At 38.0% G+C, this 72,089-nt stretch overlaps 1 protein-coding gene and 1 non-coding gene across 2 annotated transcripts; one reads left to right on the forward strand and one right to left on the reverse strand.

Moving 5' to 3' along the window:
* Positions 1 to 18,861: 18,861 nt before the first annotated feature.
* On the reverse strand, positions 18,862 to 27,966 carry LOC133799477 (uncharacterized). Its single transcript, XM_062237491.1, has 7 exons — positions 27,519 to 27,966; positions 23,175 to 24,736; positions 22,687 to 23,067; positions 22,276 to 22,533; positions 22,016 to 22,161; positions 19,464 to 19,681; positions 18,862 to 19,367 (listed from the first exon to the last, which is right to left on the reverse strand). Exons 1-7 carry the CDS (start codon positions 27,964 to 27,966, stop codon positions 18,862 to 18,864), a joined length of 3,519 nt encoding a protein of 1,172 aa, XP_062093475.1.
* LOC133802969 (small nucleolar RNA R71) lies at positions 27,422 to 27,528 on the forward strand. The gene has a single exon (XR_009877711.1). It is a non-coding gene; the product is annotated as a small nucleolar RNA R71 (small nucleolar RNA).
* Positions 27,967 to 72,089: the final 44,123 nt, after the last annotated feature.

A 72,089-nucleotide genomic window follows, 5' to 3' on the forward strand; every position in this document is an offset into this window, starting at 1 on the left:
TTATGCTTTTTCACACTTCCTTGATAACCCCAGACTTAAGTCACCATTTATAGCAACATTTTAGAGTTAATTAAATATAGTTAAATAATTAAAATAATAGCTTAAAAATCTTTATATGGCTTAATATTAGATATTTTGCCAAGCCTTGTGATATCGCCGTATAAACTCCTAAGAGGTCGCAGTAGTAATCAGGCTATGTCGTATCCACAGAGAGGTAAAGTACAAGTAAGAAGAAAGATTAGTAAATTAGAAATAATAAACTTTGAAATAATGTAACTTTGAAAAAGAATATATATTTTTTAAACACTAAATAAACAAAATTGAGGAATTAGAATCAGAGAAAAAATATGGAAGGCATAAGTTTCATTAATGCAAACATATATATATATTTTTTAATAAAATTGATTCATTCTACTCAACTATAATTCTACACCATTAATTATAGTTGGAAAATAAATATAATAAAGCTCACCTTAAAATATGTTCTTAATTAAATTATACTAACTTCTAATTTTAAAAACCTACCATATTATATACCTTAGAGCGACAAAATATCAATGACAGAATGCAATAAAAAGCATATAATATAACAAATTAAATCAAGAGCCTAAATTACATAAGAAGAACAAGACTATACTTGTGTAAAAGACACTAATAAATTTAGAATAAAAATTAGAAGAAAATAAATTTAATTGTAACAAAGATATAGAAATGAAGAACAAAATAAAGAATCAATATATTAAAAATATAATGTAAAACATGAACTTCACTCTAGCATTTCCACAAGAGAATTTAGCCTAAAATAGGCATTGTTTTCACTCAAAAAATGTAAAAGAAATGAAAGAAAATAGGAAAAATAATGCTTTTCTCTCTAACTGTACTCTCCACACTTAATTCCACATTCTGATGATTTTTTCCTCCATTTGGCTCTCTATTTATAGTGGAAATAGGACCCAAAATGTGTAAAATCGTGTACAAAATAGTGGGAAAGTGGCTAAAAAAATTGATGCAAAATGGGACAAGTGGGACACGTGTTGGACTCGTATTGGCTTTGGAAAGATGTTGCTGATGGAGTGGGGGACAAGGAGGGTGACGTGGCGTGTGCTGATTGGCTTGGTAGTGGAGTGGTAGCTGTGTTGTTAGGGCGCGAGGAGCAGCCGCCAGGCAGTGGGACGCGTGGTAGGCTCAGGTTGGCGTTTTAGGAGGTGGCAGCAGTTGGTAGGCGCGCGTCAGGCGGCAGGTGTGGCAAGCGCAGGGACACATGGCGGCTGTTGGCTCGACTTGGCTCGCTCGGCTAGGCTGGGTTGTTGAAGACTTTGGGCATGGGCTCCGTTTGGGCCTAATTTTGTCAAAAATGCCATTTTTTCATGATTTCTTCAATTTTAATTATTTCTTTCTTCTTTCTTTTTCTTTGTGTCAAAATACATTTTATTTCCTGAAAATTAAACACAAATTAAATTAAAATTAATATTTTCAAATATAAAATATATGACAATAAATCCATGAAAATATTAATTAAAACTTAATTAATTTTAAACTTTAAGACTAATAAAATGATACTTTTGAACACTAATCACAACCCTCAACCAGCTTATTGCTAGTCTCTAGCAATTCAACGAAATAATAAATGTCAACATGATATATTTCAGGTCAAAAATTATAAAAGAACTTAAGTATTAACACAAAATGTTAGTAACAAGTCAACAAGAGTTATCAAAATTACTTTGAATAAATTTAGAGTTGTGAGTGTGTGCACCAAACTTGAACCTTCTTACCGCAAACCATAGCACATAAAGCCTTCAAAATTATGCCAAGTAAAAGTCTCAACTCCATTAACCTCTCATGTAATTGAAAATATTTAAAGGTAAGGGTTTCTCTCATGGAGTTGGAAAAGAAGTAAGCACTCATCAAATATATATATTTAAGAAAAACTTTTAAATAATCATTGAAACGAAAATAGGAAATAAATTATTTGGACAACCACCATAAAGAGTACCACAAAACCAGTTTTTCAGGAATTCTAAGTTAAATAGACAATCTTTACATTTATTCTAAGAGCCATAAAATAAAACATGAAATTAATAAACACACTTTTTTTTAACACAAGAGACAACATAATTGAAAATGATAGAACTATTGCTCTTGTGTTTTATTTTTATTTTTTTATATATATATATTTTGTCTTTTTTTTCGTCTCTCTCTTTTTTTTATGAAGAACATAATAAAAGGCTCTCTAATAAGATTTTTCTATAGAAAATATTATCCCTAAAACATCATCCATTCATACCACAATACCTTGTCCAAATAATTATAACCATTTCTAAGAATCAATAACATTTTTTAAAGTTGTTTTCTCAAGTCTCACCTCTTACAGAAGAGAATGAATTCTTAAACATGGAAAATTTCTAAGCAAATATGTGCTAACAACCATCTTACCACATCGTTTGGCATGTGCATTAGGTAACTCTAGAGAAACTTTTCGTAATACAGATAGCAAAAATTGACTCAAAAGTAACATTTTGCAAGAATAAATAAGTAATTTTTAAAAAATTTGATCGTGAAAATATTAATATGACAAAAATCAACATGAACGTGCATGAATATGCTTACCACCCCCAACCAAAATCTGACAGTGTCCTTAATGTCTCAATATATAATAAATGTAAAAGAGCATGGAAAGAGAACACCTGGATATCGAGCGTCGAGTGATAGAGCGAATATTGATTCTCTAAAACATGAAAAAAAATATGAAAAAACAAAATGATAACAAATAAAATAAAATGACAAAAGGGAAATAAACAGAAAACAAACTTATGTACAAACAATTTGGAATACTACTCAGACTTGGTAAACCGGTTCCACGAGAGTGACTTCTTCAGGCTAGGTCACCTCTCTATGTAGTGTTTCAGTCGTTGGCCATTTACTTTGAATTCTCTCCCATATGTTGGGTTTGCGACCTCAACAACACCGTTGGGAAAGACAGTTTTCTCAACATATTGGCTAGTCCACCTTGATCTCAGCTTGCCACGGTGGAGATGCAAACAAGAGTCATAAAAATGCACTTGTTGGTTTGGCTTAAATTCTTTTCTTAGGATCCGCCTGTTATGGGTCGCTTTCATTTTGGCCTTATATATCCTAGAGTTTTCATAAGCATCGTTCTTTAACTCCTCAATTTCTGACAATTGAAGCTTACGATTGAGTCCTACCGCCTTACTATCAAAATTCAGGCTTTTAACTGCCCAATAAGCTTTGTGTTCCAGTTCAACAGGAATGTGGTAGGCTTTACCATAGACTAGCCTATAAGGAGACATACCAAGCTGAGTTTTGTAAGCAGTGCGGTATGCCCAGAGAGCATCGAGAAGCCGTGAGGACCAATCTTTGCGGTCAGGATTAACCATCTTTTCTAAGATTTGCTTAATTTCTCGGTTGGCTAACTCATCTTGGCCATTTGTCTGTGGGTGATAAGGAAATGCAACCTTATGAATTACACCATACTTTTGCATTAAGGTCTTAAAAGAATAGTTGCAAAAATGGGTGCCTTAATCACTTATGATAGCTCGTGGTGTGCCAAACCTAGATAACACATTTTCTTTTAAGAATTTCACAACAGTTGTGTTATCATTATTTCGACAAGGCACAGCTTCCACCCATTTTGAGACATAGTTTATGGCGAGGAGAATGTAAAGGTAGACAAAAGAAGGTAGAAATGGTCCCATAAAGTCTATCCCCCAACAATCGAATATTTCTATTACAAGAATTGGGTGGCATCATATGTCGCCGGGACAGAGCACCTAATTTCAGACACCTTTCACATGTTCGACAGAAATTGTTAGTGTCTTTGAACAAAGTGGGCCAGTAAAGACCACACTGTAAGATTTTTGCAGTAGTCTTTTTCATATAAAAATGACCATCACAAGCTTCATTATGACAAAATTTCAAGACACTAAAAATTTCATCATCTGGAATGCAACGTCTCATAATTTGGTCTGGGCAATACTTGAAAGGATATGGATCGTCCCAATAGAAGTTACAAACCTCGACCAAAAATTTATGTTTATCTTGTACACTCCATGCAGTTGGAAGTTCACCAGTCACTAAGTAATTAACGTTATGAGAATACCATGGCAACTTAGTGATTGCGAAGAGATGTTCATCAGGGAAGTCATCTCGAATGGCTGGGCCATCAGCAGAATCAGAAAATTCAAGACGAGATAAGTGGTCCGCTACCACGTTTTCAACTCCTTTCTTGTCCTTTATGGTCAGATCAAATTCCTATAATAGAAGGATCCACCTAATTAAATGCGTCTTAGCATCCTTTATGGAAATGAGGTATTTTAAGACATAATGGTCAGTAAAGACTGTGATAGGTAAACCAATTAGGTAGGAACGAAACTTGTCAAGTGCGAATACTACAATAAGTAACTCTTTTTCAGTAGTAAAATAGTTCATCTGAGCACTGTTAAGAGTTCTACTTGCGTAATAGACAACGAAGGGCTTCCCTTCACTTCTTTGTCCTAAGACGACCCCTATAGCATAATTTCTAGCATCACACATGACATCGAACGGTAATTTCCAATCTGGTGGTTGAATGATAGGGGCAGAAGTGAGTTTTGCAATGAGCATTCAGAAAGATTCCTCACACTCAGCTGTCCAACTGAACACGACATCATTTGCTAGGAGGTTTGACAAAGGGTGAGCAATTTTCGAGAAATTTTGTATGAACCTCCTATAGAATCCTGCATGCCCAAGAAAATATCAAATATCTTTAATAGTCTTGGGGGTGGGCAGCTTTGATATGAGTTCAATCTTTGATTGATCAACCTCAATTCCTCGTTCCGACACGACATGCCCCAAGATTATGCCTGATGGCACCATGAAATGACACTTTTCCCAGTAGAGTACCAAGCCTTTCTCTTTCCAACGTTTAAGCACAGACTTTAAATTGAGAAGGCTTGATTCAAAGGAATCTCCAAAGACTTTCAAATCATCCATGAATACTTCCATACATTTCTTGATCATATCACTAAATATGCTCATCATGCATTGTTGGAAAGTGGCTGGAGCATTGCACAGGCCAAATGGCATATGCCAGAAGGCAAAAGTACCAAAAGGACAAGTGAATGTGGTCTTATCCTGATCTTCTAAGGCAATCTTGATTTGGTAATACCCTGAATAACCATCAAGAAAACTATAGAAAAGGATGACCCGCCAAATGTTCCAATATTTGATCGATGAATGGAAGTGGAAAATGGTTTTTGCAGGTGGCTGCATTTAATTCTCTATAATAAATGCACATGCACCACCCAATTGTGACCTTGGTAGGCACAAGTTCCCCTTTTTCATTTTGTACCACTGTTACCCCTAATTTCTTAGGAACAACCTGAGTTGGGCTAACCCATTTACTGTCAGCAACATAATAGATTATTCTATAATCAAGAAGTTTGAAGACTTCAGTCTTTACTACTTCCTTCATCGTTGGGTTCAATCTTCTTTGAGGGTCACGATGTGGTATAGCCCCGTCTTCCAATTGAATGTGATGGGATCAAATTAAAGGACTAATACCTTTGATGTCAGCTATCGCCCATCCTAATGCATCACTTTGTTCTTGCAACACATTCATGAGTTGGCACTCTTGTGTGGCATTGATCTAGAAGGATATTATGATAGGAAAAGTGGTTTCAGCTCCCAGGAAAACATGCTTAAGACCGTCGAGAAGTTGGGCCAACTTTGGTTGAGGAGCTTTTTCAATGGAGGGTTTTGGTGTTTCTCGATCTTGAGAGAGTTCCTCAAAGATTGGATTCCAAAACATGGTTCTTCTAGCCTGTGAGTGTTTGAAGATTTCAGGGTTTATTTTAGACTCATCAAGCTCAGAACTTTCTAAAATTTGGAAGATCTGATTAAAATGATTAGATGTGTATTTCGCTTCGACCTCTTCTGAAATAAGTGTATCGATCATATATGATTGGAAATACTCATCGTTATCAGGTGGTTGTTTACCGATGTGGAAAACATTCACTTCTAGAGTCATGTTCCCAAAAGAGAATTTCATGAGACTATTCCTACAGTTAATGAGTGCATTTGCTATTGCGAGGAAAGGTCTACCGAGAATGATGGGAATTTTGGACTCTATACTCACTTCAGATTGAGTATCCAATATGAGAAAGTCAATAGGATAATATAATTTTTCAATATGAATCAAAACATCTTCTACTATTCCCTGAGGTTTCTTGACTGATCGATCGACCAATTGGCGCACCATAGATGTGGGCTTGAGTTCTCCTAGACCTAATTGCAAGTATATTGAATATGGCATGATATTTACACTTGTTCCTAAGTCTAGAGGGGCTTGACCAAATTCCTGTTCCCTAATTTGACATGAGATGGTGGGACAACCATGATCTTTGTACTTAGGTGGTGTCTTGCATCAAACCGCTTTCAAAAGAAAAGTAGTGGGTCTAATGGTTCTGACACTTAAATCCCAAAGTATCAGGGAATTTCCCGAGTCCATAGCACGTGCACTGCGCGTGGAAACACGCGTTAGTGCTAGGACATATCTTAGCTCATGCAAATTTTGAATCACCAAGATTAAACCGCTCAAACCCTTGGGTTGCCATACCTTTATCGCCGTCGCTAGTCTTTATCTTAGGTCGCCATTAATAGGCCGCTTTGTCGTTAGGCAAGCTAGATCATGGCCCCACCAAAAAAAAGATTAAGGACAAGTAGATTGCGTCCAATTCCTCACTTCGACCTAGTGGTGGAGAGGGAGATTGTTATTGACCCTAAGACCTTTTTTGAAGCCGAGCACATTGTGTTCCGAATAACGTCGCAAGGGAAAGTGAACAAGATATTGTTGGGTCATGGGATCGAGTTGGGAAATGATGGCCTCCTCGCTCGACCTCCGTTGGAAGGAGAGCGGAGCTACGCCCCTGTTCAAGACAACTTTGGGGCTTGGAGTGATGAGCACCTGAAGGCAAGAGTTTTCCTCCCATTAGACCAGTACTTCGTAGAGTTTTTGAACTACATCGAATTGGATCCGTTCCAGCTCCCCCCAAACTTCTATTGACTTTTGGCAGCATTAAAATATTTGTTTTTGAGGCATGAGTGGGAGGTCCCCACCCCGACTGATATTATGTACTTGTTCTTTCTCAAGGCCAGTCTTGATCAGAAAGGGCAAGGTGATGACTTTTACAACCTTACTTGCTTCCCCAACTCGGCTTCCATTACTAACCTCCCCAGTCATCCAAATGACTATAAAGACCAATTCTTTATGTCGATTTTGTTCAAGAATTGTTATCGTTGATACTTCTACTGCCCTCATAAGTCTCCTAACTTTTTGAATTATGTACGTGAACTCTCTTATCATTATTTTTAGTTTAATCCTTCTAATTGAGTTTGTTCTTTGTGCAGGTATATTCAAGAGGACAGGGCGAACTTTTGACATGTAGTGAATGATGCTACCATGGTGGCCTGCAATCTGGTTCATAAAGGCCAGACGCTGGCTATCAGGATTCGAGGTCCGCCTCTTGTACTTCCTGAGCTTCCTCCTCCTCCAGAAGTCCCGCCCGTCATTGAAGACACCGAGCAGGAAGAGGATGTGGCGTCATTTGTGCATAAGAGGTGAGTTCCTAAGGATGATCAGGGTCCTGATCCAGATCGAGATGAGTCCGAGGAAACATCCATCACTTTCGACCAAGGTAACCCATATAGAGAAGTAGATCAGGCTACTGCCAGTTTTAGGCTAATTCGTTTCAACCCGCATCAACTCATTAGTCGACATCCTTCTGACCCGGACCTGAACATAACACTCCTTCAGTGTGTGGACCATCTGGTGATACGATATGACCATAGCTACCCCAGATGATCCATTGTGGTTGACAAAACCCTCCACTTTAGGTCCACCATTTTTGAGGAATATGGCACAAATCGTAGAACATGGCCTTCCTTACGCCAGGGTGTATTTTCCACCGGATTTAGGCAGTTCGTAGATGACTCTTGCTCAGAAGAAGAGCCTGAACCCCTTAGGACCCGAGATGTAATAATTCTAGACTCTCCCCCACCTCCGGTAGTCCAGGAGTTAGAGGTTATACCTAGTCCAGTTCATAACCTCGAGCTTATTGTAGTAGATTCTTCCCTTAGCTCGGAGGGTAGGGTTCTTGCTCTGTTCTTATCTTTGCACTATTTTGACTAACAATCCCTTGTATCTAAATCTTTTTCTCATTTCTTTTTAGGTGAAGAGATGGATTTTCCAGATGCCTCAGGTTTATGGGGTACCTTCAAGGCCGGCAGGGTCAAAGCTGGGTCCGTGGTGAAAAGGCCCAGGGTGCCAAAGAAACATGTTTCCAAGACTAGAACTTCCATCGGGTCTTCTGTCAAAGATAAAGGTGCCAGCTCCACGCAGGAGCAGCAATAGCAGACTCAACCACTAGCCTCGGTAACAGTAGTCATAGTTCTCGAGGCTTCTCTTCTTCTCCCTCGACATGCACCTCCTTCAGTTTCTTAAGTGATTCAAGGCGAAGCCCCACCTGCTCAGGTCCCCTCTATTCACATCCCGGGGAAGCCAATCGAGCTAGAAAGAATCTCTGAAGCATTTCGGGGGATTGTATACGAGATGGTGAGCCATATGGTGGGCCATGCGTATAGAGCCAATGTCAAGGATCCGAGGGCCATAGAGGAGCATACTCCCGAAGACATTCTTGAGTTCACCATGGGAATTAACCTCACCGTGAGCCACCTTCATTTCTTCTATAGTACCTTTTTTGTCACTTCTTTTTTTACTAACCTTGACTTGCCTTTTCCTTTTGCAGTCTATCCCGGCCCAACTTCGCGGTATTGCTCAGGTCCGAGCTAGGAGTGACGAGCTCCAAGCCACCCTGATCGGTGCCCAAGAGAGCGAGCGGTCTGCTAAAGCCGCCCTGGTTTCCTCCCAGGAGAGCGAGCGGTCTGCAAAGGCTACCTTGACTGCTTCCCAGGAGGGCGAGCAGATTGCTAAGAATCAGGTCATGGAAGTGAGTTGTTGACTGGACCAGCTACATGTAGAGATTGATAGCCTTCAAAAGAAGCTTGAAGAGGTCGAGGCCAAAGCCAAGGAGGAGGTTTAGAGGGCGAGGTTGAAGATTACAGAGTCGTTGAACTTAATGGAGGAGATGCTTTACCGGTGCTGGGATTTCAACCAGGACAAGAATTTCTCCTTCGTGCAGGCAGGGTTTTGGGAACCTTACCTTGCCAAATTCAAGATTTAATTCTCACAGGAACCCTTTGAGACTGTCAAGGCTTCTGATGCTGCTGAAGGGGATGGTGAGGAAGTGACATCCTCTGAGCAATTTGACGGAACGCAATGACTCCTTTACTTTATTTTGTATTTTGTAACCAAGTCCCTAGAGATTAAAACAATCTCCTTTCAGCTCAGATCGAGGTTTTTTCCCTCGTCGAGACAATATTCATGTTTTTAAATACATATTTGATTTGCAATCTATTTGTGTTCCCCTTAGTATACCGTTCTCTCATGTTTGTGAATTATGAATTCTTGTACACTTAAAATCTTAGGGGTTGTTTTTAGATCGCAATAAGTTTTTGATTGCTTGACTAATTTATTTTAGTCAATATCTTAGTTATATCCAAGATTTTATCCGCCTAATTCTGTTATACCTGTTAAGAACCAGGCCTCAGACATGGTCGTATCCAGGGGTTTTTAGTATGCTTAATGGCATTGTACCTATTAACATTCAGGCCTCGGACCTGGTTATATCCATGGGTTTTGTTTTACAAATTTCTCAACTTATTTCGTATTCATAATTATTTTGAAAATTCGAGCTTTAAAAAGCCGTTGAATAATCAATTTTTCCAAACTCTAAGTTTCATGCTTTATCTGAATACACTGAACCCTTTTGAAAGCTCACTTCGGTTATGTGCCCCCCAAGCGACCAGAAATTATAAATGTTCTAGGTTGCTTTTACAAAATGACCCCGCGATAATAAAACAACAAAATTGATTACGTAATTATACAATTGTTATTAAAATGAAATGACTTTTATAGATAAGCCTTACATGAACACTAATTCCAAAAACATTAAATACAACAAAAAAAATTATAGTCTTTTTTAAGGTGTAGGGCATTCCAGGTCCATGGAACTATTTCTCCACTTAACCGGGCTAGCTTAGAAGTCCCTTCAAGCAGGATCTCCATGATCTGGTATGGTCCTTCCTAGTTCGACCCTAACACACCGTCCTTGGGATTTCTACTTGCTAAAAACACCATCGGGAGAACCAAATCACCTAGTTTGAGTCTGTGTCCTTTTGCCTTCGATTTGAAGTAACAAGTGATTTTCTACTGAATATGGGCGAGCTGCAATTATGACGCTTCTCATTTTTCCTCAATCAGATCAAGGGATGCACTGAGTAGCTTGTGGTTCTGAATTCGATCAAAGGTTTTCTGTCTATGGGTCGTCCCGTGCGCCTCAATCGGAAGCATAGCTTCACTTCCAAAGGTCAGAGAAAAAGGGGTATGTCCCGTGGAGGTTCAATGTGAGGTTATATAAGCCTAGAGTACCTGCGCGAGCTTCTCGGGCCATAGTCCCTTGGCTTAATCTAATCGCTTCTTTAAGCATGCCTTTATGGTCTTGTCTACTGCCTCGACCTACCCATTGGCCTGCGGGTATGCTACCAACAAAAAACTCTTGGTTATGCCATATTTTTCACAAAAGTTTGTGAAGAGATCAATATCGAACTGAGTTCTGTTGTCACACACGATATTTTTCTGGAGCCCAAATCAACATATGATATTTTTTACAATAAAATCCACGACTCTCTTCGAGGTGATGGTTTCCAGAGGTTCGACCTCCACCCACTTTGTGAAGTAATCGATGACGACAATAATATAACAAACTCCTCCTTTTCCTGTTGGCAAAGAACCAATCAAGTCAATTCCCCATACTACAAATGGCCAAGGGGATGAGATCATGGTTAGCTTAATGGGTGCTGCTCAGGCAGTTATGGCTAAACGTTGTCATTTGTAACACCCTACTTCCTTAGAGTCATTACTAAGTGAGTTTAAAATCACACTTTCAACTCACTAACCGAGGTTTTAAGTCAAACAGTGTAATTAAGCCATAAACAGAGGAAAAATTTAGGATTAACTCCATATCATTGAAAATCATAAAAGTTTGACCCCTGAGATCCAAAAATACAGTTTAGAAATATTTACAACATAAAAACTGTACTAAGTCGGCTAAATGACAAAATCTATGTTCGTTTACAAGCATCTCCCAAATCATCTGGCTGTGGCAGCCAGGCTGGCCAAACATGTACACGCCGCCTCACGCCTGCTGTACTCATGGTTGGTTGATCTTCTCTTTACCCTTACCTGCACCACAGAGCATCTGTGAGCTGAAGCCCAGCAAGAAAACCCATAAACAGATAACATATGCAACATTTATATATATATCAGGCATATAAACGGGCCACCAATTGGCTAACGTATACGGCCTAGCTGTCCTAGGCATTACAAAGCCCTGGATTCGCGGACCACGCCGTGAGGATAACCCAAGTATCCTTTTAGGGACCCGCCCTGACAACTCGCACCCACGTGCTCAACGCTACTCCTGGCCCCTTGCCGTTCTCGGCCCTGCACTCAACATGCCCAACGCCGTTCCTGGCCCTTCGCCATTCTCGGTCTACACCGTTCCCGGCTCTAGCTGATCATTCACACCATAATACACATAGCATATCAAGGAAGTATAGAATTCTAGCATATTCAGTTAAAGGGATATGCCCCGCAGTTCTAACATATTGGGCTCGGCCCTGCATATCAATTCTATTCAAATACATTGGGCTCAGCCCTGCACACAAGCTCTATGGGAACAAGGGTTTTCTTACCTGAGTTCCGAGCTTTCTGAGCACCGATGCCCCGAGCACAGTCCTCTAACGTGAGCCTCGCCGAATCCCTAGTCACAACACATCAACAATGTCCATCCATCAAATTCTAATCCACTAAACAACTTTGAGCCATAACCCTAACCTCCGAGACCTTGAATTCTATCGATCCGGGTGATAAAATCCATCCCGAGCCTTACCCCTTGAGTTCCCAAGCTTAAAATACCCTTAAAAACTCAGACTGGCACTAAGGGCCGCGGCCCCGCCCACAAGAGCCGCGACTAGCCTCGAAACAGAGGCTAGCACCACACTGACCCCCACACGGGCCGCGGCGCACGCCCCAAGCGCTGTGGCACGCATGAACCTCTCGGCCACCCATGGCCGCGTGCGCACACGGGCCGTGGCGCACCCCTCCTAGGGCCGCGACTCTCACCTCCAAACCCATATTTTTCCACCATTTTTCCACACCTTTCCTAAAGCCAATTCACCCAAAACTCATCTATTAAACCCAGATAACTAACACAATTATTTCAGCTTAGTAATAACACCAAAACCCCATTGAATCCTACTTCAAGACTCAGCCAAAATTCTCAAAAAGTAAACCAATCTTGACTAACATGCAATCCACAAAACCAGCAGAAATTCAAGACCAAACCTTAATGGCTAGAACTTACCTCTTGCTGAATTATGCTTCCGAACTAGTCCCCCTTATGCTTCAATCTTCAAGCTTCAAGTTCCCTTAAATTTCCGAAGCTGAAATCCCTTAGCTTTAAGTTAATTTCCCTTAAGTTTCCCTTGTGTTTATCTTAGAGAGTGAATGAGAAAGGTAGAGATAAAACTATCCTCAGCTGAAAGAAAAGAGAGTAAGCCGGTTTCCTTAGAGTTTCTAAGTAATTCCTCTTTTTGTTTTGTTTGACTTAAGTCTAAAGAGTTACCTCAAGGCTCGGGGTACCAAAACGTCCCCGAGGGAAAATGGTAAATTTCCCCAATATTCCCGCCTAGACATTCTATCCTAAAATATCTCTCCAAATATTTATTTTCATGTCCCGATAATCCCATAACACCTAGTACCCAAATTACCCCTCGACTCGCCCCGAGTTCGAATCTCAACCCTGTTGTGACTTTCTGACTAACCGCTCACCAGGACTGTCTCGGACCGAGCCACACAGACATATCACATATGTATAACATTTATCACATTTATACCCCTAATATCCAGATGGGGTCCACATTCATATTTAACTTAACTAAACATGCATCATAATCATATATACACATAAATCCACATATTAGCATATTAAACCACTTATTGCCCTCCAGGCACACTAATCAAGGCCCTAAGCCTGATTAGCAAATTCGGGTCGTTACATCATTTGTCACATTTATGCACATACGAGATCAATTCCTTTGTAAACGTGGGCAAAAATAGCCCTGTCTCAGTACCTTCAAAGTCAGGTTTTTCCCCCCAGCATGGTCTCCGCAGAAGCCTTCATGTATTTCTTGCAAGATAGTCTGCGCTTCCTCGGGCAAAACACATTGTAGGAGGGGTAGCAAATGCCCTCGTCGATATAGAGTCCCTTCAACCATAACTGTCGCGGAGCTTGATATAGCAACTTTCTTGTGCCCTTTCGATCGTCAGGTAACTTATCGGTTGTGAAAAAACTTGATCTATAATTTCTGTACGCAAGTATACGTAGTCGTGTCAAGTAGTAAATTCCGTAAGAACGGAGATCGTCCCACAAAGACTATCTCCCAAGTACCACTAATTGATTTTTGAATTCTATTTGGTTAATTAAAATTTAAGTGAACAATTAAAAATAAAAGAAATCCTATAATCTATGAACCAAAATTAAAGAACTGGAAACAAAAAAATGAATCACTACTTAAGAATCAATAATAAAAACAACCTAGGAATTAATTTCATCAACTGTTCATTCTATTAATTTCAATACTCAATTCTAAATCTCTTCTTTCTATTCTAATAGCAGGTTAATATAATCGATTCCTATTCTTTTTCAAGATATAAGATCTCAATCTATATGCATGTTTTCTACATTTCTGTGATAAACGTGAACATATAGAAGGCACTAAACATGGAAACCTAATTACTACACAAGCATACATGTACTTTCGTCCAATATGCACCCTATGTCTATACAATGATAGCATATTCAATTCTCATCTTTCTAATTTTGAATCAAAACCATTAAATCAAGTAAATAGTGATCAAGTATTTACTAGACTTAAATAAACATCATATAGATTAGAATAGAGAAGAAGTATCAATAGAATATCATAATAAAATTAAATAGAAATCCCAGTGACTACATTAATCCCTAGATAAAAGAAATTAGTTCATAGATAACATGATGAAAATAATCTACAAATAATTGTTCATAAAAATCAACCTAAAGAATTCAGATGAAAACAAAACAAAGAAAATAATTACAGCAGGCTCTTTTTATCTAGGGTTTATAAAACTTCCCGTTCTCCTAAATTTGCAGCATCATGTTCCTTAAATAGCCCTCCAAAGTTCCCAAGTGAAAAGACCATTTTACCCTTCAAAAAGTTGTTTAAAATCTGAAAATTGCGTCACCAATGCTATAGTGTTGTATTTGTAGCACTGTAGCGCTAAAGTTAGTGACAAAATTCTTCAAAATTTAGTGTACTAGCGCTATAGCGCTCTTATTGTAGCACTGTAGCGCTAAAGTCAGAACCAAAACACCTGGAAAATTTACTTGCTAGTGCTGTAGCACTCTTGTTGTAGCGCTGCTTACTTGTTCATGGTAGCGCTGTGGCGCTAAAGTCAGAAGCATTCATGCATCGAAGTCCTTTGTAGCGCTACGGCGCTCCCTTGATAGCGCTATACCGCTATTAACAGCACCCAAAATTGCACATATCAATCCTGAAAAACCTGATTTTTTTTCCACTTTCCCTCATTTTCACAATTTTTACCAATTTAGCATGGAAAACTTGAAACATGAACAAACGAACATAATTCCGAAATAAAATAATCCTAAACTAACGAAAAACACCCTAAAAACTAGACCATAAACCAGCCTAAAAATCGTTTATTAAACTTCCCCAAACTAACCCTTTACTCGAATAATCTAACTAGACTCAAACCTAACAAACCAAATTGACATAACCAACCAATTCAACACTCAAGACTGTTATGCATATATAATTCGCAGGAAAAACAATCATGTTATTTAACATTAATCTAGATTTTCAGTCTCAATCACTTCACCATTTTACTACAATTTATCAACACCAAAACTCATTTACTCATAACTCACAAATAAGATAATTGAACCACTTTATGCACATCAAATTCTCACCAACTAACCACAAACTCAAATAGTCGATATGCCTGCATTACTTACTATTCTCCATTAATATAAACAAATGCACAAATAAGAATCAATAGGACTTTATAAGGGTTGTAATAAAAGGCTTAGGTATAGGTAGATGAAGAGACAATTTTAGGCTTAATCATACCACAAGCATTCCACTAAACAAGCTTTCCCAACAATTTCACACCACTCATCCCTTGTTATCCATTTTCTGTGCAATGATTGAGAATATACATTTATATATATAGTTTTCGTCAATAAACTCCCCCAAACTTTGATTTTTCAATAAATAATTATTTGGGAGCATAATCACTTTTCACTTTCTTTTTTTTTTCTTTCTTTAAATTTTTTATATTCTTTTATATATTTTTTAATATCTTTCTCAATCAAAGTAATTTCCTTAATAACACATAATACAAACATCCAATTACACATTCACTTCCCTCATATAATAATTTTCATGCTCATGGTATGGGTCAAAAAGAGTAAATGGTATTTCATTTTACAGTTAGGCTTAAAAGAATGTATTAATCAAGAAAATAGTTGTAAGGCTGAAAAGGGTTCAATAAGGATAAAATTTAATAGGGTTAGCTTGAAAGGCACAACCAGTCCAAAAATTGCCTATATCATTTTCCTAAATGTGTACTGTTTCAAACTTCATCTCAAATAGTAAGCAAGCAAGTTCTAGAATTTTTCAAACTTTTCAATCCACAATCCAAATTTGACATGCATAAAATAACTCAAGTATAACATTTGCAATGGATGAGCAATAGATCTCTAATGTCAACAAATCACAGTGAAAAAAACAAAGTAATCTAACCAAGTACACAGATTATTTTTAGAAACACATCAATTTTTCCTTTGGATTATACTACAAAACAGTCAATCATATTGAAATGGCAATTATTATCAACTTAATTTATACTCTAAAACATGACTCCAAATAAACAACTGATGAAAATTAAAAACAAACAAACCGTAAAACAAACAAAAACGCATAAGAAATAAATCTCTCCCCCAAACTTAAAACTGAACATTGTCCCCAATGTTAAGTATATAAAGAATGAGAACAGAGACTTACCTGACCAGCCATGTCAGTATGGCGGTGGTGGCGGCTGAAACAAAGGTCCCTCGAAAGGTTGAGACTGCGGAGGCTGAGGCCCTGGAAAACCAGCAAATGACGGATGCGGAGGCAGAGAGTAGAATGGAGAATACGGCAGATAGGTGGTGGTGGCGCAAAATAAGTTTGATCTGATTCATTTAAGGACCACCGACTCACCAGATTGTTCAAACGAGCCACATTATTCACCTCATATTCGTACCTTTGACCCATATACTGATTCATCATGTGCTGTTGTTGAACCATATATTGATTTTGTTGGATAAGATAATCCAACTTATCACTGACCTGCTGCATGCACTGATCACTATTACTGCCCTGCAGCACTAGATCAGTCTCTTCTTCCACCTCAGCTTCAACACGGCGCTTCCTCTTTTTCCTAGCTTGCGGCACATATAAAACAGCTCGGGATAATCCTTCATCAGAATAATCGATAAAGGCTGCTGCAACGACTGATATATATCAGTCACAAACTCCGGAACTCCAGCCTTAAGACATAACATGGTGATGACAGATCCATGGCCCAAACCTCTAGTAGTATGACCATTTTCAATGAACTCAATATTATCCTTAATCCATGAACCCAGATTTATAGTCATCCCTGTCATCAAAGCATACATAAGAAGTACTTGATCCCTAGTCATGTCAGACACATGACTTACTGGCATGAATCGAACACAAACAAAGAAGGCCCAAAATCTAGCTTCAACATTCAGCTGACAAGATGCTATACTTTTTGGTAAAGAGCCAGATAAGGTCCAAGGAGCACCTTCAAAACATAATTTTGTCAGCCACAGTAGTATAATCTATATATCCCTTCAAAAACTTAGTGCATTCCTCCTCCTCCTCCTGTTTTATGTGCGGGACCTTAAACACATTATTAATGGCCTCTGCTGCAAAAGGCACAAGCGTACCTCGAACAAAAACTGTATCATTGTGTTTATTACGTAAATTGGCGTAAAACTCATACACCAATGATACATTTGCCTGTGCCAAAATTTTCACAAAATCTTCCCACTTCCTAGCCATAATATTTTCTCTAACTAACTCAAAAATCTGATGATGAAAATGGTCAGACTGATAATCCACCTCATGCTCAGGAATTAAGGGCTTTCTAACAAATTTCTCATAACTCTCTTGAGCCTGAAAATTAATAAACCTAGTTTCATCATATTCTGGCTCCGCAATATCATCTCTTGTTTGAGATGCAGACGCTTGTCCTTTCCCTTTATCCTTATTCCTACCCGCTCTACTTTTTGGAGCCATTATCCACACTCTCACCAACTCAAAATACAAAATTTTTAACAGCACTTCCCCTTAAATTAAACACTTTTACTCTTCACAACCACTCAAGATTCTCAACCTCACAAACACAATAACCAAATACCCCAAATCACAGCCCAAAAATCAATCCACCAACAACAATCAACAATGCAATCCAATCCCAAATGCATCAAAAATCTGAGAATAAGAGGGGATGGAAATACTTACTAACCCTTGAAATGGACTCCCTTGTGCTTGCATGAGTATAGCCCCTTGAAAATTTCGATCTTCAACAAGAAATTAATAATATGAATTTCTAGGGTTTCAAAAACTGAATTGGGAAATTGGAATGGGTTTGAGAATAAAGAAATCAAGGGAAGGATAAAAAGGCTAAGATAGAAGAGAAAATGAAAGAAAAAGGGAGAATGTATGGTGAAATTTTCTGGGTAATAACTACAATGGAAGATCTAGGGAGGCCTTTGGAGAGAGAACACGAGAAGAACAAGAAAAATGAGGCTAAATGAAATGAAATCCGAAACCCCCTAGGTTTTTAAAAAAACTCTGGCCAGAGCGCTGTAGCGCTACGAATATAGCGCTGTAGCGCTAATGACCGTTCAAAATACCCTTTTTGGTTCTAAGATAAGCACCGCAACGCTCTCTTATTAGCACTGTAGCGCTACTGCACCTCCAATCATCATTTTTCTATCCTTTTTCTTAAAAACTCTTGCGTTTTTTCACGATTTTCACGGATTTTACAGTACATCAAAAATAAAAATAACAACTAAAACAAATTCCCTAAACATTGTTCCAAACCAAATAAATTAAAAAAAAAAATCAAAAAATGTTTTTTTTTTCAAATAAAAAAGAAAAATAAATAAATTGAGGAATGCCTCCTCAAAGCGCTGTCAACGTCTTTTAGCCAGATTCTTATTTATTTTCAGATCAAATTGGTTCCAACATCACCACAGACTTGTATTTTCCCACCGGACCCTCCAAATAATGCTTCAACCTCTGACTATTCACCTTAAAATGTCCCTTCTTCTCACTATGAACTTGCACTGCTCCATAAGGAAGTGACACAACTACCGTGTACGACCCTGTCCATCGCGACTTTAATTTACCAAGAATAAGTTTAAGTCTGGAATTAAATAGCAAGACTTTATCCCCTGGTTGAAAATCCTTCCTCAATATTCGCTTATCATGAAAGGCCTTCGACTTCTCCTTATAGATCTTAGCATTCTCATAAGCTTCATTTCAGAATTCTTCAAGCTCATTTAACTCCATAAGCCTATTCTGCCCCGCCATGAAGAGATCAATATTTAACTTCTTCACAGCCCAATAAGCATTATGCTCCAGTTCCACCGGTAGATGACAAGCCTTACCAAACACCAATCGATATGGTGACATACCAATCAGAGTTTTGAATGCAGTGCGATATGCCCACAGTGAATCATCGTGCCTCTTCGACCAATCCTTCCTTGAAGTATTTACTATCTTTTCCAAGATACCTTTTATTTCCCTATTCGACACTTCAGCTTGGCCATTTGCAATTGGGTGATAGAATAACGCCTTTCGATGATGAACACCATAGAGAGCACAAAGAGCAGTGCACCACTTGTTGCAAAAATGACTTCCCTGATCACTAATAATTGCTCTGGGGGTGCCGAATCGAGTAAAGATATTTTTATGAAGGAATTTAAGTACTTCCTTCCCATCACAAGTTGGGGTTGCTACAGATTCTACCCATTTAGAAACATAATCTACCGCAAGAAAAATATATTTATTATTATACGATGATGGGAAAGGTCCCATAAAGTCTATCCCCCATACGTCAAATAACTCAACTTCCAAAATACCAGTCATCGACATTTGATCTCTTCTAGATATATTCCCAGTCCGTTGACAACGATCATAACTTTTAACAAAATCATTAGCATCTTTAAATAATGTAGGCCAGTAAAACCCACTTTGCAAAACTTTTGCTGCTGTTCTTGTTCCGCCAAAATGACCGCCGCAATGCAAACTATGACAGTGAGTTAAGATAGACATCATCTCCTCTTCGGGCACACATCTCCTAATACCTTGATCAGGGAAATGTTTATACAGAATATGTAACGCCCTGGATAGCCAAGACCGTTACACTGTGTGTTTATAAAGTGCCAGACTTGCTAATCAAGTCATTAAAGTAAAAGCGTGTTACTGAAACAGTAGAGGAACTAGGGTTAAAAGTGTTTTGGTCTCAAAAGTTACGTTTTTATTACTAAACATTGTTTGTTTACATGGGATCCCAAAAATGATAGTTTAAAAGCCATTTACAAAAGTTACAAAGTTCAAATACATTGACTGGCCATATTAAGGCAAAAACGAGCAGCTAGGTAATTCCCTGTCCTGACACACTCCTCGACCATGGTGATCGAACAGCTGGCTATGTACATTTCACCTCGGAGCTCTCCACCTCAGGCCTGGTCCAGCTTGCTCTTGCCCTTACCTGCACCACGAAGCACCCGTGAGCCAAGGCCCAGCAAGAAAACACAGCAACAATAGAGCATGAACAACTTGCAAACAAGTCAATTACACATATAGCATCTCATAAACTCAAGTATATCATCAGTCAAGTATTTCATATACTAAGCATCTCATAAACTCAAGTATATCATCAGTCAAGTATTTCATATACTAGGCATCTCAGCTCACAATACATAATGCACAGACGATAACCAGGGCTAGCGCTCATAGGCTGCTCCCGCTCCCTCTGTTATCCTATTGTTTCTGGCTCCCAGTGGCCAATTCGCACCCCGTGCGCTAAAATCATGTACGGTACTCTTAGACCGCTTTTACATGTCCTTTGGCATAATACCAACATTGACACAATACAACTCTCGGGAGCACTTAGTCCCACTACAATCATACATTCGGGTGCAGTTTTCTTACCTTTCAATTCACTGGTTTTTGATGCCACGTAGCCGCAAACACGGTCCTCTACCCCGAGCCTCTCCAAAGTCCTAATCACAACACAAATAAAACATTCTTTGTCACTAACCAATCCAAAACTACCTACCCGGAACCTAACCCACACTCTCGGAACCCCCAAAACCTTAAAACAATACCCCGGAGACATCCCCCGAACCCCCGGAGCAAAGGGCCAAACTTGCCAACAATTGATGTCCTGAAATTGGCCTTGTGCCGCGGCACCCAGCAAGTCAGGGGCCTCATGCCGCGGCACGCTAAAACTGTGCCGCGGCGCGCCTTCGCAGGCCCAGAATTCTGGGTTTTCCTTCGCGTTTTTCCCGAGCCTAACTCACTCCAAATCACCCCAAACTCCATCCTAAGTCCCAAAACCAACTCTAGATCCTTAATAAACCCCACAACAACCTAGAAACATCATACTCAAGCCCATTCACACAATTATTCCCAAGATTCACTCTTGAGTTTCATGCTTTGTAACTCAAACCAGAGAATTAAAAACAACTTAAACCCAAACACAAGCCACACTCCAAACTCCCTAAACCTTAACAGAAATAAGCCTAATAATTACACAAAAACCTTACCTTGAGTGGTGAGTCTCTAGCTTTAAACCTCCTTCCCCTTTGATTACCCAATTCTGAGTTCATACAAAACCAGCCACCAATTTGTTTCAATTCACACTTATCAACCAAAAATCAGACTTGAAACTTAGATATACCATAACCAAAATCTTACCTCTGAATATTCTTGGCTTAAGCTTGATTTTGATTACTTCAACCCTCTTGATTTTCCTTCCAAGACTCAAATCCAACTTCCTTCTTCTTCTTTTCTTTTTCTCTATTTCTAGGTCTCCATATTCAGCATAAATCAATCATGCCCCAAATGAGATAACGTTTATGATCCTTTCCCTTCAGCTAATGGTCATTTATCCTACCAAATGACTATTCTACCCTTCCACTAATACCCCTTCCTAACTAACCCCCAAGGGCATACTCGTCCTTTTACCAACTTTGCAATTCTACCACTTTCCCCATAAAACCTGTTACTCTCTATGGTTACTAATAGTTACGCAGGTTACCAAATTACCAGTTACCACTATCTAGCTTCCTAGGACCGTCTCGGCACGTGCATCACATTGGTATCACAGCACCTACGTGGTGCGATTCACACATCATAATTATCACATAACATAATTCACATAATTATATAACATGCTTTAAATCATAATCATGCGTCTTAATCATAGAAATCACACATAATTCCCTTCATGCCCTCCCGACACACTAACCAAGGCCCTTAAGCCTTATTAGTGAATTTGGGTCGTTACAGAATAGGCTCCTCCCAATAATAATGCTTCACCTCCGAATACAATTTATTTAGTTGTTGTCTTGTCATATCAGGAGGTATAACCTTAGCAGCCAAATAATTAACATAGTCTGCAAACCATGGAACGTCCTTGGAAACACTTAATTCAAATAGCTGCTCATCAGGAAAAGCATCATTAATCTGAACTTCTTTATCATGAGAATCTTCATCAACTTCCAATCTAGACAAGTGATCAGCCACCAAATTCTCAGTACCCTTCTTATCCTTTATTTCCACATCAAATTATTGTAACAACAAAATCCACCGAATAAGACAAGGCTTAGAATCTTTCTTGGTCATAAGATACTTTATCGCAGAATGGTCTGTGTAAACAACCACCTTATTCCCAATCAAATATGGCCTAAATTTATCAAAAGCGAACACTATGGACAACAACTCCTTTTTTGTAGTTGCGTATTTCATTTGAGCATCATTCACGGTACGACTTGCATAATAAATCGTTCTAAAGACCTTGTCAACTCTTTGTCCCAACACTGCCCCAACCACAAAATCACTGGCATCACACATCAGTTCAAATGGAAAATCCCGTTGAGGCGCAACAACTATAGGTGCTGAGATCAATTTCTCCTTAAGTATCTTAAATGCTTGTTAACACTTCTCATCAAAATTGAACGTAACCCCATTCATTAACAAAGTGGACAGTGGCTTTGAAACTTTGGAGAAATCTTTGATAAGCCTCCTATAAAATCCTGCATGACCTAAGAAACTTCGTACTCCTTTTACTCAAACCGGTGGTGGCAAATTCTCTATCGTTGAAATTTTTGCCCTATCCACTTCAATGCCTTTCTTAGAAATCTTGTGCCCCAATACAATTCCCTCATTTACTATAAAGTGGCACTTTTCCCAATTAAGCACCAAATACGACTCTTCACACCTCCTCAACACCAGCTCCAAATTAGTCAAACACGTGTCAAAAGAGGACCCATAAACCGAAAAATCATCCATAAAAATTTCAATCCCCTTCTTAACCATGTCAGAAAATATTTCCATCATACATCGTTGAAACGTGGCTGCTGCATTACATAACCCGAATGACATCCTTCTAAAACCAAAAGTCCCATACGCACATGTAAACGTCGTCTTCTCTTGATCCTCCGATGCAATTACAATCTGATGATAGCATAAGTACCCGTCTAGAAAAAAATAGTAGTTATGCCCTGCCAACCTATCCAACATTTGATCAATAAAAGGCAAAGGAAAATGTCTTTCCTAGTTGCCTTGTTTAACTTCCGATAGTCTATACAGATCCTCCAACCCGTCACAGTCCTTGTTGGAATCAATTCATTACTTTCATTCTTCACCACCGTCATACCACCCTTCTTAGGTACTACTTGTACTGGACTCACCCACGCACTATCAGAAATAGGGTAAATCACTCCAGCATCTAACCATTTCAAAATCTTTTTTCTCACCACTTCTTTCATTGTTGGATTAAGTCTTCGTTGAGCATCAATAGTCAGTCTTGCATCATCTTCCATGAGAATTCTTTGCATAACTGTTGATGGGATAATTCCTCTTATATCAGCCAGAGTCCACCCTATAGCTGTTTTATGAGCCTTCAACACCCTCAATAACTTCTCCTCTTCTTCTTCCGAAAGAAGTGATGAAACTATAACCGGAAGAGTCTCTTTTTCACCAAGATAAGCATAACAGAGATGGTCGGGTAAAACTTTCAGTTCTAAAACAGGTGGCTTCACAATCGATGGTAATGGTCTTTCCGGTCCCTCACCCAACTCTTCAAATTTCTTATGGCTCCATGGCTCAAATGATTTTATCCACTTCAAATAACTCATCGCTTCTTCGTTTTCCTCACCATCTACATCATCAACTGTAAGGCTTATTTTAAGAGGATCCTCAATTACTTCTTTTCTTCCTACTACTTCTTCTACCACATCAACTGAGAAACAACTATCACTTGTTTTAGGATAAGTCATAGTCTTAAATACATTAAAGACCATTTCTTCCCCTTGAACTCTTAGCTTTAACTCTCCTTTTTGCATATCTATCAATGCTTTCCCAGTTGATAAAAAGGGTCTCCCCAAAATAATAGGAACATTTTCATCCTCCTTCATATCAAGAACTATAAAATCAGCTGGAAATATAAACTTATCCACCTTTACAAATACATCTTCTATAATACCTCGTGGATGCTTCACAGATCTATCAGCCAGCTGCAATGTTACTATGGTTGGCCTGGCTTCCCCCAAACTAAGTCTACGGAATGCTGACAAAGGCATTAAATTAATACTTGCCCCCAAATCACAAAGTGCATGCTTACCTTCAAACTCCCCAATCGTGCATGGAATGGTAAAACTCCCAGGATCTCGTAACTTTTGAGGAAGTTTCCTTTGCAAAATCGCACTACATTCTTCCATTAATGCCACTATTTCGTAGTCACCCATCTTTCTTTTATTAGTGAGAATCTCCTTCATAAACTTTACATAGCTGGGCATTTGTTCTAATGCTTCTGCGAACGGTATATTAATATGTAGCTTCTTGAACACCTCTAAAAACTTTGCAAATTTCTTATCCAAATTATGCTTGCAAAGCCTTTGTGTATATGGAATTCTAATATGGTGCTCAATACTTACATGTGGGGTCTCCTCTTCTTTCTTAAGGTCCTCAGTAACCTTTTCATCATTAAACTTATGTTCCTCTTTACCTTGAGTATTTCCCTTCTGACCTTCTTCTTCTTCCAACCGATTCTTCTTTGGTCCTTCATTCCTCGTTCCACTCCTCAAAGTAATAGCTTGACACCGTTCTTTAGGATTAACTTCTGCTGTAGATTCCAAGAACTTTACTTAGCTAGTTAGATAGTAGTATTATAGTAATAATAGTATTATCTTTATCACTGTGGATTTTTGGTTCAGACCGGGATTTATTTGGACACTCATAGTAGTACTTGTAGATTTTCTAAGTTTAACCTATAGTTTAGGAATATTAATTTTAACCTAAGGTTTGATTAATATGACTGATATTGAGGATAATATTTATTATACTATAAGGTTTTGATAAGAACCAATTAGATAATAGCACATGTTATGTATAGGTTTATTAATGATTAAGTATTTTGAGGATTAAATTTATTAAGGTTAAAATTTGAATACTTTAAGGTCAGTCAGCAGCTTTGAAAACGTTAGAAGGCTTAGTCAAGGATGCTTACTCAATTCAAATTAAGCTAAAAATGTGTAATTTTGTGTTTAAATATTCAGCGTATGCCGATATATCGCAGCTATAGGGGCGATATATCGCAGTACGAAGATACGGAAAACACGAAACGTTGCATGATTGCCTCAGGCATAATGGCCCAGGCGATATATTGCCTATAAGGGGCGATATATCGCCCCTCTCAGCATATTTTGAAAGTTTTCAAAAACGTTCTCCATTCAAACCTTCAACCTCTTGATAAGTCCAGCACCTTTCTGAATGAGTCTTTATCCTCTGCTGAACGATAATTCAAATTATTTTCACTTAAAAAGCCATTATTTTTATTCAAGTTAAATGAAGATCATTTCATTCCTAAACTCTATAAATAGGACCTAGTACCCAGCCATTTATTCATCTATTACTCTAAGTTCAGAGGCTGCAAGTTGCTAGGTGAGTGTGGGAGTGAAAATACTTGGGTTGGGAATTATAAGCTTGATCATTATAAGCTTATCAAACACTTGGGGAAGTAAGGTTTATTCACATTTCGGTTCAAGGTTTAGATTGGTAATATAAGTCTTCAAGGTATTTCCAAACTCTAGTCCATTTCTGTATTATGTTCTTTAAAAATTCTCATAGTCTTCTACTCATTATAACCTTATTCTTAATCTTGGTTAGGAAATCCAAGTTCTTAAGCACAAGGTTTTTGGTAAGTATATTTTGATAGCATAGTTCCTTTTTCACTTTCATCCCTTTTCTTCAATATACTCACCATATTATAAATGGTTTTTAGGAGTGTTCCAAGGTCCAAAATCAGTTCTCATATCCCGGTTATTTTGGTAAGGAAAATAGGATAGGATTTATGTTATATGCTTTTATATGTTATCTTATGATTTTATGTTATGTAATATGTTATGTTAAGTGTGATTGTAGACTTGGGCATTTGACCTATATGACTAACGAGCCCCAAATAGATTATGGGCATATGACTTGCTTAGCTAGCAAGACCCCACTAATCTAATGGGCATATAACTTGCTTAGTTTATGGGACCCCAAGTAATAATGGCCATTATAGTATGTATGTTACATAAGTGTTATAGTATGTTTTTATGTTGCATTATGAATTTTTATGTATATGGCTATATGTTAGATTTTCCTTGCTAGGCATTAGGCTCATTCCTTTTATGTTTATATGTGTAGGAAAATAGCTATAGTGGTGCGAAAGGTTTGTGGATGCTTGGGGAATGTGTATTTAGGCGAAATGGATTCAAGGAGTCGAGAGTTTCGATTTCAAGGATGTAGTCTTTATTCATGATTTATGTGTATTTTTCCGCACCTATTTATGTAATCTCTTTTCATTACAATTAAGTTATGTTTTTTTTTAAACAATGGGATCCCATATCCTATTTTGAGTTTTATGTAAGTTTAACATTTGTTTTTTACAAGTTTTTAATAAAGTTATGATCATTTCACTTGTAAGTGTTATTAAGGATTAGTGTTTATGTATAGTTTTTGTTAATGGTCCAAAGTCTAGAGTAGTTGGGTCATTACATCTGTAGTGCTAGGCAAATTTCCTTGAGCTCTATTCGACATTAAAGAAGCTAATTACCCTATTTGTGTCTCCAAACTTCTTATGGACGCCCTGGTTTCAGTCATGAATTGGTTAAGTACATCAAGTTGAGGTTCATCTGGTTTCATTGGAATTTGGTGAGGAGGTCTATTTTGTGTAGGTTGATAATAGCCAGGTGGAGGATTTTGGTGTGCATATTGCTGTGGATATGGTGGCCTATTTTGGGCAGGTTGATATTGTGGCTGAGGTGGAGAATAAGGTTGGAGAGTGTTTTGGTTGTTACACCAGGAAAAATTAGGATGGTTCTTCCAAGTTGGGGTATAGGTCATGGAATTGGGGTTATTAGGTTGTCTCAGAAAATTTCCTATAGCTTGTACTTCTTCCATGGGCATATTATTCATATCTATAGCAGGGCATTGGTTTCTTTGATGGTTTGTACCACACACTTCACAAAGGTTTTGAACTTGCATAGCATGAGATGGGAGTGTAGTCTTTTGTAGTTGCTTTGTCAAGGTTGCAACTTGAGCTGCAAGCATGGATATAGCATCCAATTCCATCATTCCAGCCATCTTCTTTGGTTGTCCCCTTTCAGTTGGCCATTGATAATTATTCATCGCCATCTCCTCTAATAGCTCATATGCCTCATTAGCGCTCTTACTCATAAAGGCACCTCCTGCTGCGACATCTATAATTGTCCTCGTGGTTCCAATGAACCCATTATAAAAATTATGCACCAACATCCACTTTTCTATTCCATGGTGTGGACACTTCCTTAACAACTCCTTAAAACGCTCCCAAGAATCATACAGTGACTCTCCATCCAATTGATAAAAGTTATTAATCTCACCCCTTAACTTTGCAGCCTTTGCTGGAGGAAAGAATTTGGCAAGGAATTTCTGAGCTAACTCCTCCCATGTAGTGATAGAATTCGCCTGTAAAGATATCAGCCAACTCTTCGCCCTATCCCTCAGTGAAAATGGGAATAACCTCACTCTTATAGCATCATCTCTCACCTCGTTCATCTTGAACTTTGCACATAACTCCAGAAAATTAGCAATGTGTAAATTGGGGTCCTCTGTTGGCAGACCTCCAAACTGAACAGTTGTTTGGACCATTTGAAGGATGGCTGGCCTAATCTCAAAATTGTTGGCAACAATGGTTGGAGGTCTAATGCGTGAATGCACTCCTGTAACAGTAGGAAGTACATAATCTCTTAATGTTCTTGGTCCTTGCTCCCTTGGAATTTCTGCAGCACCTTCACCATTATTAGCACAGTTTCCCAAATTTTCAGCCATGGTAAACTCCAATCTCCTCTTTATTTTCCGGTTCTGTCTGCACGTTCTTTTAATTTCCCGATCTATTGGTATAATCTCCTTTTTTTTATTGCTTCACATATACCAACAAGTCCTGAAACACAATAGAAATTTGATCCAAATAAATATTAACAGAAATTAAATAAAATAAAATAACCAAATTAGAACAAATAACAATATCTGTGATATTGGAATATAAGTCCCCGACAACGGCGCCAAAAGCTTGATCTGTAATTTCTGTACGCAAGTATACGTAGTCGTGTCAAGTAGTAAATTCCGTAAGAACGGAGATCGTCCCACAAAGACTATCTCCCAAGTTCCACTAATTGATTTTCGAATTCTATTTGGTTCATTAAAATTTAAGTGAACAATTAAAAATAAAAGAAATCCTATAAACTATGAACCAAAATTAAAGAACTGGAAACAAAACAATGAATCACTACTTAAGAATCAATAATAAAAACAACCTAGGAATTAATTTCATCAACTGTTCATTCTATTAATTTTAATAATCTATTCTAAATCTCTTCTTTCTATTCTAATAGCAGGTTAATATAATCGATTCCTATTCTTTTTCAAGATATAAGATCTCAATCTATATGCATGTTTTCTAACTTTCTGTGATAAACTTGAACATATAGAAGACACTAAACATGGAAACCTAATTACTACACAAGTCATACATGTACTTTCGTCCAATATGCACCCTATGTCTATACAATGATAGCATATTCAATTCTCATCTTTCGAATTTTGAATCAAAACCATTAAATGAAGTAAATAGTGATCAAGTATTTACTAGAATTAAATAAACATCATATAGATTAGAATAGAGAAGAAGTATCAATAGAATATCATAATAAAATTAAATAGAAATCCCAGTGACTACATTAATCCCTAGATAAAAGAAATTAGTTCATAGATAACATGATGAAAATAAACTACAGATAATTGTTCATAAAAATCAACCTAAAGAATTCAGAAAAAACAAAGAAAATAATTACAGAAGCCTCTTTTTATCTAGGGTTTATAAAACTTCCCGTTCTCCTAAATTCGCAGCATCATGTTCCTTAAATAGCCCTCCAAAGTTCCCAAGTGAAAAGACCATTTTACCCTTCAAAAATTCGTCTAAAATCTGAAAATCGCGTCACCAGTGCTATAGCGTTGTATTTGTAGCGCTGTAGGGCTAAAGTCAGTGACAAAATTCCTCAAAATTTAGTGTACTAGCGCTGTAGCGCTCTTATTGTAGCACTGTAGCGCTAAAGTCAGAACCAAAACACCTGGAAAATTTTCTTGCTAGCGTTGTTGCACTCTTGTTATAGTGCTATAGCGCTGCTTAATTGTTCATGATAGCACTGTGGTGCGAAAGTCAGAAGCATTCATGCATCGAAGTCCTTTGTAGCGCTGCGGCGCTCCCTTGATAACGCTATTAACAGCACCCAAAATTGCACATATCCATCCCGAAAAACTTGATTTTTTTCAACTTTCCCTCATTTTCACTCTTTTTACCAATTCAGCATGGAAAACGTGAAACATGAACAAACGAACATAATTCCAAAATAAAATAATCGTAAACTAACGATAAACACACTAAAAACTAGACCATAGACGAGCCTAAAACTCGTTTATCAGGTACTCCACTATGGGGGTCATCCAGGTCAGTTTTATGTCAATCATTCTGACCTCAATCGTTTATGCTATCATGCTCGATTTTTTAAGAACTCAACTAGAACTACGTTCAGTGTATCCGCCTCTTTGGTGGTAGCAAGTCGAGCTAAAGCATCAGCATTGGAATTCTGCTCGTGGGGTACTTGTTCAACGGAGCTAAACTCAAATTCAAATAACTTGCCTTTAACCTTGGCTAAGTAGGCTGCCATCTTGATACCGGGCGCTTGGTATTTTCCCAATAGCTTATTGAATACGAGTTAGGAATCACTATAACATTGGATAGCCTATGCTTTTAGCTCTTTTGCCACCCTTAGCCCGCTCCGAATCCAAACCTGAGAGCTATATAGAATCGATGCCCTTAAGGTGAGATTAAAATTATCCTAGCTCCTGGTCCGTTTTCATTGGAGGACCCATCAATGAATAATTTCCACAATTCCTGCACTCTTTCTTTCATCGGCTCATCTTGAAATCCTATGCACTTGACCACGAAGTCAGCGAGGGCTTGACTCTTGATTGTTGTTCGAGGCATATATAATATCTCGAACTAGCTAAGTTTGATGGCCCACTTTAGTAGACGTCCCGACGTTTCAGGTTTTTGCAAAACTTGCCTTAAAGGTTGGTCGATTAAGACGTAGATAGTGTGGGACTGAAAATATGATATGAGCTTCCTTGAAGCCAAAATAAGACAGAACGCGAGCTCTTCTATTAATGGATATCGGGACTCAGCTCCAAGAAGTCTTTTACTTAGTACACTTGTAACTCCCCAAACTCCAGAGACCGTTACGGTGTGCCTTATAAACAGTGCTAAACTCGCTAATCGAGTCATTTGGCCAAAATCGTGTAACTAAGTATGATTAGCAGTTTAGGGATCAAAATTTTTGGTTAAGATATAACGTTTCATTAGAATGTTTACTATATACATTGGGATCCCAAAAATATAATTTAAAGGTCTATTACAAGAAAATATTTACAACTAGCCTATCTAAGCGGCAAAACAGAGTTTAACCCTAGTTCCTCTCCTTCAAACCTCGGCCGTGGCGGTCGAGCAGCTAAATATGTACACATCGTCACCTAAGCTCTCCAACTCAAGGATGGTCCAACTTTTTTTTTCCTTTACCTGCACCACATAGCACCCGTGAGCCGAAGCCCAGCAAGAAAACTCAATATGCTAAAGAACAATCATATCATGATATCAAATCATATCTGGCATGCCTAGAAAACATAACTTTATTCAAGCATGCAAATAATCTCATATAATGCTGGGGAATCAAGGATAAGAAATCCTACCCTCCTGATTGGATGACTATAAAGTCAATCTTAATCATATGAGTGATTTAACACTTGAGGTTCTGGTAAACCATACTGAGTGACTGACAAGCAAGTCACTACAGGGCTCAGTACCAAAAGCCATGCAAATGATGATCAGAATGATCATACAGAGCTTATAGCCCTGAACATATGAGTGAATATCACTTTGAGGTTCTATTAACCATATTGAGTGACTGACAAGCAAGTCACTATGGGGCTCGGTGCCCATAGCCGTGTAACGAAACCGTTTACCTGGGCTTTCCTATAATGGCTCTATCAGATGAGTGACTGATGGGTAGTCACTAGCTTAAACAGATGAGTGACTGATGGGTAAGTCACACAAGCGCTTTTAGTTTTCATCGAACTTGAGGTTGGTCCGGCATTAACGCTCTTCTGATTCATTTAATGCAGATGTCGATTAGATCTAATCTTTATGGGCTTGCGTTGAACACGATAAGGCCGTCCTGACTTATGAGTCAGTACTGTATGACCAGTGCCCAGTACCACTGCCGAACTTGACTAATAAGTCCCAGCTTCACAGTTGATACTAACACCTTTGTCAATTTTGACTAATTAGTCAGTACCATGCACAAGTAAGCAATGCTACCAGTATATATCATATGTCAAATATCCAAAAGTAGGGCATTCATCATGCTTACTTAACAGTTGCTAGCATAATTATGATCATGCACAAACTCATAGACTCAAGCTCTGAACAATCTCATATTCAATATTCCAGGCATGCCCTAATCACATGTTTCTCGTGCAACGCATGCATCAAATTTAATCACTTGACATGCCTCAACAATAACCATGCATGCCACATTTAAACATCCAACATGCATCAAGAATAACCATGCATGTCACATATAGGGTGCAATTTTCTTACCTCGGGTTTGAGCAAGAATTAGTAAAAGAACAACCCTTAAGAACGATCAATCCTTTGATCCATTAATGGTCACCGAGTCATAACCAAATATGGAATACCATCAATAAAATAAATCATAAAAAGGTTTATAATCTAAAACCTCACTCTCGAGATCCATCCTACATTCTCGGGACTCTCAATCTACTCAAACGGGGTAAAGGAACCCATCCCCGAGCCTTAAAAGTCATCCCGACCCCTAAACTAGGCTTGCTGGAAAATGCACTAGCGTTGGGGCGCTGCCTAGTGGCGCTGCCCCAAAGTCAGAGAAGCCCAGAATATGCCTTGCCTAGCGCTGGGGCGCCATCAGCAGACCAGAAACTTTTTTGGTCTTCTCCCCTGCGATCCCCGTTGAAAACCAAGCATCCAAACCAATCCCAAACATCACCCAAACATCCAATTCAACCCCTAAACTTCATCTACAACACACCCTCATCAAAACCCAAGCAATCTTACACAAAATCTTCCATTAATTCTCCCAACTAACACCTTAAATTCCTTTGACTGAAAACCATAAGAAAAATAGGTTAAAGCATAAGTTCATGGATGAAATCTTACCTCAAGTTGGATTTGAGTCCTCTTCAATGGATGAACTAAGGTCCTAAGCCCTCAAGCCTTGCTATCCTAGCATGGATCCTCAAATTGGCTCTCAAAAATCAAAAGGAAGAATGAGAGAAGAACATGTACGGGAGAGAGAGATGAGGATGATAATGATGCTCTATTTCTTACATTTTCTACAACATTAAGGATTGATATATATATCCTGAGGGTGAAAATACCTAAATGCCCCTAGGCTTATATTCTTTCCTTAACAGCCCTCAAGGGAAAAACCATCCTTTCCCGCCTATCTCGTTAATTATAATTAACACCCTCCAATTCCCACTATTCTCAATATTATCAAATGCCAATAACTCATATCCCATTACCCTTTAATTCCCAGCAACGTTCTAATCACCAAATTACCCCGAGACTCACTCCGAACCCCGAACTTAATCCTGTTATGACTAGAACAAAAACGTGCATTCCATGATCGTCTCATGCCGAATGGCTCAAACCAATCCACATATAACGTGGTATTACTTATAATTCACCTACATGCATGAAAATACACAATCACGGCCTCAACGGGCCAAATTACCAAAATGGCCTTATAATTAAAATGAACCCATATGCATGCATTTACCATCATATAATAATAAAATTCACATAAACATGCATATAATCATTAAATAGCATAATAAATCAATTATGGCCCTCCCGACCTCCTAATCAAGGTCCTAAACCTTATTAGGAAATTTGGGGCAATACAACACTGGTATCTGGGCTTGATTTTCCTCTCAAACTAACACAGTGTTGACCGCATTTTCCGTCACAGCCAGATACATAAATAAACATTCTCCAGATGGTGGTTTTGATAGTACGTGGGTTTCAGCCAGTTGAGCTTTCAGGTCGTGGAATGCCTATATGCATTCTTCGATCCACTCAAACTTATTGTTTCCTCTGAGCAAGTTGTAAAATGGGAGACACTTGTCAGTGGATTTTGAAACGAATCGGTTTAGGGCCGCCACCTTTCCAGTTAAACTTTGTACTTCCTTGCGTGACCTAGGCGAAGGCATTACTAACACCGATCTAATTTTCTCTGGATTTTCCTCTATCCCCCTCGTGTTGACTATAAACCCGACAAACTTTCCCGATAGAACTCTAAAAGTGCACTTCTAAGGATTTAACTTTATGTCGTACCTCCTTAGTATGCAAGAACACTCTTCCATGTCGGATACATGGCTACTGCCAGTCTTTGATTTAACGAGCATATTATCGACATACACCTCCATGTTTTTCCTGATCTGGTTAGCGAACATTTTGTTGAATAATCGTTGGTACGTAGTACCAGCATTCTTCAGCCCAAATGACATAACTTTGTAGCAATATACATTATGCTCAGTCATGAAGCTGGTATGCACTTGGTTTACAGGGTTCATCATGATCTGGTTGTATCCAGAATATGCGTCCATGAAAGACATGAGCTCATGACTGGCTGTGGTGTCTACCAACTGATCAATTCTAGGTAATGGGAAATAGTCCTTAGGACAGACCTTGTTGAGATTGGTGAAGTTAATGCAAGTTCTCCACTTCCCGTTTGGCTTCGGGACTAGAACGGGGTTTGCAACCTAGATCGAGTATTTTACTTCCCTAATAAATCTGTATTTAAGTAGGTGAGCTAATTCTTCTTCTAATTCTTCCGATCGTATTCTCCCCAAAAGCCTTCGTATTTGGGACTTTGCAGGCACATTCTTGTCCAAATTCAATGTATGCATTATTATACTTGGAATGATTCCCACCATATCTTCATGTGACCAGGCAAAGACGTCCAGGTTCTTCCTCAAGAATTTGACCAGCTCCTTCCTTTTAGCTTCAAGATTTTTCCCAACTTTTACAACTGTTGAAGGTGTTTCCAGGTTGACATTAATTTCCCCAAGTTCCTCCACAAATTTGAGCTTAGCTATTTCTTTGCCTATTCACAGATCAATGTTGTCATGTTAGGTTGCCTCGTTATCTCATTCTCGAGGTTCTTTTATCCCATGGGTAACTTCCATTGCTCGGGACTCCTCACCTTCTTCGGCTATGATCATTGCCTGCTGCTTGAGTTGTGATTTTCCTTTCGTGGCTATGTTGTAGCATTATCAAGCGGCGAGTTGGTCTCCTCTTACTGTGCATATACCCGAAGTTGAGGGGAACTTCATTGCCAAGTGTCGGATCGATTGTCGGCAATCATCGGTATTATGAACAATAGAATTGTTGTGTCGACAAAACTTTGAGGGATCTTTCTTTGTAACGCCCTGGTTACTCCAAGACCATTACTATGGAATTTAATCAGTGCTTAACTCACTAAACGAGTCATTTGGTTATAAACGTGCATCTAGGTGTTATTAATAAGCTAAGGTGAAAAATCTCGGTCAAAAGGAATAGATATATTTTATTTAAAACATAAAATTGTACATGTTCCCATAAAAATGTTTACAAGTTATTTATAATCCAAAGTGGTCATTACAGTATAAAAATTTCAACCCGCCGACCTTAGCTGCAAAATATAGGGTTAACCCCTAGTTCCCCGGAGAAACACCTTGGTCGTGGTGGTCAAGCGGCTGCATATGTACACATCTCCACGTAAGCTCTCCACTCAAGACTGGGTGAGCTTTTCTTTCCCTTTACCTGCACCACATTGCACCCGTGAGCCAAGGCTCAGCAAGAAAACTTATTACTGCATGTATACAATATCAATAAATCATTCTGATAATCATACTGGGGCTTGCAGCCCAATCAGATAAGTGAATATCAATAATGATTCTCTTAATCATCCTGGAGCTTCCAGCCCAATCAGATAAGTGAATATCAATAATGATTTTGGTAATCATGTTGGGGCTTGCAGTTCAATCAGATAAGTGAATATCAATAATGATTCTTGTAATCATGCTGGGGCCTACAACCCAATCAGATAAGTGACTAATGAGTCACGAACTTGGGATTCGCACCCTAAGCCATTTGACAATACGATCTCCTGAGCCTTTTGGCTCTGACTCTAAGTAACTAGCCTTTAGACTAATGAGTGACTAATAAATAAGTCACTACGGGGCTCAGCACCCATAGCCATGTGACTAAATAGTCACTGGGGCTCTCTGGCCCTGGCTCTAATCAGATGAGTGACTGATGGGTAGTCACTACGGGCTCGCCACCCACATCCATGTGCTAAACAGTCACTGGGCTCTCTAACCCTGGCTCTAAGTGACTAGCCTTAGGCTAGACAAGCGCTTTTAGTTTTCATCGAACTTGAGGTCGATCCGGCAGTAATGCTCATTTGAGTCATTCAATGCATATGTCGATTAGATCTAATCTTTGTCGGCTTGCGTTAAACACGTTAAGACTGTTCTTGACTTATGAGTTAATACCATGTGACCTATGCTCAGTACTACTGCCGAACTTGACTAATGAGTCACAGCTTCACAGTTAATACTGACACCATTGCCAATGCTGACTATTCAGTCAGTGCCATGCACAAGTGAGCAAGATTTTCTAAGCATTCGATACACAATCAATGTCCACATTTAAATACTCAACATGCCTCATGAATAACCATGCATGTCATATATGGGGTGTAGTTTTCTTACCTCTGGTTCGAGCGAGAATTAATAAAAGAACGACCCTTGAGAATGATCAGTCTTTTAGTCCCTTTGCGGTCACATAGTCATAACCAAATATGGGATTCCATCAATAAAATGAATAATAAAAGGTTCCTGAATCTAGATCTAGCCTCTAGGACGTCGAATCCTACTAAACCAGGTAGTAGGAAGATCCTGAGGCCTAAGGTTTGAGTTCCCATGAAAAAAACACATTTTTGGCCAAAAAAGCTCTTAAGGGTCGCGGCCCTACTTCCACCATGTCGCAGCCCACCTCTTCAAACAGAGGCGCCAGCCTCAAGCTCTTTCATCGAACTTGAGGTTAGTCAAGCATTTCATGCTTATGTCGATGATGCTTTTGTCGATTAGATCTAATCTTTTCAGCTTGCGTTAAATACGCTAATACCGTTCTTGATTCATAAGCCAATACCATATGACCACTGCTCATTACTACTACCGAACTTGGCTAGTAAGTCACAGCTTCACAATCAATACTGACACCATTGCCGTTTTTGACTAATAAGTTAGTACCATTCACAGATATGCAAGACTGCTAGGCATTTATAATGCAATCAATGTCCACATATAGAGCACTGAACATGCCTCATCAATAACCACGCATGTCACATACTGGGTGCAGTTTCTTACCTCTTGTTCGAGCGTGAAATAATAAAAGAAAAACCTTTGAGGACAATCAATCCTTTGGTCCCTTAGTAGTCACCTAGTTATAACGAAATATGAAATCCCATTAATAAAATAATTCATAAAAGGTTCATGGTCTAAACTTCACTTCCGAGACCTCGAATCCTTCTAACACAGTTAGTAGATTCGATCCCGGGCCTTAAGAATTGAAACCTCGAGCTTAAACCCTTGAAAACTCCTCATTGGCACAAAAAGTAGGGCAGGTCACGACTTGGCCTAGTAAGTCGCAGCGCGCCCTCAAGTCAGAGAGAAATCTTCCTGGGGTACCAGGGGCGGGCTGCGACTTGCCTGGGCCAAGTCGCGACTTGACCCCGCAAACACAGCCCCCTGCCATTTTCTCCATTAAAACCAGCCAAAAACCTTCACCAATCAACTCAAAAATCACACCTAAGCATTACCACAACTTATCCAACACTCAACCAAAAAAACCTAAGCTTTAAACCATTTAAAACCTCATCAAATTCTCATCTATTCAGTCCAAAACATCAACTAACAACCAGCTGAAAAATAGAGCAAAAAACCAGAAAAAAAAAACCATGGCTGAAACCTTACAATAAACTCAGGTTTGAATCCCCTTCAGTGGCTTAACACTAGCCTAGAACCTCAAGCTTTGATTCCCAAGTCTGAACCCTCAATCTTGCTTCAAAAATTCAAACGAAAGGAGAGAAAGAAATTGTAATGACCCACTTAATTCTAAGACCTCAGACCATTAAAACTACTAGACTTAGCTACTATTTTTTAGAAAACATACATAAGAAATATTCACAACTTTGTTAAAAGCTCCAAAGTAAATATTGAAATACATAAATGTGGGGTATGGGATCCCATGTTTTAAAATAAAACATAACTTTAAACTAAAAGAAATTGTTTACAAAGATAAATGCGGAAAAATACATTAAAACATAATTTAAGTAGACTGAATAAAAATAACGTCGTCCTCGAATCGTCACGCAGCTCATCGAATCCCTTCATCCTCAATACACAAACCAAGCTACCAAGAATCCTTCCGCCGCCATAACTATTTTCTTACATGCATAAAAATAAAGGAACATGCCTAATGCCCCGCAAGGAATAATCTACTAGCACATATAGCATAAAACATAAGGCTACAATACATATGACTATAAAACATGCACTATAATGGCCATCATACTTCTTGGGGCTTGCTAGCTAAGCAATCATATGCCCATAAGTTTATGGGGCTTAGTTATCTAAACAAGTCATATAAATTTATGGGGCTCGTTTTCTAAATAATCATATGCCCAAGGAATAAATTATTGGGACTTGTTATCTAAACAAGTTATATACTTGTTATCTAAACAAATTATGTGATTATTATCTAAACAATTTATATGCTAAAAAAACTAAAAACATATCATACATAAGTCATAGCACATATTAAAACATAAAAACATAAAAACATACAAAATCTATCATATTTTCCTTACCAACATCGGGATATTTGAGAACAAGGACGGGATTTGGAACACTCCTAAAACCAACAATAAGAATGTGAGTATTTCTAAAGAAAGAGATGATAAAGAAGAGAACTAAACCATCAAGAAGAAACTTACTGAAAAGAAACCTTAAGTTCAAAGAACTTAAATACCGAAACAAGAATGAAAACAACGAGTTAGGATTTGAGTAAAGAAAACTAAAGGAAACTAAGGAACCATACACAAATAAACGTAAGATTAGGAATACCTTTGAATGTACTAGCACCGAACTACACCTCGATATTGAAAACACACTACTTATCTCACTTCCCAAGTGTTTATAAAGCTTAAGATGATTTTATCCCAACCCAAATGTTTATCACTCTATAGTAACCCTAGCAGCTTGAAGGCTTTGAACACAGCTTGATGAATGAGAAAAATGGCTGGGTACTAGGTCCTATTTATAGAGTTCAAGGAGTGAACTATCTCCTTTTATCATGAATAAAAATAATGAGTATTAATTGAAAAATATTTGAATATTCGTTCAACAGGTGCTGAAGACTCAGTCAAAACGTTTAGAGGCTAGTCAAGAGGTTAAGGAATGAATTAAGTTCGGTTTCAACAACGTTTGAAATTATGGCCCTAGGGGTGATATATCGCCCATCATAGGCGATATATCGCCTGGCCCTATGTCCCGAGTGCTCGTCATTTCTTTTGTGCGAAGTTGACGTGTTTTTCGTATTCCCCGTGTGGCGATACATCGGCTCCTATTATGAGATATATCGGCATACATGAATATATTAAACATGTAATTGCACTTTTACAGCATAATTTGAATTGATTAATCAGGTTTGACTGAGTAATACAAGATTCCAGCAAGTTTTGGAAGAGTCTAGAGCTTCTAGAAACTTCTATTTTTGAATTATCTACTTAAAATGCTTAAATCCTCAAATAAACAAGATTGTGACAAATGTCATGCTCTTAATGGTCTTGGAAGATTCTAGAGCTCTCTTGAACTTTCTTTTATTTAAGCTATAATTAAATCCTTAAATAAACATGCACACGACAAGTGTCATGATCTTATTAATTCTATCTAAATCTTTTAGTATAATAAATAACATCTTTATAATCAGCTATATTAATGAAACCTTATGTTATAATTAATATTCTTAAACTATAGGTTAAACTTATAAAATCTATAAGTGTTGCTACGAGTGTTCAACTAAGTCTCGGCTTGAACCAAAATCCACTATAACTATCATACTATAACTACTACTACAGAAATGATCGGAAGGGAGAAAGAACCAGCTGCTCTATTTTGCTCCTAAGGCTTCTACATATTTCTAATTTAAAATATAACCCTTGGTTAAAAGACCAAAATGCCCCCAAGCCTAATTTAACTTCTTAACTGCCCCCAAGGGCAAAACCGTCCTTTCCTGTCAGCCCATTAATTATAATTAACTGTAGAGTCCAAGAACTTTACTTAGCTAATTGTTTAATAGTATTATAGAATGTTTAGTGTTATCTTTGTGACTGTGGATTTTTGGTTCAGACCGGGAATTATTTGGACACTCATAGTAGTACTTATAGATTTTCTAAGTTTAACCTATAGTTTAAGAATATTAATTTTAACCTAAGGTTGATTAATATGACTGATATTAAGGATTATATTTATTATACTATAAGGTTTAGATATCAATCAATAGGATTTTAAGCACATGTTATGAATGGTGATTAAGGATTAAGTATTTTTTAGGATTAAATTTAATAAGGAGTAAAGTTTGAATGTTATAGGGTCAGTCAGCAGCTTTGAATACGTTGAGGGATTAGTCAAGGCTGTTTACTCCATTCAAACTTAGCTAAAAATGTGTAATTTCGTGTTAAAATATTCAGCGTGTGCCGATATATCGCAGCTATAGGGGGCAATATGTCGCAGCACGTAGATACAGAAAACACGAATCAATGCACGGTCGCCTCGGGAACAGTGGTCCAGGCGATATATCGCCTACAGGGGGTGATATATTGCCTCCACCAGCATATTTTCAAACACTTTTGAATTCTTTTCCTTTCAGCCATTCAAACTCTTTCATAAGTCCAACATCTTTTGAACGAGTCTTCAGCCTCTGCTGAACGATTATTCAAATTATTTTCACCTAAATAGCCATTATTTTTATTCAAGTAAAATCAAGATACTTTCATTCCCAAACTCTATAAATAGGACCTAGTACCCAGCCATTATTCACCTTTTACTCTAAGTTCAGAAGCTGCAAGTGCTAGGAGAGTGTGAGAGTTAAACACTTGGGTGGGAAAATCATAAGCTTAAACATCATAAGCTTATCAAACACTTTGGGAAGTAAGATTCTTTAGTATTTCGGTTGTGGTGTAGATTGATCTTGCAAGTCTTTGAGGTAAACCCAAAACTCTAGCTCATTGTTTTATGTTATTTTCTTTCTCATAGCCTTCTACTCAATTTCCTAACCTCATTCTTATTTTGGTTAGGAAATCCAAGTTCTTAAGCACATAAGTTTCGGTAAGCATGTTTCTCAATGGGTTAGTCTTCCCATTCATTTTCATTTCTTCTTCTTCATAAAACTCACTCTTTCTCATATGGTTTTAGGAGTGTTCCAAAAGTCCCAACTCAGTCCAACATATCCCGGTAACTTTGGTAAGGAAAATAGGGTAGAATCTATATGTTTATGATTATGTTATCTTATGTGTTATGTTATGAAATATGTTATGAAATGTGTATGTTTGTAGGCTTGGGCATATGCCCTATTTGACTAACAAGACCCCAAATAGATTATGGGCATATGACCTACTTAGCTAGTAGGACCCCACTAATCTCATGGGCATAAGCTTGTTTAGTCTATGGGACCCCAAGTAATAATGGCCATTATAATAAGTGTATGTATTAAGTGTTATGATATGTCTTTACGTTTATTATGAAATTTATGTTTATGACTATGTGTTAGATTTTCCTTGCTGGGCATTAGGCTCATTCCTTTTTGTTTTATGTGCAGGAAAATAGCTTTAAGAGGCGGTAAGATTCATGGACGCTTAGAGGATGTTTAACGATGGTGAATGGAGTCAAGGGGCCGAGCGTTATTCGATTTGAGGATGTAGTCTTGTTTTGTTTTTTTTATGGTTTTACATGTATTTTCCGCATTTTCTATGTAACTCTTTTCATTTTAAGTTATTTTTGTTTTAAAGACAATGGGTACCCATATCCTATATATTTTATGAAAGTAACCTTTGTTTCTACAAGTTTCTAATAAATTATGGTATTTTCGCAAATGTAAGTTCTATTAAGGTTTTGTATGTATAGTTTCATTAATGGTCCAAAAGTCTAGATTAGTGGGTCATTACATTAACGTCCTCCAATTCCCGTTATTTCCAATATTCTCAAATAGTTAATATATTGTATCCCATTACCCTCTTATTTCCGGTAATGTACTAATCATCAAATTACCCCGAGACTCACCCCGAGCCCGGTAAATAACCCCATTATGACCAAACCGCTAACTTGCATTCTAAGATCGTCTCATGCCGAATAGCTCGAACATATCCACATAATAATAAGGCCTCATCCATACCTCACCAACATGCATGAAAATATACAAATATGTCATCAACGAGTCAAATTACAAAAATACCCTTACAATGAAAAGTGGACCCACATGCATGCATTTATCATCATATAATAATATAACTCACATAATCATGCATATAATCACATAATGGCACAATAAATCAATTATGGCCCTCTCGGTCCCCTAATCCAGGCATTAAACCACATTAGGGATTTTGGGTCATTACACTGTTCGCTCTCTAATGCCTTAATGGCTCTGGTTTATTCCAAGGAAGGCGATTAGAGTTTGCCAGGAAAATATGTTCCCGTGTATCTGTCTGGTCAGTGTAGGTGGCATAAATGGGCTTGAATTTTTCCTCGGGCTTGTTCTTCTTTGTGCCACTCTGGTCGCCATCACCATTCCTTTTCCTTTTGTTGTTTCTCACTTGGTTGTTCTGGGTAACAGATTAAGACGTAGCTACAACATCTTTCACTGCTCTAGTGGGTAAAATAGGGGTATGTCTGGTTCCTACGATAGCTGATCGCACCTCCTCAAAGTTTATCCATTTCTGAGCCCGGGCCAAGAACTCATCTACACTTTTAACTCATTTTTGCTGGAGCTCCTACCATAGATCGCCTCCTACTAGGATTCGCGTTCTCATTGCCATGAGCTTGGAGCTATCATCAGCGTCTCTAGCTCATGCTCCAACATTGGCGAACAGCTCAGATATGCTTTCAATGACTCACCATGTTGCTATTTTATGTTGGCCAGTGAGTCGGCCTCTACGCATGTTTCCTTTGAAGCTCAGAACACTCTCGTGAACTCGGAAGACAACTTCTTCCACAATCTTATCAAATTTTTTTGGTACTTTTTGAACCACTATCTGGCAAGTGCGGTCAGAGTCGTGGGGAACAAAATACATCTTAGGTCGAACCCGACTTTGTGGGCCATTATCAACGTATTGACATCCTGAGGTGGTCGAATGGATCTGTGTTTCCATCAAATGTTGGCATGTTGAGTATCCTGAAGCCAATAGGATACGCAGCTGCTGCAATGTTTGTGGGGAAAGGTTCGAGCTCTTCATCAGAATTACAACCATCAATTCCTTTTCCAGATAAGAGTTTCTTCATTTGCTCCTCCATCAAGGCCATACGCTCGAGGGTTGGGTCTTTAGTCTCTAGGTTAGTTGGGAGCTCTTCACTAGCTCCCATTCTATTGTATGCATTTCATGGGTTGTTTTCCCTCCAAGTTCGAGCTTGGTTAGGCAAGATATTTCCATTTTTTGCGTACGATAGACAAACCTCCCCCGTGTTGAGTATAACTCATATCATCATTGCGAGCTAGATACCTCCTTTGTGAATTTAGATGATCACGTAGGTCGGGATGTGGATCGGAACGAGGACTTTGTGCTGAACTAAGATGATTCCTCAGGACGCTTTCAAACCTACCTCCACGCTGGCTCCCTATCCAGTAACTTCCATTTACAAAACTTACGACCCGCGAGTGAGATCGAGGACTTGGATTATCAGCACGTGCTCATGGGACGTAAGTGTCTACTGACGGGGGGGGGGGGGGGATTTCTCCTACTATTTCCACAAATTAGAGCATCTCTCTGTGGGCACGGTGGTGTAGGATGTCTAACCGAAGATGGCAGATGTCTTACCGGTGAGGCTATCCTCGTCCCATCAGGAAGGACTAAATTAGTCTGTCTCGGTTCTACCATGATATCCTGAGTTCTCTGTGCTTGTGGTTCTGATCGTGGCACAGGAAGATTTGCTGGGGTGTTTTATCTCCATGAATTTGTCCCATCTTGCCTTGATGGGATGTTATAGACATTCCTTGGAATCTGTGTGGAAGGCACGAAGTTGGGGGTTGCAGTTCTAACCAACCGAATGACATGTGGATGATGGTTCCTGTGATGATTAGTGGGCTGAGCACTCCGATCATTTCACTTTGAAGGTACAGAGCTCAGAGGGGCGATCATGATAGAACGACCGAGATTGGGTTAGATTTTCCTGTGGGACCTGTGGGACCCACTTTCCTCTTTCCGATTTTTGCATCAGGTTCAAGAGGGGGTAACTGAGCGAGGACCTCCTCAATCTGTCTGTTAGCCGAGATAGCTCCTTAATTGGTAATTCTCCATCTCGATGGCTATTAGATCTCCTGGACTAGGATTTGGTGGGCGTGACGCTGTACTCCCAGTGTCGTCTTGGCCTACCTGTTGCTTCCCAGGACGTTGCTGAACATCTGGGCCCTTTTCAGTGGGAACGACTGTATGATGCACATCTTGCCGACCAGGCTGTTCCATTTCATTGTCATGCATCGATCGAGTAACCACCATGATGAACATTGAATGAAACTTGTAAAAGATTAAGCATAAATTTCCTCTCAACAAAAGCGCCAAACTGTTGACGCGATTTTTTTCCAACAGTAGATTTAGAAATCTAATAAGAAGGATAATAATGCTTTTTGTAAATCGTAATGAACTTATATAAAACAATTTTTCACACACACAATTTCACATGGTTCAGTGGTCAAAATCCACCTAGTCCATGAGACAATATTATTACTCTCTCACAATTTCTGTAGAGTTTCAGTAATACAAAAAACAGTCCCCTTTCCTGTCCATTATCCCTAATATGTATAGTGGAATTTCCAGGACAAGTTTGTGTATCCGTGTGCATAAATATGGTAAACAGTTAATAAAGATAATTCCCATTTACACATGGATACGATTGCCTAACAGGGTATACTCCTGTTATCTCGGACAATAAATGTGCAATATAGCCTGGACATTAATGAGCGTATAAAGTGCCTTCGAGTCATTCGGGATCCTTTAGTATGCATCATGCCATGTTTCAACGAGCTGGACATCTTCATCAAGCTGGGGATCAAAGAGAATCCAAACCTTAGTTCAGATTAAGTTCAGAGCGCCCTAAAGGAAATCTGGCCACAAGATGTCTCGAACTAGATCGTCATCCTAAGAGGCGACCTCATAATACTCTGAATATTGTACTACCAAGTCGTAACTCGAGCTACTCATATCATCATTAGCTAGATGTTCTACTCGCCAGATTTTTCCATATATTCATCTACCAATTGTACCTCTACCTGAGTGATTAACCCGTGCTAATTTTTACGGTGCAACAATACTAAATTACTAAAATACCCCTAGGCTCACTCCGATTCGGGTATTTGACCCCGTTGTGACTAAACCGCTGGAATGCCCCGAATTTCCTAATAAGGTTTAGGACCTTGATTAGGAGGCTGGGAGGGCCATAATTGATTTATTGTGTTATTAAATGATTATATGCATGTTTAGGTGTATTAAATATGCATGTGAACTCATTTTTGAGTAATTGGGTGATTTTCATATTTTGGTCATTTTGGGCATATTTGGCATACATGTGATATGTGTGTGGTGCTTTATTATTGTTTTGGTTATGCTAGGGTTACTCAGCACAAGACGATCCTAGGAGGTAAGCTAGTAGGAAAGTCACAACAGGATTTAAGCTTGACTTGGAGTATGTCAATGGGTATTTAGAGCATTACCGGGTTATTGGGTAATGGGAATTAATATTTGGTGATAAATTGGGAGCTAGTAAGATCAGGGGGAAATTCTGGAGGTTTTGACTATTTTGTCCCCGGGAGTGTTTTCATATATTTATATTTTATAAATTATTTAATAAATTTCATGCGCCACTAATTATAACCTCAACAAAAAATCAATATAAAATTTCATAATCTAAAAACTTAATAATAAACAAAAACATAAAAAATTTCATATATTTATATTTTATAAATTATTTAATAAATTTATTTTAACATAACTATATATATAACAAAATAGTTACAATTTTAAAAAAAAATCAAATATGCAAAAATATATCTAAATTTCGAAATAAAAAATGATAAAAATTTAAAAAAATCATGAACATATATACTCTAATGAAATCTATACAATGTGGTAGGTTAAATTAAAAAAAAACTAAAAAATCATAAATCCTTAAAAACTTCCATGGAAAAACCACAAAATCCTACAATGTATATAAAAAAATGCATAAAAATGTAAAACTAACACAAAATCATGTATATTACTCATCCTAATGCAAAACCTATGATTTATTTGCAAAATAATTAACTAAAAATCAATAAAAAATAAAAAATAAAAACCTTAGAACCCTAAAAAAACGCAGCCCCAATTTCTCTCCTCTGGTTTGCATGCTCTCGAGTTGGTGATATGTGCGGAAGACAAAGCTTATTTGGTCATATATGAAGGGAGCACATCCAACGTCTCCCACTGGGAGACGTGGGACTCGTGGCACGTCTCCCAGTGGGAGACGTTGGATGTACCCATAAACACTACCCAGCCTATTTCCAACGTCTTCCACCATTTTTAATGTCTTCCAATTGTAGCCATTAATATACACTTTCAATGTCTTACACCATTAGACATTTCAAACCCCTGATAAGTATTAATGTCTTACACCAATGGTGTAAGACATTGTAGGGAGTCATTGTATATCAAATTTGTTGTAGTGTCAGTTTTCTAGTTCTGATTTCTAAGTTATGCTGATTGGTTTTGGTGCCATGCTGTTCCTTTGTTTGTTGCATATATAGAAGCATAAGGATGACATGTAGATCACATGGTCATGTTGTGATGGGAAGATGATACTGTATTGGTGACTTAAGTAATAAGTGGGGTTGTGATAAAAATGTCTCCTCAATGGTTTTGATAAAGCTGGTTATGACTGGCTTTGGTTTGATCTGGGATATGAATAAGTTAAGTAAGTGTGGGGCAATTCTAAATGGCAAAAAGAATAGCATATCTTGGGTTTGAGAGTGGAAATCCTTGTGGCAGTTGGCACTGTGCATAGATTTGGTATGCTGATGTCATTTGTATTGAAAGCTAGAGTTTTATGGTGGGAGGCATAGAACTCTTAGCTAGTGTGGTGGATACCGCTTAGATTGTGCTAGAGGAGTCAGGATAGGCTGGGCTAGTCTGTGAGTTCCTGGATGTGTTACCAGGGGACTTGCCAGGGTTTCTTTATATGAAGAGATAGAATGGTGATTAGATTAGTACCAGGGATGGAATCAGATTTAAGCACTGTATTGAATAGCTCAGCAGAGTTGTAAGAATTAAAGGTTTAGCTAGTGAGTAAGATGAAATTCTCCAAGGTGGATCTTTGATCTGGTTAGGACCAGTTAAAGATCAGAGAGGAAGTTATATAAAAGACTTTATTTGTATCAGATAAGAGCATTGGGAGTGCTAAGTATGTCTTGAGAATTTGTCTAATGCCAAGTGTTTGTGAATCAGATGAATAGAGCATTTAAAGGATTATTTGAATAGGATTTGTGATCGTCTTAGACGATGGTATCGTGGTGTATTCTCGGCAAAAATTTTCCAAGGTCAAGGAACGCCTTAGGGGCGGGAATTTCCTTAGACGGGCAGGATATTACATGTACTTTGGGAAAGAGTTCTGAGTCTTCTTGCAAATCAGAATCAGTTAGTAGGAGGTTATGACACCTGAGTGATACAGAGAAAAAGATTGCTTAAGCATCATGTTGCATAAAGGATCTGACCAGAACTAGAGTAGTATTTCTGGTGGGCCAGGTGGCCAGTATTATGTTTGACATTATTATTTTGGAAAGGATATAAAAAAAAAGAGATGACTAAGTGAATCACAGATAGGAAAGATTGAGTGGGAAGTCTTAGCTGGATTAGCCAAGGGTTTTCTAGTATCAGGTATGGGCTTATTGTGGTGTAAGGATCAGACTTGGGATCTGATGGACACTAAGATTAATTGGGTGATTCTGGATGAATCTCATGTTACTCTTTTAATTTCTTCGTTCAGGTATCATGGGAACGTGACAGGATATGAAAGCTTCATAGTGATGGCCTGAGATGGAGAAGGGCGTAATGGAATGCGTGGTAAAGTTCTTAACCTGTTGATAGGTCAAGTCAGAGTATCAGAAATCGGTAAGGCCATTGTAGCCTTTGAGTATATTATAATTTAAATAAGAAAGCATCGCGATTGATTTCGCGGTGGGATTGCCCAGGTTAGTGGGCCAGTAAGAGCTGGCATTGAGTCATTATGGACCAGCAATCCAAGAGAGTTTATTTTTGTCAGTAAGGATAAGTAACATAGCTGATTAGTATTCAGATCTCTTTGAGAGAGGAAGATTGTTATCCAATGTTGAAAAGGTACCTTTCAAAGATCGATTTACGGTCCGGGTATCATCAGCTCAAGGTAAAGAGAGAAGATATTCCTAAGACAGCCTTTAGGACTCGTTATGGACATTACGAGTTCTTTGTTATGTCTTTTGGTCTTACTAACGCACTAGCCGCGTTTATGGACTTAATGAATAGGGTCTTCAAGGATTACTTAGATAAATTCGTCGTTGTATTCATCGACGATATCTTAGTATACTCCAAGAATGAAGTAGAGCACGAGGAACATTTGAGGTTGATTTTGACGCGATTGAAGGAGCATCAACTCTACACAAAGTTAAAGAAATGCAAGTTTTGGCGTTCGCAAGTGGCGTTCCTCGGGCACATTATATCGAAAGACGAAGTTGCAGTAGACCCATTAAAGGGAGAGGCCGTGAAGGATTGGCCCAGACCAAAGAACGCATCTGAAGTAAGAAGCTTCTTAGGGTTAGCAGGTTATTATAGGAAATTTGTAGAGGGCTTTTCAAAGATAGCCACTCCGCTCACTAACCTGACCCTGAAGCAACAAAAGTTTAACTGGAATGATAAGTGTGAAGAAAGCTTCCAGTTGCTTAAGGATAAGCTTTGCTCAGCACCCGTACTTAGTGTACCGACACCCAACGATAAGTTCGTGGTCTACTGTGATGCATCAAAACAAGGATTGGGTTGCGTGCTAATGCAAAATGACAAGGTGATAGCCTACGCCTCACGACAATTGAAGGAGTACGAGCAGCGCTATCCAACTCACGATATGGAGTTGGCAGCGGTGGTCTTTGCGTTAAAAATCTGGCGCCATTATCTTTACGGAGAACGGTGGGAGATTTATACGGACCACAAGAGTTTAAAGTACTTCTTTACTCAGAAGGAGCTCAACATGAGGCAGCGCAGGTGGTTGGAGTTAGTAAAGGATTACGACTGCGAAATCCTATACCATCGGGGAAGGTGAACGTAGTTTCCGATGCACTTAGCAGGAAAAGTTATGGGAATTTAGCAGCTTTAGCCGGAATAGAATAGCCACTACAGCAGGAGCTGATCAATGCCAGAATAGAAGTAGTTATAGGAAAGCTGGCTAACTTTTCTATCCAATCGAATTTGTTAGAGGATATACGAACTGGTCAGGGACATGACGACACACTAGCAGCACACATGGATGCAGTCAGAGAAGGAAAGGCTACAAATTTCTCAATAACTAGCAAAGGATTATTGAGATATAAGGATCGGGTATGCGTGCCAAGTGATCAAAGTATTAAGAAGACGATTCTAGAAGAAGCGCACAGCACCCCGTACTCAGTTCATCCAGGGTCTACCAAAATGACTCATGATGTTAAGGCAGTATATTGGTGGCCAGGAAGGAAGAAGGACATAGTAGAATTCGTGTCCAAATGTCTTGTATGCCAGCAAGTGAAAGCAGAGCATCAACGGCCTGCAGGTTTATTGCAACCGCTTAGCGTACTAGAATGGAAGTGGGACGATATAGCTATGGACTTCGTGACGGGTTTGCCAAGGACGAATAAGCAGCATGATTCTGCTTGGATAGTAATAGATAGACTAACCAAGTCGACTCATTTCTTGCCTGTTAAGACTTCATACATGGCAGACCAATACGCAGAGATCTACATCCAAATGATTGTACGGTTGCATGGAGTCCCCAAGACGATACTGTCAGATAGAGGGTCAGTATTTACATCAAGATTTTGGGGAAGTTTATAGCAAGCTATGGGTACTAAGTTAAGTCTTAGTACAGCTTTTCATCCTCAGACAGATGGACAGTCCGAGCGCACGATTTAGATTTTAGAGGATATGCTATGCGCATGTGTACTTGATTTCGGAGGATCATGGAATAAGTACTTGCCGCTGATCGAGTTCTCATACAACAACAGCTACTAGTCAATGATCGGGATGGCACCTTATGAGTTGCTTTATGGAAGAAGGTGTCGATCACCGTTGCACTGGGACGTGGTAGGAGAAAGGCTGCTTCTAGGGCCCGAAGCTGTCAGACAAGCTCAAGAAGCAGTAGCGCTTATTAGACAGCGTATGCTTGCTGCTCAAAGCCGTCAGAAAAGCTATGCGAATGCCAAGCAACGCGATGTGGAATTCCAAGTGGGAGTTCAAGTCTTCCTGAAGATATCTCCTATGAAAGGTGTCAAGCGGTTTGGGAAGAAAGGCAAGCTTAGTCCCCGATTCATAGGTCCTTTTGAGATATTGGACAAAGTGGGGGCAGTTGCGTATAGACTAGCCCTACCGCATGCACTAGCTGATAGTCACAACGTGTTCTACATCTCGATGTTACGCAAATATGTGTCAGACCCATCTCACGTCCTCAAGTACGATACGATAGCACTCCAGGATAGGGGGATGAAGCAGTTACGGTCCAAGAGCTTTCCATAGTCAAAGTCCTAGGGAGTAATAATTCTAAACGAGAGGCAACGTGGGAGTTGGAGGAGGACATGCAAGGCCGGTATCCGGAATTATTTGGTAAGTAAATTTCGAGGACGAAATTTTTTTTAGTAGGGGAGAATTGTAGAGTCCAAGAACTTTACTTAGCTAGTTAGATAGTAGTATTATAGTAATTATAGTATTATCTTTATGACTGTGGATTTTTGGTTCAGACCGGGAATTATTTGGACACTCATAATAGTACTTGTAGATTTTCTATGTTTAACCTATAGTTTAAGAATATTAATGTTAACCTAAGGTTTGATTAATATGGCTGATATTGAGGATAATATTTATTATACTATAAGGTTTAGATAAGAACCAATAGGATTTTTAGCACATGTTATGTTTGGGTGATTAAGGATTAAGTATTTTGAGGATTTAATTTATTAAGGGTAAAATTTGAATGCTCTAAGGTCAGTCAGTAGCTTTGAATACGTTTGAGGGCTTAGTCAAGGCTGTTTACTCAATTTGAATTAAGCTAAAAATGTGTAATTTCGTGTTTAAATAATCAGCGAATGTCGATATATCGCAGCTATAGGGGGCGATATATCGCAGCACGTAGATACGGAAAACACGAAACGATGCACGTTTGCCTCGGGCATAATGGCCCAGGCGATATATCGCCTTTAGGGGGCGATATATCGCCTCCTTCAGCTTATTTTGAAAAGTTTTGAAATTGTTTTCCATTCAGCCCTTCAACCTTTTGATAAGTCCAGCACCTTTTTGAACGAGTCTTCAGCCTCTGCTGAACGATTATTCAAATTATTTTCACCTAAAAAGCCATTATTTTTATTCAAGTTAAATTAAGATCCTTTCATTCCTAAACTCTATTCATCTTTTGCTCTAAGTTCAGAGGCTGCAAGTTGCTAGGTGAGTGTGACAGTGTAAACACTTGGGTGGGGAAATCATAAGCTTATCAAACACTTGGGAAAGTAAGGATTTATAGTATTTCGGTTCGAGGTTTATATTGGTCTTACAAGTCTTCAAGGTAACCCAAACTCTAGTTCGTTTTTGTACTTTTTCTTTAAAAGTTCTCATAGACTTCTACTTATTCTAACCTTATTCTTATTTTGGTTAGGAAATCTAAGAACTCGCACATAAGTTTTTGGTAAGAATTTTCTCAATGGTTTAGTCCTTCCATTCCTTTCAATTCTCTTCTTCTCTATACTCACTCTTTTTCAAATGGTTCTTGGGAGTGTTCCAAAGTCCCACCTTTGTCCTCTTATCCCAGTATTTTGATAAGGAAAATAGGATAGAATCTACATGTTATATGCTTATGTTATCTTATGTTTTTATGTTATGAAATGTGTTATGTATGTATGTATGTATGTATGTAGACTTGGGCATATGACCCATATGACTAACAAGCCCCAAATAGATTATGGGCATATGACTTGCTTAGCTAGTAGGACCCCACTAATCTAATGGGCATATGACTTGTTTAGTCTATGGGACCCCAAGTAATAATGGCCATTATAGTATGTGTATGATATAAGTGTTATGTTATGTTTTTTTATGTTTCATATGAAATTTATGTATATGAACTATGTGGTAGATTTTCCTTGCTGGGCATTAGGCTCATTCCTTTTTGTTTATATGTGCAGGAAAATAGCTATAGTGGCTGGAAAGATTCGTGGATGCTTGGGAGAATGTGTATCAGAGATGAATGGATTCAAGGAGTTGAGAGTTCGATTTCGAGGATGTAGTATTTTTTTTATGGTTTATGTGTAATTTTTCCGCACCTATTTATGTAATTTCTTTTCATTTCAATTAAGATATGTTTTCTTTTTAAAACAATGGGATCCCATATCCTCCTTTGAGTTATGTAAGTTTAAACATTGGTTTTTTACAAGTTTTTAATAAAGTATGATTTTTTTCACTTGTAAGTTCTGTTAACGATTAGGGTCTATGTATAGTTTTCGTTAATGGTCCAAAGTCTAGAGTAGTTGGGTCATTACAACTGGTCAGGTTGACTTGATTCGATCTTGTTTTTGGCACTGTCGGTTGTGAACAGTGTATTTTGTATTTATATGCTGAGGACATGGGTTAAAAGAAACTCATGAATTGGGTTATGAGAATCTGGGGATTTGAGGCTAAGTTATCCTATAAGGAATAGCCAGTCCAGATACGAGACAAAAAGAATAAGATTCTAAGGAACAAAGTGTACCTTGAGTTAATGTAATATTACAGAAACAGTGAGGTCGAGGGAGTGACCTGGGAAACTGGAATCAGTTGTGCGGAATAGATATTCCGGTAGTTCAGATAAATTTCAAGGACGAAATTTCTGTAAGGAGGGGATAGTTGTAATGCTTCAAATTTCCTAATAAGGTTTAGGACCTTGATTAGGAGGTCGGGAGAGCCATAATTGATTTTTTGCGTTATTAAATGATTATATGCATGTTTAGGTGTATTAAATATGCATTTGAACTCATTTTTGAGTAATTTGGTGATTTTCATATTTTGGCCATTTCGGGCATATTTGGCATACATGTGATATGTGTGTGGTGCTTTATTATTGTTTTGGTTATGCTAGGGTTACTCTGCACAAGACGATCCTAGGAGGTAAGCTAGTGGGAAAGTCACAACGGGATTTAAGCTTGACTTGGAATAAGTCAATGGGTATTTAGAGCATTACCTAGTTATTGGGTAATGAGAATTAATATTTGGTGATAAATTGGGAGTTAGTAAGATCAGGGGGAAATTCTGGAGTTTTTGACTATTTTGTCCCCGGGAGTGTTTTCGGGACCTCGACCATTAGGGTTGGGTTGAGGCTACATAAGCTTGAAGTATCCTTTTAAGAAATAAAAAGAACATTCTGTACGTTCTCTCTCAATCAAAGTTCCATTTTCGTCTCCCGATCGCATTTTCGAAGGTAACTTGAGTTCTAGGAATGGGATTCAAGCGAGGATTAAGGCATATCAATCCTAGGGAAGATTAGAAGCTTATTAGCCGAAGGAGTTAGTTGGAAACAACTCAATTGGAGGTAATTCAAGTTTTAAGTTTTTAAGCTTGAATTGGACTTTGTGTTTATATAAGTTTTTGTTAGAATTGAAGCTTGGGTTTTATGGGTTTTGGATTATGGGGATGTTTGAGAACTTTGATTTTTTGATTTGGGGGTGTTTAGGTATGTTTTTGGGAGGTATTAAAAGGTTGAAAACGGAGGAAAATGGCTAGCCCGAAGTTGAGCCGCGACCCTGTTCTTGGGCGCCGCGGCCCTAGCTCGAACAAGCAGGAGGAGGGCTTTGGCCTTGCTGGGCACCGCGGCCCTTGCTCCTAGTGAGGCCAGGGGCCACGGCTCAAGGTACTAGGGCTGCAGACCTTGGGTAGGTTTGAGCCCGTTTGTGTGTTTTGACCTCGGGAACTTGGTTTTAAGCCTTGGGATCATTCATACTACCCAGATTGGTGGGGTTTGATGTCTTGGAGGTTAGGTTTTGGTTCCGGGATTGGTTTTAGAACTTGAACTCATTGGATCACCATTTGTGGTTGTGACTAGGTTATCACTAGAGGCTTGGCATCAGGATCGTGTTGTGGCTCGTTCGTTGGTATCCTGTTCTTGGACCAAGGGTAAGAAAACTGCACCCCATATGTGACATGCATGGTTATTCTTGATGCATGTTGGATGTTTAAATGTAAACATTGATAGCATATTGAATGCTTAGCAATCTTGCTCATTTTCATATTGTTATTATTGAGGCATGCTGGATGATTAAGTGTGATGCACGAGAAACATGTGATTAGGGCATGCCATGAATATTGACTATGAGATTGATCAGAGCTTGAGTCTCTGTGATTGTGCATGATCATAATTGTGCTAGCAACTGTTAAGTAAGAATGTTGAATGCCCTACGTTTGAATATTCGACATATGACATATACTTGGTAGCATTGCTTACTTGTGCATAGCACTGACTAATTAGTCAGAATTGGCAATGGTGTCAGTATCAGCTGTGAAGCAACTAGAGCATTAATTAAACTGATCACAAACTGATCCAGATAATCTTTGAACACCCTGTAATCAGATCCATAAAATCTACTAGGGCATTAATTAAACCAAATGACATAACCAGGAACTCATAATGCTCATATCTAGTGTGAAAAGTTGTCTTCGGTATATCCTCCTCCCCAATCTTAAACTGGGGATAACTAGATGAAAGATCTATCTTCGAGAATACCAACTTACCCTACAACTGGTCGAACAGGTCATCTATCCTTGGCAGAGGATACTTGTTCTTAATTGTTAACTTGTTCGGTTCCCTATAATCAATACATATCCTCAGGGAACCGTCTTTCTTCTTTACAAATAGGGCTGGTGCACCCCATGGAGAGAAACTGGGTCCAATAAAACCTAAGTATAACTAATCCTATAATTATACCTTTAGTTCTTTCAGTTCTGCTGGAGCCATTCGGTACAGTGCTTTAGACACTGGCTTTGTCCTAAGTGCCAGTTCGATAACAAACTCTATCTCACTGTGTGGCGGCAACCCCGGTAGATCCTTTGGAAACACATCTAGAAATTCACAGACTAATCTAGTCTCTTTTGGTCCCACTGGCACGACCTGAGTGGTTTCCACCACAGTGGCTAGAGATCCTATTCAACCGCCTCGCAATAGGTCTCTAGTCCCAATGGTGATATCATATGTACACTGGATCCATGCACAGTGCCAACAAATACAAATGGATCCTCTGCCTCGGGTTCAAAGGTTACCATCTTCTTCTTGCAATCTGTAGTTGCCCCATATTTAGCCAACCACTTCATGCCCAAGATCATGTCGAAGTCATTCATAACTAACTCAATCAAATCAACTAACACTTCTCTGCCATCCACTCACTGGCAGTGATCTAACCCATCTCCTAGATACTTCTAGCTCCCCAGTGGCAGTAAAGTTCCAAATCCCACAATATAATAATCACATGGTCTACACAATCTATTAATTATTCTACTAGAAACAAAGGAATGTTCTAGCACTAGAAAGCTAACCTATCACTACTGAGGGACTAGCCTCAGCCTCTGCATGTGTCAATGCAAACACTCGAGCTGTCTGCCTTCCTTGGTTGTTCTTTCCTTACTCTCGAGCAATCTTTCTTCAAATTTCCCACTATCATGCACAGAAAGCAGACCTTTGCCTGACACTCTCCCACATGACACCTCTTACATCTAGCGCACTCTAGGTAGGTCCTCAAGACATTATTGCCGCCCTGACGACCTATCTATATACCCCTTAGCCTCATATCGAGGCCTGAAGCGGAAAAGGTATCTGGAGCCTTCCTTTTCTGGTCACTAGGGCCTCCGCCCCAACCAGAACCAATAAATGGAGGTCCCATCCTCCTAGATTTTGTTCTCTGTGCTCTCAGCAATTCCTTATGCATATGCAGTTGGAAGTCTGATGTGTACTAGAATAGATATCTACTATGTAGTGGGAGAACTGATAGGTATCAGTCAAACCCAGGATCGAAACATTGGATAGCAGTTAAGCATATCCTGAAGTATTTTAAGCGGACTAGGGATTATATGTTAGTCTACAAGGGTGGTGTTCTGAACCCTGTAGGCTACACCGATTCAGATTTCCAAACTGATGTCGATGACAAGAAGTCTACTTCTGGAATGGTGTTTACTCTTGGGGGTGGAGCTATGATATGGAGAAGCATAAAACAGTCTGCGATCTCAGAGTAAACCATGGAGGCTGAGTACATTTCTACATATGAAGCACCTAAGGAAATAGTCTGGCGAAAGAAGTTCTATTCAGACCTTTGAATTATTCCAAATATGGATAAACTGCTCGTGTTGTTTTGTGACAACACAAGAGCGATAGTAAACTCGAAAGAACCTCAAAGTCACAGAACGAGTAAGCATATAGAAAGGAAGTATCAAATAATTCGAGAATATGTGGCCAGAGGAGATGTAAAGGTTATGAAGATTGCAACTGAAGAAAATCTTGCGGATCTATTTACAAAGACACTGTCAGAAGCTACATTTGATAAGAATATCAAGGAAATGAGATTAGTAGAATTAAGACATTATTTAATTTAGTGCAAGTGGGAGTTTGTTAGGGTTTTATGCCCTAATTAAAATCCAATTTCTTTGCAATCTCATTTTATTATCAATAAAATAATAGAAATCCTTTTTGACTTGGTCAATCGCTTTGCTCGCATGTTTTATTTTCATGATTATTTGTTTAATATAAATTTCTATTAAATCCTGAGCAAATAGCTAATTATATTTATAGTGACGTTATTGCAGTGGGTTATAAATATGATTATATGTTAAAAAATAAGTTAGTCCTAAGATTAGTCAATGCACAGGATTTGCACTAAATTACCAATCTACGATTTTATCTACTTACACATTGTAGTGTTATGCTAGTTCCAAACCATTAGCAATGTAGATAAGATCGAATGAACTTATTGTTATTATCTATTCTAGTCATATCATATAGTTGACCATATTTCAATTCTATCTCAATTTTGATTAGTTAGTATTCTAATTGATTGTATTATTTGAGTTCTTTGACTTGTTCTTTACCAGCTTACCCTATGGACTAGCCCATACTTACATCTTCAGAATCAATAGTATAATTGAGTAGGAGTGTTAATCATAGGTATGAAAATCTATAACGTCTAATGAAGAAGTAAAATGATGGTTTCCTTTTAGTTTGGTTCGAGGTGCTAAATGATAGAGATCACATTTTAGTAATTAAAATTAGTTTACTAAAATATCATTTACAAGGAACTAAGTGTTTTAAGGATAAAATAAAATGAGGGGTAAAATGGTATTTTAGTCTCATCTCATTGTAGGCCGTCTAGAGAGGATTGAGCGATAATTATGGTTGTAACAATGGATAACTAATAACGTATATGTATTTCTTATGGAGCGTTCTATGAATTAAAGAGTGCAATTTCGAGTCTTTAGTGGAGTCACAAGGAATTAATAAGTTAGTATATTTATTTGTTAAATTTATGATAACTTATTGGAGCTTGATTTCATAGGCTGATGGTTCCCACAGTACCTTGGATAAAATCATTTAGATAGTCTTAATTAATTGATTTAATTATCAAAGTTGACTGAGTCAATTTTGGATAATTTCACTGAGTTATGCAATTTAGAGAAGAAAAGAGATTTTATGGCATATTTATTAATTAAGACAAAATAGTTTCTTCGACATCCATTTAAATTAATCTCATAATCCATGCATAAATCAGTGGATAAGAGTATGTAAACTGATTTAAGTTTGGTTACAACATAAGATATTGACTCAAGTAATAAATTCTTCTTTTTGTTCATAGCGTTAAGCTATTAACGAAACTTTGAAAAGTCTATATTTTCCTCTGTTCTCCTCTTCATCTTGAATATCATGTTTCAAATTGATGTTCAATGAACTTTAGTTGGATGTTCAAGAATCCAGATGACATTGAATTCTAAATTCCATTTCTTGATTCATGGTGTTTCAACCATTGTTTTCTGTAAAAACTTTTTCATTTCATATATTAGTATGTAAATGAAGTTTAGTTAGATTGTGTTACACAATTTTATTGTCTTTTCATTTGTAATGGAGTAGCTACTAACTAACGCTCCCACTACAACAATGCTTTACAGAATTTGTGATATTATTTGGCTTAATCATTGTTAATTATCAGTAACTTGCTTACTTGACTTGCAGTCTTTATTTCTAGTACAAATTAACTAGAAAATATAGTGATTATAATAATCATGCTTCACTAAAGTTCCATTAAATAGATACAAACTTTTTTGGTAATCTTCTATGATTATTAAAGTGTTTCACTAGATGACTTCATGGAAAATTTTCAATTTATTCACATAATCGCTTGTGAATCCCAACTTCTAAGTCTTTGATGTTGTACAATCAAATATGCACAAAGTATAACAAGTGTTAAAATTATAGAAATAATAAAGATGATAATGATTACTCATCATGAATATAATATTATCTAATATGAATATATTCCCTTTCCATAATACTAATTTTGCTTTAGCGTTCTAGTTGTTTATGAGTTGGGTTTGAATTCCATGTTCACATGAAAATTACTTGAATTCCAAATTCGAGTTTAGACTTCCTTTTGATCAGATCAAACAAGTCTCCAAGTGACTTTACTTTGAATGTTGCATGGAAATTTCTAGAAATTTTCTTTGCATTTGATCAAAGTTAAACATTTCTTAAATAAATGTCAATCAATATTGAATTACTGTTTATTATCTCATTTAGCTTTGAACATTAAAAAGTTCAATATACATCTCTATATATTAGCTAAACGATTATGTGATTTTTGAGCCTTTATAAGAGAAAAGTCTTTTGGTTAAATTTAATTAATAGACTATATAAATAGGGAGAGAACCATTGAATGATTGCAATAAAAGACTGTCTTTTATTTGTTTTATGTGTCTAATTAATTAGAAGTCAATCTAAAAAATAATTCACATATATGTTTCACTTAATTGTCGTTGGAATAAGATGTCTTATTAAATCTGTGATTTGCACAATAATAAATAATTCATAATTGCCATTTATACTCATTGATGAAATAGGTGGAACAAGTATATTTCAAAAAATAACAACTGATTTTATTATTCAAAAGAAATACTAAACTTGTTCAATCATCAAATAAAGGAATCTAAAAACATAGTTTCTAGAAAGAATTCTAGAACTACTTTAAAGAATAAGAACTTATTACAAAGTTGAAAATGAAAAACTAATTTCCATGTTAGTTATCTCTTGGTCTACCAATTCGCAATCTTTTTCTTGTTTTTCTGTCGCAGTCTTTTCTTTTCTTGAATAATGTGTTCCTGAAAACAAGACAAAAATATGGTGGCATAAAAAAATTGAATCAACTATTGAAATATATTAAAAAGAGATGAGCAAATCATATTTACCAAATCTTCTTGTAAGCTTCTTTTGTGATCAAAAGAATCTCTTTTGATCCTTTCCCATAACCTGTATGTAGATCCAAGGTTCACATATCTCGATTTAATATGGTCAAGGATAGCCTTTAGTATGAAATGAGGAGCCAAATAATCAGTCTTATTCAATCCGCATATTATTTATGACTACTATAATCAGATAAAGTTGATGGCTCATCTGGAGGCACATCAATGGTTGCATCATACACTTTTTGTTCACTCAGAATTATGTGTATGTTTCTGTACCAAACATGTAGATTATTGAAGTTTAAATAAAAAGTACTTAGGTGGCCATCACGACGATTCACTGGTTCTTTCACATTTTGAGGTTCTTGATCAGGATTAAAAGAATTAACCATTGTTGCTTGAAATAAATAAATAAAATATAATGAATTAATACTTATAATAAATATCATATTTTATTTGGAAAAATAAATATGATGCAAGAACGCAACATATAAAAACACATAAAAAAATATATACTAATCCACGATAAATTAATTGGCCGCCTTGGGGTAGGTCAGACTAACTCCAAATTAATTTTGAGACAAATCTTAATTTCATAAGTGAAAACTTAAAAATGTCTTTTTCTATTTTGACTTATGAACTACTGCTAGTTTGGTCAAGATGCACTAGTCGTGCTTGAAAGCCTAATACACCATTGGAGTGTAAACCATTATTTTCAATCAATTACTTAACTCAAGAGCGTGCCTTAGGGTCAGTCAAATTTGAAATACATCACTAATTATATTCTCATAAGAGAAGTCAACCTTGAGATAAAATAAACATATTTGGAAGTCTTTCCTTAGGGTGGCCGCAAACGGAGCCTACACGAGACCTTCCTGCCTCTCGGCGTTCAACCAATAATGGAGACCATGAGACTTATTGTCATAACTCCCTCTCCCACTCATTATTTTGGAAATGTGCGTTTTTCACAAAATCAATATTTTTCTATGTAGTTTGTAAAAAAAAATTTAATTATTTTTACCAAATGATATTCTAATAATTACAAATCCAATTATGCAAAACAAAACAAAATTGTCCCATTAATTCTAATTCTAATTTTGCTTTAATTAAGAGAATAACATTTTTTATTTTAATAAAAAAATTCATTAAAATAAAAAATTAAACAACTTTAATTTTGATTTACCATCTTAACTAATTATTATATGAATTATCAAATATAGACATATAACAAAAATTATAGGACGTTCATAATAGCATGTTTCTACAAGAATGTAATGTTAAGGTTTTATGCCCCAATTAAAATCCAACTTCTTTGTAATCTCATTTATTATCAATAAAAGAATAGAGATCATTTTTTGACTTGGTCAATAACTTTGCTCACATGTTTTATTTTCATGATTATTTTTTTAATAAAAACTTCTATTAATTCTCGAGCATATAGCTAATCATATTTATTGTGACGTAATCACAATGGAATATAAATATGATTATATGTTAAAAATAAGTTAGTCCTAAGATTATTCAGTGCACAAGATTTACACTGACTTGCCAATATACGATATGATCTACTTACAGATTGTAGTGTTATTTTCTTTCCAGAACATTAGCAAAGTAGATAAGATCAGATGTATTTGTTACATTGGATAGGACCGATATTGACTATTGATAGGATAAGTAAACATACCGTTATTATCTATTCTAGTCATATCGTATAGTTGACCATAGGTCAACTCAATCTCAATTCTGAGTGGTTAGTATTATAACTGATTGTATTATTTGAGTTCTTTGACTTGTTCGTTACTAGCTTACCCTACGGACTAGCCCATACTTACATCTTGGGAACTCGATAGTATAATTGAATGGGGTGTTAATCATAGATATGAACATCTATAGCTTCTGATGAAGAAGTGAAACGATGGTTTCTTTTTGGTTTGGTTCAAGGTGTTAAATGATAGAGATCTCATTTCAGTAATTAATATTAGTTTACTGAAATATCATTTACAAGGATCTAAGTGTTTTAAGGATAAAATATAATGAGGGGTAAAATGGTATTTTAGTCCCATCTCATTGTAGACCGTCTATAGGAGTGAAAATTATAGTTGTAACAATGGATAATTAGTAGGGTATCTATATTTGTTATAGAGTGTTCTATGAATTCAAGAGTGCAATTCTGAGTCTTTAGTGGAGTCACGAGGAGTTAATAAGTTAGTAAATTTATTTGTTAGATTTATGATAACTTATTGGAGCTTGATTTCATAGCCCCACGGTCCCCATTGTACCTTGGATAAAATCATATAGATAATCTCAATTAATTGATTTAATTATCAATTAGAATTATCAAAGTTTACCAGGTTAATTTTGGATAGTTTCACAGAGGTATGTAATTTAGAAAAGAAAAGAGAAATTAGGGCAGATTTATTAATTAAGATAAATTGGTATCTAAATTAATAAATAAGTTTAAATCAAGGTTCAAATTATAAATAATTAATTTGATAAAGGATTTAAATAATTATTTAATTAATTAAATCAATAGAAAATAATACAGGCTTTGATTTTAAGCCCAATGGGCTTATAATCAAATGGGAAATTTCACAGGCCTAAAGCCCATGATAATTTCGACCTAGGGCTTCAAATTGTCTATTATTTTATTTATTTTTTAATTAAATTAAATGGCATAATTGAGTCTATAAAAGGAGTGCTTAGAGAGAAGCCAAAACACAAGTTCATAAGTTCATAAGTCAGATTTTCTGATAGTTTTTAGATTCTCTCTAAACACAAGTCGTTTTTTAAGCCTCTTTGTTATTTTATATTTTTCTATCTGTATCTATCTCATGTGTTGAGAAATGTCCAGTCTACTCTAGGTGATTCTAAGGATACTTTGGAAAACTGTGAAGATTATAGAAGATTGGTTCAGTTTCTTAGTAATACTCTGGGACAGAGAGGACTCAAGGATTAGAGAAACTGAAGGAAGGACTCATTCATTCCGTTGCGTATACTGTAAGTATTCTTATCGTTGTTTCTCTTTGAATTCAATTTTAGAAACATGTTCTAGGTTATCTAATATTAATTTGTTTAATATTAGATCTACATGAAAATAAATAAAGATCATGTTTAAGTTTCCCAACAAAAGAGTGGATGGACATGATTAGTTCCATCCTTGACTATATGGGAGCGATAGGCAATGATAGAGTGCCTTCTACTACGTACATGTCGCGGGAGGATGCCCGAACGTGGTGGGGAGGGGTATCCCAAACTGAGAATGTAGTCATGATGGGTTGTGAGGAATTCAGACAATTTTTCAACGAAATGTACTATTGTGCCGTAGTTCGAATTATGAAGACCATGAGTTTATAAACTTGGTTCAGGATAGAAAGACAATGACAGAGTATGTCTGTGAATTTGCTGGGTTGGGAAAATTCACTTTTGATTTGGTACCATCTTATGGGGCCTGGAAGGAGCGAGTCATTCAAGGATGGAACTATGGGATGGCCCAGTGTGGTGGGATTGCTCCAGTACATGAGATTGTTACCTACATTCGAGCAGTAGGGAGGGCCTTTGTAATAGAGGATGCAGGAGATGAGACATGGATTGAGATTTTCGTAGGGCAGGAAGCTCAGTGTAACGCCCTACTACCCAGGGACCGTTACGGTGTGTATTTTAAAAAGTGTTAAACTCGATAATCAAGTCATTTGGCCATAATCGTGTAACTAAGTATGATTAGCGGTTTAGGGTTAATTTTTTTTGTTACGATACAACGTTTCACTAAAACGTTTACTGTATACATTGGGATCCCAAAAATATAATTTAAAGGTTAATTACAACAAAAGATTTACAACCAGCCGACCTAAGCAGAAAAATAGGTTTTAACCCTATTTCCTCTTTAATCCCTTAGCCGTGGCGGTCGAGCAGTCGCATATGTACACATCGTCACCTAAGCTCTCCAACTCAAGGATGGTCCAACTTTCTTTTGCCTTTACCTGCATCACATAGCACCCGTGAGGCGAAGCTCAGCAAGAAAACTCAATATTCTCATGAAAAACTAATAACATGTTACTAAATCATAATAGGCATGCCTAGCAGTAATAACCCTACTCATGCATGCAAGCAGGTACAAATAAATGTTTGTGGAGTCCTGCACTTTGAGTAGATGACTAATAAGTCTCTCGCTCTGAGGTAAATGACTAATAAGTCTCTCTGAGGTAGACGACTAATAAGTCTCTCTGAATAGTTGACTAATAAGTCACTCTCTAAATAGATGACATATAAGTCTATCTCTGTTTAGATGACTAATAAGTCTATCTCTGTATAGATGACTGATAAGTCTATCTCGGATAGATGACTGATAAGTCTATTTCGATTAGATGACTGATAAGTCTATCTCGGTTAGATGACTAATAAGTCTATCTCGGTTATATGACTCATAAGTCTATCTCTTAGGTAGATGACTAATAAGTCTCTTTATATAGATAACTAATAAGTCTCTCTGTATAGATGACTAATAAGTCTCTCTGTATAGATATCTAATAAGTCTATCCTTATATAGATGACTGATAAGTCTATCTCTGTGTAGATGACTGATAAGTCTATCCCTGTGTAGATGACTAATATGTCTATCTCAGTGTAGATGACTAATAAGTCTGTCTCTGACGTCCCATACCCTCCTAGCCATGTGATGCGTAGGTCACCTTAGCCTTTTGGCTCTGACTCTAAATAACTAGCCTTTAGACTAAACAAGCGCTTTTAGTTTTCATCGAACTTAAGGTCAGTCAAGCATTTCATGGTTATGATGATTAGATCTAATATTTTCGGCTTGTGTTAAACACGCTAATACCGTTCTTGACTCATAAGCCTATACCATACGACTAGTGCTCAGTACTACAGCCGAACTTGACTAATGAGTCATAACTCACAGTCAATACAGACACTATTGCCGAGTCTGACTAATAAGTCAGTGCCACTCACAAGTAAGCAAGATTGGTAAGCATTTAATATGCAATCAATGTCCACATTTAGAGCACTCAACATGCTTCATCAATAACCATGCATGTCACATACTGGGTGCAGTTTTCTTACCTCTGGTTCGAGCGAGAAATAATAAATGAACGACCCTTGAGAACGATCAATCCTTTGATCCCTTAGCGGTCACCTAGTCATAACCAAATATGGAATCCAATTAATGAAATCAACAATAAAAGGTTCTTGACCTAAACCTCACTCCCGGAACCATGAATTGATCAACCCTGGTTTTTCCTCCTTCGATTTCTCCATTTTTCCACCTTCAAAAATTGATTCCAAACTCCATCTAAACTCACAAAAGAACCCAAAAATCAAACCCACAAGCCCTATGCATCATAACCCAATCAAACTTTGCCAAAAACTCCTATCAATTCTCACTATCCAAATCAAAATCCCAACTAAAAATCAAATGGAAAACAGAGCAAGAACCAGAGTTTCTATGGTTAAAATCTTACCTCAAGCTCAGTATGGAACCCTCTTCAATGGTGGAACACAACTCTAAACCCTCAAGGCTCACTTCCCTACCTTGAATCCTCAATTGAACCTCAAAAATTCAAAGAGAAAAGAGGAAGAAATGATGATCGGAAGAAGAAGGAACTATGCTCAGTTTTGGTTCTATTCTACAGCCTTGTCAAGTGATATATATCCTTAAGGTAAAAAGACCAAAATGCCCCCAAGCTTAAATAAAACCCTTAACAGCCACCAAGGGCAAAACTATCCTTTCTCCTTCTATTTCGTTAATTATAATTATCGTCCTCCAATTCCCATTATTCCCAATATTCTCAAATGCTAATAAATCATATCCCATTACCCTTTAATTCTCGGTAATGTACTAATCCTCAAATTACCTCGAGACTCACCCCGAGCCCCGAAATTAACCCTGTTATGACCAAACTGATAACTTGCATTCAAAGATCGTCTCACGCCGAATGGCTCGAAAAAATGCCCTTATAATGAAAAGTGGACCCATATGCATGCATTTATCATCATATAATAATATAATTCACATAAGCATGCATATAATTATTTAGTAACATAATAAATCAATTATGGCCATCTCGGCCTCCTAATCAAGGTCATAAACCTTATTAGGAAATTTAGGTCATTACACTCATGCAATGGTATCCTTACTTACGGGATCAGGCAGGGGGTAGAGGCCCAGTAGCCAAAAAAGAAAGACCCATGATAGTTCTACTACTCCTAGTCCCGACAGGAGGGGTCATAGTATTTAGGGCGGCCGCCAGGCCAACAATAAGGTCTAGAGAAGTTATCCAGTATGCGCCATTTGGAGGAGATGCCATCTAGGAGAATGCCGAGTGAAGGTATGTTCTTTACTGTGGAATAATGGGGGCACATTAGGAAGGATTGCCTGAAATCAAAGACGGACGAACTAAGGAGTACAGATTGCTCGACCTCAGTTTGAGTGTCTGTCTCGACGCAGTCAGAGCCTGAAGCTGGTTCCTTAGAGGTGGCGGGCAGTCTTCTAGTTCCCAATATTTTATGTTGAGTTTATAAAGGTTGGTGCAACAGGTCTCTTAGTAGAGACATATATATGTGGCACATGCTATATGGTTGTCACGCCATGGGGCTTGAGATTTTAGTGTTTGCTTGGGGAAATTGGTAATTTCCAGGAGAGGGGTTAGAGTATTTCTGGTAGAAAGTCAACACCAATAATTGATTAAGTTGGTTCTTTTAGGGATTTTGATGTGATCTTGAGTATGGTTAGTCTGCCAAATAAGGGACAACCATGGATTGTAAGAAATGATGGTGACTTCTGAGTTTAAAAGGAAAGGACCCAGTTGCGATTACAGGGTTCCTAACTATTGAGGAGGGTACCACTAGGATTATATCAGTTAGACCAGATGAAGACTGGATCAGCCAGTAAGGTTTCAGATGGGTTCACAAGGATTCGTTGGGATCGTGGTTGCATCAAGGAATTGAGTACGCTACGGGATTAAGGTAGGGATAGAACCAATATCAGGGACATCATGAAGAATGGCACTAGTTGAGCAAAAAAAATTTAAAGTTCAGTTGAAGAAGTGTTCTGACTTGAGGGTTGATTAGATGGAGCATCTCACAATGGGACACGTGAACACCGTTTAATAAGAAGAAGGCTCTTAAGCGGATCAATGCTTCAGCAGCACACATATGTTTGACAAGCAGAGAGTATAGGAATGGCATAGACAAGTTGTCTCTACATCAATCAAGAATTTTTCGAACTACTTCCGGTTACAAATAGAGCACGAGCAACATTCTCATTGATACTACCGAGGCTGAGGAAGCAGGAATTGCAAATAGAGTTCTGGAAAGGATAAGTTTCGATTTCTCCAAAGGATGTTCAAGGTCACGTTATGGGATAATGTATGATGTAATTAAGATAGAAACCATCACGAAATTTCAAAAGGAACACCTTAGAGGCGAGAAGCACAGTAAGGTCGGTAAGACACATCGACTACTACTTGAAGCATCTTTGAGGACAAACATATCTTGACTGAAGTTACGTAAGAACCTAAAGTTTGTCTGAATGGATAGTTGTGTACCAGGTTTTCAGAAGTTGAAATAAAGGTTGGTTAGGACGCCACGATATTAAAATATGCATGTGATGGAATGATACAGAAGGACGGCATGTTGGACACTGTCCTTCCTTAAAACATGAAATTACAGTGCGGTGCGTCAAGGCTAGGGTGCGCCCGTGGTAAACTAAAAGGGTGATTGTTCATGCTTCATGGTAGATAAAGGGATAAAAACATATATGTTCTATACGGGGCATTGAGTTGACAGTAATGCCAGATAGCCACGGTTAGGGTGAGGTGACAACACTAATGGAAAAGAAGTGCGTACCCTAGCATGAAAGTTAAAGTTTTTTGTCACCCGTAGGAGGTTAACCATGAGGCAAAGGCACTAGAGGGAACTAGTGAAGAACCCACATTGGAATCCTTATTACTTAGTGAAAATTAATTCGGAGGCCGACACCTTGAGTGGGAAAAGTCTATGCCAGTTGGATGATTCGCCATGGACTGCAGTAAAATCAGATGAGGTGACTACCGAGATTGGAATAGAATCTGTGATTGATAGTTGGCAATTATACCTCTACGGACAATGAAATACAGAGAGAAGATTTTGTAGGAATAGGTTTAGAAATGAGAATCAGATGAGTGATCCGATGGATGTTGGCATTAAGGTAGAGATTTTGGAAGAATCTTTTACTACCCCCTTATGATTATTACATCTAGGAAGTTTGAATGGGTGTTAAGACCTAAAATTTGTATACTAGAAGACACATTGCCTAATCCTTTAGTAAGTGAGAGATGATAATCAGAAGACAAAAAGACTATTATGACTCTAGGGTATCCTAGAGTTGGCATGGAGGGATATTGTTATGGACCGTAAGGGGTGGATCACCTCAGATTGCAGGTAAGATGAGCGGATGCGAGAAGTAGTGATGCGACATATTAGATTAGCATACTCTGGTTTGTGTGAGTGAATTATCATAGGATTGATTATATGCAAAAGGAGAGCGTACATCTTCGTGGGACACCAAAGTTGATAGTGTTGGATTGAGACCCTTCATTTACCAAGTTCCAAAAAAAGGGTCCATAAATGGCAATGAATATAAGATTGGAATTCAAAGTTATTGGTTACCTTCAAACGGACTGACAATATGAAGGAACGACTCAAACTTTAAGAATTTTACCTCGAATGTGTAAGTTTCTGAGGTATTGAGGTAAGTATTATCCCTTGATTGGATTGTCACGATGATGAATGCTACTCAACGACTAAAGTGACTCTGAATAAGATATAGTGAGATTGGGAATGAGAAGTATTCGTTCTGGGAGATGAGATGAGGGACATGAAGTTTTGTTGTTCAGAATCGATCCAGAGGACTAATGAAGTAATTTGGATAGTTAGGGCAGGGGTGTCTGCTTATTTGAAAGGACATAAGAGTTCGCAAATTTAAACATGGGAATGTGGAGTACCAGGGATTGGAGACTTTGTACTTCTCCGAGTATGGTGGACTAAAAAGGATAAGATAGTTTGGAAAAAAAAGAGAGAGGAGTTTTGACTCTAAAGTTGATAGACTTGTAAGATCCTAATAAGCATTAGGCTAGGGGCCTACAGATTAGTCTTACCTCAGAATGGATAGAGGCTCATAAGGTGTTACTGGTGCCAATTTCAAGGAAAGGGGTGTTGAGTACCACCCCTGATTGGGTGAAGAGACCCATGAATTTTAATGTGATTTATTGTGCAAGGAAAAGCCAGTAGAATTCTGGATAGATGAGATAAAGTCTTGTGGAATAAGTCTATCACTCTAGTGAGGGTGTTACTAAGAGATAGCAAGTTAAAGGACTAGACTTGGAAGTTATAGTCAGATTCACGAGATTAGTACCCCGAGACGTTTGAATAAATTTCAAGGATGAAATTTCAATAAGGAGGGGAAAGTTGTAAAGTACAGAAGTCGATATTAAGGCTAAGTGCCTTGATTAGTGTTATCCCCATAATTTCAGTTTGATGGCGTGGCAATCATAAGTGACAAGTGGCAATGCATGGTCAGTAAAATGGCCCATTAATATTCAATAAATGTGTTGGCTCTTCGGAGTTGTGATAAAGTGATCTAATCGATCTGATAGAATTTCTTTCCGACCGGTAAAGATTTTTGACTGACTAGTCAATTTTTTTGGCTGACCAGCCAAGTGTTTTGCTTGACTAGAGATCTATCATGCTAGACCAGAGAAGTGTCATGCTAGACCAGAGATGTGTCATGCTAGACCAAAGATGTGCCATGTTAGACCAGTGAGGTGTTTGGCCGACCAGTGGAGTGCATGGTCGACTGGTAAAGTATTTGGCCAACTAGTGGAGTGCATGGCCGACCAGTTAGGTGTTTGGCTGACCGGTGGAGTGCATGGCCGACCATTGAAATATTTGGCCGACCAGTGGAGTGCATGGCCGATTGGTGAGGTGTTTGGCCGACCGATGGAGTGCATGGCCGACTAGTGAGGTGTTTGGCCGACCGGTGGAGTGCACGGCCGACCAGTTAGGTGTTTGGTCGACCAGTCTTTCTTCAAGGAGTGAAGTTGGCCGACTAGACAGATCATCGTTATGCAAGTGAAGTTCCAGTAATGGATTCGGCTAGAATTAGTCGTACCTACGTGGGAATCTCTCAATTTAACCCAAAGAAGTCGCATATTGTTGTAATTTAAATGTTATTATTAATTAAATACTGTGAGAGTAACAGAAATGACCCGGTCAAACGGAATATCTGAGGTACGATACATGAGCCTATAAATAAATGGCTCATGGCATCATTTTGGGGGGGATCTGATCTTTTGAGACTGAGAAAAACTCTCTAGTTTTTAGACTTGGGGACTGTTACTTGGGGTATTCTTAAGGCATTATCTGAGAGAGTTTAGAGTTAAGAAACTCAGTTGACTCAAGCTCATCTGATCTTAAGTGCAGGATATATTTATCACAAATCCAAGTGGATTAGGCTATTACCAATAAATTTGGGCGGAACCACTATAAAATTATTAGTGTCGTATTTTTCTCTTGAAGGTTTATTGTAGTTTTGACATCTACTCGTCGTTGGCCAAAACGACCTTCCGAGATAGATGCGAGAAACCACCGGAGTGGCAGCCCATTTTGTGCCCGGATTAGAGCAGCTCAGCAGCCAAGAAAATATAAAGCACTGGTTCTGCCAGTATATACAGAAAACGCAGACCCCATTAGACATCTTGGGAAATTCGAGGACCAGATGGAACTGTTCGGGTGAGTGACGATTATCGATGTAAAGTTTTCCCAAATGCTTTGTCGGATACTGCCCAGGAATGGTATTGGAAGTTTAAGCCGAACTCCATTACTTCTTGGGAAGCATTCAGGAAGGAATTTTGTAGACAATTCAACACTGTCCGGACTCCACCAGTTTATGCCAACCACTTGGAAGATATCAAACAAAGAAAAAATGAGTCCTTAAAGAATTATATACAGAGATTCATGAGAGAAGCCAATAGAGCAACTGTTGTAGGAGACGAGGGGAAGATTGTTGCCATATCCGCTGGGATAACTTATCGGAGTCCTTTGTGGGATAGTATACATAGAAATCCAATTTCAACACTTCAACTATTTCTTGACCGAGCAGGCAAGTATATGAAATTGGATGATGCAATCGAGAAAGAGAAGAATGGCATAAACAATCTGGGCGGTTCAACTGACCATCCTAAGAATGATGGAAAGAAACATGGAAATTACGGGTCTGACCACCATGAGGAAAAGAAAGCAAAGTTGAGTTCAAACGAAAAGCCAACCAAGTATGAACCTCAGTTCACTAATTACACCACTCTCTCGGCCAGCCGAGCGGAGATATATCTTGCTAGTCATGAAGAGGTTCCCTACAAGAAGCCTCCCCCCATCAGGAAATAGATGAGGAATAGAGATATAAATAAGTTTTGTCGTTTCCATGGAGATTATGGTCACGACACGAATGAATGCAATCACCTCAAGGACGAGATAGAATTTCTTCTCCGGTCGGGCAAGTTGAGGAAGTACCGGGCAGAGACACCCCAAGGAGAAGGAGGCAGCATCAATTCTGGGTTCAAACAACAAAGATCTCCGCCCCTGCGGCCCGGGCCTGTGGAATTTACCTTAGACACTATATGTGGAGGTCCACACTTGGCTGAGGATAGCAACAAAGCAAGGGAGACGTATGCCGAGACACTTCGACATGAGCGGGAGTGCTAGGATCAGGAGCCACTGGAACGACAATAGTCTGTGAATATATTATTTCTAAATACCGCTTTCAGAGTGGTAGTTTAATTTCAAGTTGTTTAACTTGTTATTTAAATTTTGTTTATGACCTAGTTATTTTCTGACCAATCATCTATTTTTGAACAATTTTTGTTGTTTAAGACCCGTTATTAGACACATTTTGTCCTTTTTAATTTACGAGTAATAAAAGAGACTACGCACAACGTGGTCGATTCTTGCTACAAATGTGCATGTGTGTTAATTATTCGGACAGTGTTCAACTGGTCGGTAAAATCGGACAGTGTTCAACTGGTCGATACGTTCGAGCAGTGTTCAACTGCTCGAATATTTTCAATAAATTCTATGTGCTTCACTAGTAATTAACTGCTCGAACAGATTCGGTCAAGTGGAAAGTGACCCAGGATCTTTCAACCCTCGATCGATTGGGGGGCACATAGGGTATGCTGGTATATAACTTAACATAAGCAATAAGAGCACGAGTTAAGATATCTATTTTTAGGCTGACTTGTAAATTTTCGAAGTCCAAAAAGGCCATTAAGCTAACTTGTTTGATAAAGCTTAAGAAACTTGGAAACTTTTAAAATTTCAAGTTTGAAGTAGATATTCGTGTGACAATAACATTATGCTCATAAAATGTTAGAGGAATAAGAGTGTGAGAAAGTATATTTAGTATGGACTTATGAAATGTCTAGAATTTCTAAGTTAAAAAACTAAGTACTCATGCGAAAATATAAGGCATACATCAGAGTGACTTTACTATTCAGAAAAAACTTATAACTTTGTAAGTCTAAAAAGACTTAGAATGTTTCAAGTTAACAAAGAAAAGTAAAGTATAATTGCATGAACCATAAAAATTTTGTGCAAACCCAAGGACATAAGGGCATGCATCCAAGCGGTTAGGCAATGGTGTCCGAGTAGCCAAGCGCGCAGCAAAGCGGCTATGCATGTCCGAGTGGCTAGGGGCGTGTCCAAGCGGTGAGGGCGCGTGTCTGAGTGACTGTGTTGTGTGTCCAAGGATCTAGG

The sequence above is a fragment of the Humulus lupulus genome, chromosome 9, assembly GCF_963169125.1.
Source record: "Humulus lupulus chromosome 9, drHumLupu1.1, whole genome shotgun sequence".
NCBI classification, from domain to species: Eukaryota; Viridiplantae; Streptophyta; class Magnoliopsida; order Rosales; family Cannabaceae; genus Humulus; species Humulus lupulus.

Bases quoted from the DNA above. Each gene is read 5' to 3' on its own strand.
- LOC133799477 (XM_062237491.1), bottom strand. From the start codon at position 27,966: ATGGCTGAAAATTTGGGAAACTGTGCTAATAATGGTGAAGGTGCTGCA. The intron at 22,534-22,686 runs GTTTGAGTAAAA...CAAGCATTTAAG, and splicing joins TAGAGAATTTGCCACCACCG to ATACTTAAGGAGAAATTGAT. The intron at 19,682-22,015 runs GTTTGCAGACTA...TCAAGGTATTAG, and splicing joins GTTTCCAAGGACGTTCCATG to GAGATGTGTGCCCGAAGAGG.